Source organism: Solanum stenotomum, chromosome 4, assembly GCF_019186545.1.
Source record: "Solanum stenotomum isolate F172 chromosome 4, ASM1918654v1, whole genome shotgun sequence".
Lineage (NCBI taxonomy): Eukaryota > Viridiplantae > Streptophyta > Magnoliopsida > Solanales > Solanaceae > Solanum > Solanum stenotomum.
The window spans coordinates 17,048,842-17,120,930 of record NC_064285.1 but is presented as its reverse complement, the minus strand read 5'-3'; the positions used below and the strand labels follow the sequence as shown (position 1 = coordinate 17,120,930).

At 35.3% G+C, this 72,089-nt stretch overlaps 5 protein-coding genes and 3 pseudogenes across 5 annotated transcripts; 5 read left to right on the top strand and 3 right to left on the bottom strand.

The window, feature by feature from the left end:
• Positions 1-14,972: 14,972 nt before the first annotated feature.
• LOC125861333 (uncharacterized) lies at positions 14,973-17,588 on the bottom strand (annotated as a pseudogene).
• Positions 17,589-44,742: 27,154 nt separating this feature from the next.
• On the bottom strand, positions 44,743-50,180 carry LOC125861332 (uncharacterized; annotated as a pseudogene).
• A 421-nt stretch (positions 50,181-50,601) lies between these two features.
• LOC125861331 (uncharacterized) lies at positions 50,602-51,344 on the top strand (annotated as a pseudogene).
• A 3,983-nt stretch (positions 51,345-55,327) lies between these two features.
• Positions 55,328-56,898, top strand: LOC125861330 (uncharacterized). The gene is made up of 2 exons (XM_049541251.1): positions 55,328-56,055; positions 56,811-56,898. Exons 1-2 carry the CDS (start codon positions 55,328-55,330, stop codon positions 56,896-56,898), a joined length of 816 nt encoding a protein of 271 aa, XP_049397208.1.
• A 20-nt stretch (positions 56,899-56,918) lies between these two features.
• LOC125861329 (uncharacterized) lies at positions 56,919-58,169 on the bottom strand. Its single transcript, XM_049541250.1, has 3 exons — positions 57,858-58,169; positions 57,557-57,750; positions 56,919-57,408 (listed from the first exon to the last, which is right to left on the bottom strand). Exons 1-3 carry the CDS (start codon positions 58,167-58,169, stop codon positions 56,919-56,921), a joined length of 996 nt encoding a protein of 331 aa, XP_049397207.1.
• A 1,981-nt stretch (positions 58,170-60,150) lies between these two features.
• Positions 60,151-60,936, top strand: LOC125861328 (uncharacterized). Its single transcript, XM_049541249.1, has 2 exons — positions 60,151-60,420; positions 60,616-60,936. Exons 1-2 carry the CDS (start codon positions 60,151-60,153, stop codon positions 60,934-60,936), a joined length of 591 nt encoding a protein of 196 aa, XP_049397206.1.
• A 3,342-nt stretch (positions 60,937-64,278) lies between these two features.
• On the top strand, positions 64,279-64,935 carry LOC125861327 (secreted RxLR effector protein 161-like). Its single transcript, XM_049541248.1, has one exon. The coding sequence runs from the start codon at positions 64,279-64,281 to the stop codon at positions 64,933-64,935; it is 657 nt and encodes a 218-aa protein (XP_049397205.1).
• A 2,153-nt stretch (positions 64,936-67,088) lies between these two features.
• Positions 67,089-68,393, top strand: LOC125861326 (peptide-N4-(N-acetyl-beta-glucosaminyl)asparagine amidase A-like). Its single transcript, XM_049541246.1, has 2 exons — positions 67,089-67,594; positions 67,742-68,393. The coding sequence occupies exons 1-2, from the start codon at positions 67,089-67,091 to the stop codon at positions 68,391-68,393; spliced, it is 1,158 nt and encodes a 385-aa protein (XP_049397203.1).
• Positions 68,394-72,089: the final 3,696 nt, after the last annotated feature.

Sequence of the window (72,089 nt, the reverse complement as noted above, 5' to 3'; positions counted from 1 at the left end):
CTGATTTCCACACTTGGCAGAATTTCCAGATTTTGAACTTAGCCAATTTCCAGATTCTGAACTGTTTTCTTTTTTCAAAAGTGACTACTTCCAATTTATGCTTAAACTTTAAAAATTCATATGTTAGGCTCTAGTTTCACCTATCTATTTTTAGGGTCGCTACAAATCCTCAGCTCATTCTCCTCTCTCCCCAACTCATCCTCATCAGTCTCCTCAGCCAAATTAATACTGGCCCTCTCATTTTCCTCATCAGCATCATCAACAACTCTCTTAGCTACCTCACTTGGATGCACACTTAGAGATGGATCATTGCTAGGTATAGTTGGTAGCATATAAAAAGGGGCATTAGGTAGGGGAACCTCGCTCCACATCATCGAAATATCAGTAGACCTCAACTGGTCTATATCTTCCTTCAAGGTAGCAAGTTGACCCCTCAAAGTAGCAATCAACTCCGAACTACCCTTGGCCTTTTCCCGGGCCTCTAGTATAGCTATGAGGTTATCAAAACTCACCCTGTGTGACTCAATCAATCTCTCAACGGAGCCATAGCCCGCTCAATCGCCCTATTAATCAACGACAACATGCCCTTCTCAATCTTCGTAGCCCTAACATCCTCAGACCGGGCAAGATTGCCCATTTGGTAGATCATGGCCTGGGTCAAGGGGGACGGGAAGTAGGAGCAAGGGCAAGTGCAGATGCAGAAGTAGTGGAAATAGAGGGAACTGAAGGAGATTGAGGTATACCTGATGGCTTTACAGTAAGAGAGGATGTGGTAGACTCATAAGCCAAGGTAGTGAGATAAAAATGGATGTGGTGTCTGGTGATGACGACTTCCTGTGAGTAGTATCGTCCCTTGGATAATCGGCCTCAATCCTTCATATATCATTGTACGAGTCCGGGGTGATCCGCAAATCTGTTTTCTCCCAAAAGGGAACTCCATCCTCCTCACACAGTCGTGTGATCAAAACTGGGAAAGACAATAAGGTCTTTTCTTGTCTGGCCCTCAATAATATTTCCTTGATAATGATGGACCCATATTGATCTTCTCATTGTCGATGATAGTTCCCACTAACACTGCCTTGGGATGCCGTAGGATACACTCATTCTGGAAAGGCATGATGTTCCTACTTATGAACCCAAACAAATACCAGACACCTATATTTAGATCTTTTTTCTAAATTCTTATACTTTCAGCCATCTTAGGTGGAGAAATATTCAGATATGAATGGTGATAACCACCCTTTTAGAGTGTAAAGCTTATGGTGCATCCAAATCTGGAACATGTTAGCCTGATTTAAGGGAGTGCATAGGGTTGTGTTTATTGCACTTGTGTAGCATTGTACCATCTTGTCGTGCTCTTCCACTTCTTCCAAAGGATTCCAAACTGTTCCCTTTCTTTTCTTTGACAAGGCATGAGCATAAGCCATGTAAAACTCTCTGACCCATAATAAGACATATGGGTTACGAGGTCTTGTGAAATTGAAAGGTATCCCAAATTTATGGGTAGTCGCTTAGAATACCGTATGTGGTTAGTTGTCTCTTATCTAGAATGGTATGCTCTCAAGCTACCTTGACCCTATTAAGGCTTCTTACAACGATTACCTGGAGAACTCTTGATGTCGGTGCTTGAGTAGATAGGTGTCACCAGTTTGGACTGTATGTTTGTTCTTACGACGATTACCTGGAGAACTCTTGATGTTTGCTCTTTTTCTTGCAACCCTCTTTTAGGTTGCTCACTCGCACGCGTAGAAGAGCACAGAGTGGGTGGTTGTAGATGGGTAGCCTCAAATGGATCGTTCATTATTATGCCCTATTGCTTCTTTTGTGGAGGAGGAAGATGAGACTCTCTACCAGGTTCTATATCTAAAGTCACTACCGACATTCTTTTAGTTATAGTCATATTTGTAGAGACCAATTTCAAACATAGAATCGGTGAAGGTTAGTTGAAATCAAACTCAATTGAAAGGAAAGTTCAAAAATTGTTCTGAGGCTTGCCTACTGAGAAGGCAGGCCACCTAACAAGATAGGTGAGCTCCAATGAGCTCGTTGAATCAGAAAGTATCAAAAATAAAATATTTATGGCATATTAGGCTGATTCGATTCCAACTCGGTAATTCACCTAGTTGGTTTTGGAAGGCTAAGACAAGTCCGCCAAAACTGATAGTGTAAAATTAAAAGAACTAGGTATCAAGGGCGATGTTCACTCCCACTTGGTGATTTGTCAAGTGGGTTCAGCGAACTAAAACAAGATTGCCGAATGGAACAGTACCCAAGGTAACATATTCACTTAAGAAGGCGAGATGTGGCTTACTTGGTGATTCACCTAAATGCCTTGGCGAGCTAAGGCAAGTCCGCCGAACAGGTGTGTTCAGCCCAATGCCTATTTTCACATATTAAACCAATATACACAACAATATCTAGTTCCCCCTTAACTTTACAATCTACCCACATGCTTTTCTACTCATGGGTACTCAGATCTGCCCCAAAATTTACAAAATATTGCTCAAATTGAAGATTTGCTATTAGGAAATTCACCACTCTATCTATCATTGGGAAATAGCATGCAATCGGGTCATTACTGGGCTAATAAGACTTTACCCATATCAAATTCAACCAAGACCCAACAATATTTACCAGTAAATTTTAACAAGAAAACCAACACATTCATGTTTAGCAATTTAGGCACAAACATAATCAATCAACTCCTAGGTAGAGTTCATTATGATCATTTTAGCAGGACCAAATGAAATCAACTAAAAGCATGCATATCATTGCCTAATGCACATACATAAAACACATTTTTAGCTCAAATCATAAGATAGACATCGAATATCAACCTCAAATAGAAGCAAAATGCGAGAACACAGGAGGTTAGGGATTGGATCAACTGATCTCGAAAGATAATGCACTCCACGAACTTAAAAATCACACAAAAATGTCTCTTACACACTCAAAAATGTTATTGCAAGTGAAATGGAGGAAAGGGTCTCAGTGTTGGCAAATGTTTTCATTTAGAAAATGAAAACAACCTTTCCGTTCTTATAGAAGGCACATTCAGTGTCATGACTAATGTCACCGAGTATGTTCGGCGGATCACCAACTAGAGTGGAAGCTCGCTAAGAAGCCTGAACGAATACCAAACTTGAAAGGTGATTTAGCAAATTAAACTCGATAGAGTCCGCATACTATACTTTGGCGGATCACCTTTTTGAGCTTAGATTGCCCAAATTGACAGTACACTTTTTTCAATTTTCCAGCTCAGAAGGTGGACAAGAATAAGTTCGCACAGTACCTTCGGTGGATCACCATTATAGTTTTGGCATCCCCTATTGTTCCCCTCGCAACACTTTGACTTCTTTTCAAGCTGAACTCACAACATACATTATTGAAAGCAATTAAATAAAAGTAAAGACTTAGGTTCCCTCCTAAGAAATGCCTTATTTAACGTCGTGGCATGACATAGTTCTCATTTCCTCAATATTAATTTTTAGGATTTGGGACAGTGTCGCTAGGCATTGGTCTTTTTTTCCTAGGAATGAGATAAGTGGTGATCTGACATTTTTGAGTTTTCAACTGTTTGATAGACACCAAATGAGAGGTCACCATTTGAGATAAGGTGGAGAAGTCATTTTTTCAACTCTTTCAACACATTGTCCGATCCTTCAACCTTGTTAAAGATCCTTGTGAGCATTTCCTGGGTTTGGTTTCCTTTTGGATCAGCTGGTTGTTTTGGTCGTAGACAATATGAGGAGGAATATATCTCTCGTTTCAATGTCCCTATCTCTCCAATTTCCACTTCTCCAATCCTTCCAACCGTTATCTCGCACCTTGTTCTAACCTTGATTCCCACCTTATCATTGGTAATTGGGTTGAGAACCCCCCATTTGGTTTTCCAAGTATTAAACTTCTTCATTATATAATGTCTCAAACTTGGCATCATTCGGGAGCTTCCCACTACTTGTTCCAACTGCATTCACCGATTTAAGTCCACCTCTCATGACATGTTTAGATAAGAAATCAAGTTGGGTCATCATTTTAGCCATGTTTTCATCTTGTTCATTGTATTTTTCGATTTGTTCTTTGCTCATGCTCAGTTGTAGAGTAGAGACTTGGTATTCTCTAGTATTCCATGATCGGTTAACCTTTATCATGTCGTCTAGCAATAATGTTGCTACCTCTTACGGTTGTCTCATTAATCCTTCTTGGACCAACTAATCAGCCACATCTTTATTAATTGAACCAAGGCTACAATAGAAGTATTGCAACAATATATTGTCTGAAACACCCAGTATTGGACGTTGCAAGAGTATTTTCTTGAACCGCAACAAAGTCTTTTGTAGAGGTTCACCTCCAATTCACTAAATTAGATTTGGATTCGAAGTTTAACCATCTTTGTGGGAGGAAAGAATCTCTCCAAGAAAGCTTCATTCAACTCCTCCCAAGAAGTGATAGAGTCATTTGACAATTCCGCCAACCATCTTGTAGCTTCACCCATCAAAGAGAATGAGTGTTTTATTTATAAATAAAATTTAGACTGGTTTTATGAGTCACCACTTAATTTTTAAAGAGAAATCAAGAAAAACTATTTTCTCAAAAGATCAAAAGAGTAAATCTAATGAAAATATTTAAAGGGGGTTCAGGGTTCATATTAACATTTCGGGAAGGACTTGAAAGCACCCGAAATGTCCGCTAACACGCGGTTATTCGGTAATCAACTATTTGACTCATTGATTTTAGAATAAAAGCTTGATTAGTTTAAGACTTGGAATTAATTTTTAGGAGGAAGGTAAATAGTATAAGGGATTACTTAAGAAACATATTTCAAAGTAATTTAAGTAGTAAAATAAGTAAAATCATTTAATTTTTAGAAAATCTCAAAATGACTATCTCTTGGGGAAATGGAATTAGGGAAACCTTAGAATTAACTACAATAAACAATTAGACAAATACGAAACAGATAAAATAAAGAGAGAGAGAGTATGTTTTGGGCACAAGTCTGGTTTTCTGTCCGCCTGGACTCGGGCATGATTTCTGCTTTTTGGGGCCAAAGGCCCAACACTTGGTACCTGTCCTAAATTAACACAATAATAATCAAGATAAATGGTCTTTTGGCCCAATAATTACACAAAATACAGAACTGGAAATTTAAGTGGGCTTTTGGCCCCATTCCGCTTCTCGTGGTTGTTGCGGGCATTTCATTCTTAGACTTTTTAAGTCCAAAAGTGTTACTTCTAGCCATTTGGGACTACTGCTGCTACCCGCTACTTGGACTTGGACTCTAAAATTTATCATTTTCAGCTTCTCTTTCCACGGCTTTTGTAGAGGTTGACTCGAAAGGGAAAAGAATGCAAGAGATGGTTGGAGTCCAATTGGACTCGAGCAAATACTGCATGTGAAACAGAGAAAAATGGACAAAAGTTAGCACACATAAATAGCAAACAACATTAAGTTTTTAAAACTTTTAAACATTGGGATGCAGCTAAATAAAGATACTATGAGGGGCGTTTGGGTAATTTGGCAATGCAGCTTGGTAACTTGATTGAGCATTTCGGTAATTTGGCAATGGAGCTTGGTAATTTGGATGATTTGGTGGTGGAGCTTGGTGATCTGGTTGGATGAAGTGAGGATTTTGTGGAGCTAAAGGGTAGGTTTTGAATGGTAAAGGCTTTCGAACATTGAGACCAGCTTGCCTCTTTGATTTTTGGCTTGATTCAAATGAAATAGAGGAAACATCTTCCCTTTTCCTCCTCAGTGGTCCCGAGGGTTCATCTTGGGGAGTTATTCAGATGATTTTTCCAGTCTTGAGACCGTCTTCAATAGCTTCACCAATTTTGACTATCTCACTGAACTTTCCTCCTAAAATGAGCAACATCTTATTGTAGTACTCCGGCTCTTGAATGTGCACGAAGACTTCAATAATTTCTTTCTCGGTCATGGGAGGTCTAACCTTTGTAGCCTCTCTTTTCCAACGATAGGCATATTCTCGATAGCTTTCAGTAGAATTTTGTTTGATTCTCTCCAAAGAGTATCGATCAGGAATAAACTCTACATTGTAGCCAAACCTTTCAATGAAATCTTTAGCCAAAGCGTTCCAACTTGGCCAGTGCTTGGTTTCTTTAGAAATAAACAATTCCAATGCTTCTCCTTTTATACTTCGACTAAAGAGTCGCATCAACAAAGCCTCATCTTTCCCAATTCCAATGATTTGATCACAATAAGCCCTCAAATGAGTCAAAGGATTCTCAACTCCACTAAATGCTTCAAATTTTGGTACTTTAAAACCTTCTGGAAGCTCCAATTGTGGATGAATGCACAAATCTTCATAATTCAACCCTGCAATGTCTGTGGTGTATCGAAAGTCCTTCATTGCATTCATAACTTCCTCTCTAATGCTCTTGCACTCCTTCTCCTTATTGTCATAATGACCAGATTCAAAATATGGGGTAAAGGGAGGGTACAATTCAGGTGACATTGAAAGATGAAATGCGGTTTTTAGAGGTATGGGTTGAGTGGTAGGTGGGTTTTGGACAATTTGAGTAGTGATTTGATGGATCGGAGGAGAATTTTTGAAAACGTTGGTATTTGGATTTTGAGGAGTAGGTAACTTTTGGTGTGAGGAGCTAGCATGGTGTGGATTAGGGGTGATTAAGTCGATGAAGGGAGGTTTTGGAATCGTAGCGGTGGTTGAATTGTTTGGAAAACATTCGGATGTTGGATCCGAAGTAGGAAAATGGAGTGGAGGCCTTTCACTTTCTGGAGTAGGAGTGTTGGCAATGATAGCTAGATTTGTCAAGTCTCGGGTCTTGTCCATTTCAGCAATCTGTTAGAACAATTATGCAATCAACTTGTTCTGTTCAGCAATGATAGGGTTATTCATAGTAATTTTGATCAAATTAGTGTTATCAACATTGTCAACCACTTTTTCTTTGCCTTTTGACAAATATTGGTTGGTGAAGGAATCTTTGGGGTCTTTGGACCTTGTGAAGTACGGATGTTCAGCCATTTTCTCAACACAGATCAAATTTTAGTACCTGACAAAGAAAAACAACTCAAAGACAAAATGTGTTAGTCTGTGTTGATGATAAATAATACACAATATCACACACATTATCGTAAACACATAAGAGTTGCTTTATCTGAAGATAACCTAGCCCACATATATATCGAGAAATGACTAAATAGACAAAAAATTGTCTATTTGATTTTTAGCTTAGTGAATCAGAAATGTCGACTTGAGTCGGGACAAAGTCGATTGTATCTTTAATTGATATACTTCTGATTTTCGATTGAGATGAAATTTGAATCTCATTGGAAGAGTTGAAAAGATAAAATTTCTCAAAATAGGGACCTAGCCTTGAAAGGCTGCCTACGTATCTCACGAGGGACAATTCAGGTCCTACGTAGTTCGAATTCCTTGAATCTCTTTTTGAGTTGAGATGGCAGATTGACCCTTTTCCCGAGATGAGAAAGTAGGATTTAGAATTTGAAAGTGAAGTATGATTTTGTTGGGAAACTAAAGACTCGAAGAGTATTTGAACGCACTTTTGATAGTGATTTGATATTTATGCTTAAGGGGGTTCTAGAGAAATTTTCAAAAGGAGTGAGCTAGAGCATCTCCAAATAAAACAACATATTCAGACAAACAGTTAATCATGTAGCAAACAAAAATATTGCGCGTTTTTAACAGATATGTGACCCTTTTATGCTCAGGGTAGGCCTAACGATTTGAGGGATGTATACGTCATTTGCAACATTCCTTTGCCCCAAAACCCAAATTTATACAAACTTTATAAGTAAACTGAATGGGGATACATAGTAGGGAAATGAGATACAAATAATTAATCCCACGCAGGAGTACAACCCTAAACTATATATGCCTCCATGGAAGGTCCTTCAAACTTGATTTCTTCTCACCTCCAAATGCCAACACCTTTGGATGGATTAGTAGCTAGTAAAACTCTTTCTACTAAAATAGGCTATAATCTACTTCTTACCCCAAGGAACAATTGTCTTTTCAAACACGTATACATCCTTCAATTTTAACACATAAATATGATCGTCCGTTTAGGCAGTGGGCCGTTTTGGACTCAAGGTGGTCTCACTAATGGACCCAACACACCTTTGGTGTTGGGTCATCTTAGTTCAATACACTAAAATGGATTTGGTTTCGCTCTACACTAGTTGACTAAGAGTTGGTTTAAAGACAAGACCTGGTTACCCGAGTTGGACAAACTACGGGGTGAAGTATAATAAACGACGTTGGATGACTACAAGCCAACTATTCGTTTATCACTTCCAAAGAATTCAACTTGTGTTTTTCTGAAGGACAGCCGTGGTAAGCCACGTAACCGCTTTTTTTCCTAATGCAATCTATTTTGCCATTTGGCGGAATCGGATGCCATGAATGTCGCAATTTATAATTTACAAAAATTGAAACAAGTAAGCGATTAAACAAATAGCCAAATAAGTTAATCTTAAGGTTAGAACCCTTTCAAGTCCCCAATGGAGTCGCCATTCTATTTTATTTAAAAATAGAATTTAGACTGGTTTTAAGAGTCACCACTTAATTTTTAAAGAAAAATCAAGAAAACTATNAGCTTCTCTTTCCATGGCTTTTGTTGAGGTTGACTCGAAAGGGAGAAGAATGCAAAAGATGGTTGGAGTCCAATTAGACTCGATCAAATATCGCATGTGAAACAGAGAAAAATGGACAAAAGTTAGCACACGTAAATAGCAAACAACATTAAGTTTTTAAAACATTTAAACATTGGGATGCAGCTAAATAAAGATACTATGAGTACGAGGAACAAAGGAATAAATCCAAAGCTATTACTAAGTATAATCTTCCAAAATGAAAATTAACAAAGAAGCTAACTGGTCGCTGGACCATTTGATTTTGATCTTAAACCACCGTAAAGGCATACTTATAATGATTAAGAATACATTAAACAATAATCTTAACCATCGTCAGCTAAATAAAAATAAAGGTAGAGACTTCTCAATTTCAGCTTGGTCTTCACCTCTAATAAATTCAAGCTAAATAAAAGAATTACTTCTAGCAGATACAAACTTATTGCTCAAGGAAACAAATTGACATTGATATGAAATCAATACGAAACAACACAAAATCAAGGGAAAAAAGTAAACAAAGCTAAATTTCTATGATTTTCAGTCCAAAAACTCCAGCCAAAACAATGTGGAGGAGTTTCTGATGTAACACTTAAAGATTGTGACTCATTGAGACCAAATTAACGACACCAGTTCATGATTCATTCATCAAAATAAAAGATTATATTATAAAGTAGCAGCTGATTAAATAGGATACTCAAATTCTAACATGAGGCAAGATCGATTTCATTTAAAGCAATACGTGACTAAACAAATACTCACATTCAAACACAAGGCGAGTGCAAAAGAGGAAAAGAAATTGAAAGAACGAAAAGATACAGGTAAGTAAGAGTAATTTTCGATTTAACTTTGAATCACTGCCTAAGAAAAAATGGTAGAAGAATACCAAAGAAAAGCACATGAGACAACTAGAAAGATTCGTTTTGCACTCAGCTAATCCAAAATGAGAAAATACAACATGAAATATTTGAACTGTGAGAAGTTCATGAGATCGGACATGCTCACAAATAAAAGCTAAACTAACTCCAAAATAGAATTTATTCACATATAATACTCATAAACCAGATTTTGACATACGGGGTTAAAATAAAGCTCACACATAAACAAAATATACACAAAGGGAAGAACATATCATCGACATAACATATAGGAGGACTGGAAATCAAACAAATCTGAGGAAGACATTACCTCTTTCGGGGCAGCGAACTTGAAACAAAACGATGAGCTAGAAGTGAACTATTCCACCACATAAACACGAACCGGACAGCAAGCGAGAGGCCTTTCTTTCTCTTTTGTATTTCGTATAGCCTATAGCTATTTTTCTGTGTTCTTTTATTTCTCCCTTTAGAATTGCCAACAATTTTTCCAACCTTTCCCTCTGTTTTTCCCAATCAGTTGCTTTTTTAACAATGAATAAATGGGTGGTTTAAATAAGAGAAAGATAGGGCACGACTTTTTTGGGGGGAATTCGGATGAGAAATGGCCTATTTCAAAATTCAAACCTCCAAAAAATCCTTTCACCATTAAGGATAAACATCCTTTCTTATCAAGTTTCGTCCCATTTCGAAAGAGGAAATGGGACAGCCGCGTGCTGCTGCTACTGTACGGAGGATAAGGGAGAGAGAGAGAAAATGACATAGCCGAGTTGGGCTGGACGTTGCTGGATTTCGCTATGGCTTTGGGTCGCAATTTGAGGTTCTGGGTTTGGTCGTTGTACATGTTCTGCTGGAAGAAGAAGAAAATGTATAGGGGGCTGGGTCGGTTTGGTATTATATTAGTGTTGGGTCTGGGTTATTTTTTGGAATTGTTGTGTAGTAATGTGGGCTGTGAATGGGTTGATTGTTAGAGTTGTAATTGGGAATAGGCTGGCCATTAAGGGGAATTGGGCTGGTCACGGGAATGGAAAAAAAGGTCCAATATTTGGCCTTTTAAATTGAATAGGATAGAGTTGGATTTAAGGTTTGGTCATATGAGTCTAAATCTTAGCCAATTGGAAATTAAAAAATATAGCCGACCTTAGTTAATTAGGATAGGCTCGGCAAGTAGTCAAATAAGATGAATTAATACAATTAATTTACGATCTTCTTAATTTTAATGAGATAAAAATAGCCAACCTACTTATGAAATAATTAATTCGAAAATATAAACTAATACTAAGTGAGGTAATTAACAAAACACTTAAAAAAGTAAAATCTTTTTTAAATGATTTTTTGAATGCTCGTAAGAAATATAACAATTACGTACAAATATTATATAATAGATATATATATTTTTTTTATTTTTTTTTAAATTATAAAAATGACTAAAATTGCTTCAAAATTTAATTTTTTTTTTTGAATTTTGTAAAACTTGAATTTTGTAAAAACAAATTATTCTAAATCATTAAAAATCAAGAAGCTCGAAAATTAATTTTATCGGGGAGGGTCAAAATTAGGTGTCAACAACAGGAATAACCTCAACCTCATTGACTCTTTTGAGATGTTTTTATAACACAAACGGCCCACACACCTCCACAAAATTTTGAAGGTGTTTACAGGAGCTCTCATGAGCTAAACCCCCAAACATTCCTCGTAGTTGGAGCAATTATAGCATTGTTCTGGTTACATGAAAAATTGACTTCCCGGCAGTGGGAGGTATCCAGATGGTTCTTGTCATTTGAATGATGTTCACATTTATATCATTCAAATCACCATTGATGTCATTTTGCCTGTAGTAACTATAGTTGTTACTACCATGGTCACTCATGCCTTAAACCTACGAATTGCCAAACCACAACACCAAGTAACAATCTACTACAACTAAATAAATTTACAAACTAATTTCTCAAATGGAATTTCTAGCCTTCACTTCCCAGCAGCGGCGCCATTTTTGATAATGCTCAAACTACTCTTCAAAATCCATTAAAAGAGTAAGCAATCATCGTCAATAAAAATACCCAACAAAGAGCCAGGGTACAATCCCATAGAGAATGATGCAGAGCTAGGAAATCTATCAGGAAATATGGAATGTAAATTCATTCATTTGCAGCAATAAAACAGGTGGGTGGATCATTCCACCAAATTTAATAAAAGGATTTTGTTGTCACAAGTCGCAATTAAACCAAGATTTCAGAAATTCAAAATAAGTAACAAGTGACCTAGGGGTGAGGGAACTGGAAATTGATGTCACATAGGGGCAATTGTGTTGCTCTATAGTGATGAACATTCATGGATAGACTGAGTCTTCTTCAATGACAGTATGACACTAATCCTCTTTCGATCTCATAGCATCATATCATAGAATTCACTACAACAAAATATATTTATAGCTACGAAATCTAAACCACAGATGTAAAAATTGTAGCTATTACCTAGTAATAGTAAAAAAAAATTGAATTTCATAGCTATTTATAAATTCGTAAAAATATTTAGCCACAAAAATTTAATCGACAAAGCCTACTCTTTATTTTTGCTGCAATTGCCAACAATTGTGGTAATAATTTCCTAAGTAGCTACAACTTTATTGCTACAATTAAAGTTTGTGGCTGATCATAAGTTGTTGCGACACTATAAAAGTTATTGTAGCAATAGTAACCTTTTAGCTACAATAAACTATTAAAACAAAATATTGTGGTTGAATGGATATTTTTGCTTCAAGTTATAAAAATATCGTTGCAATAGATAATTGTATAGACATATTTTTTTCTATAACAAAATTTCATAGTTACTTATCAGTTATTGCCACGAGTTGACATTTATTGTTAGTAATAGTAACCTTTTAGCCACAATGAATTATTTAAAACAAAATATTGTAGCTAAATAACCATTTTTGCTTCAAGTTACAACAAAAATTGTGGCAATAGTTAAATGATATAGCCAGAGATATTTTGTTGGAGTAAAAATTTGTAGCTTATTATTAATTTATGTCACGTATTAAAACTTGTTGTAGCAATAGATAGTGACCTTTTATTCGCGCTTCACATTTTTTTCAGCATTAAATCTCTTTTTGTTTCCATTAAAATCCCCTTTCTCTTTCTTAATTCTGAATCCATAGTTCGCTTTGTCATTTGTACCTCTTTTTTCATATTTTCATGTCATTAGTTCCAGAACTTGGTCTTCTTATAGATCTAGTTCTTTTCCACCTCAACTCGAATCGTTTTTGTGGTGAGATTTGGTTTTCCAAAGGAAAGTAAAAATGGTGAGAATATATGTTGGAATGCTAGGGTTTTTACTCCGATTGATGCGTGACAACCAGAGAACAGGACTAGAGACGACGCCGGAGAAACAAAAAGTCCATCCCCACGCTCAACTCCTGACTCATCATCCACAACCTCTGACTCTTACTCATTTCGGCTTAACTTTCAAAGAATCCTTCCCAAAAACCCCAACTCCATTAAAACGCTTCTTCACTAAGCACCAAGAATTATGAGTTACCACAGTAGAATCCAAAAAAGGACTGAAAGAAGACACGCCATGTCTATGAAGAACATGAAAATGGAATTTTGCATTGGAGAAAGGAAGAGATAAAAGAGGGGTAGCAGTGGGTCTTCGAGAATGTTTGACCAAAGGATTGGTATGGTATATGGAGGAAACTCCTAAAATGGAAAAAAAGGAGGCCATGACAGAAAGGGATAAGGAGATAGAAGTAATGGATAAGGGTGGGAAGCTTTATAGTGTATGAATGCATAGGAGAAGACGACCAGAGTAGAAGCTGCAGAAGACACCGGAGAGAGAGGTTTGAAATTTTTAATGTATTTTTTTAAAAAAATTTATAACTTTGTGTATTTCTTTATATGATTAAGATCATTCAGTACATTGGTTTTACTTGAACCATATTTACGTCAAAAGACATTTTGAAACTAGAGTTATTCTAGTCTTCTATATCTAGAATTTCAATAGTTTCTGCATAGTGCGACTGTATACACCAAAACTAAAGAGCAAAATACAATTCATCTTCATCTGTTGGATATATTTGCTCATATTTTCAAAACATCTGGAATTCCTCTCTCTCCGTATTGTCCACCATATACAAATTAGAACTATTCACCATCTTCCTCTATCTCTAATCTCCAAACCTGCCTTTCCCAACTTGCTAGAGTTTTAGAAATATTTCCAGGCATTATTAATGTGATACTTCTAAATGCAAGGAACATCCTCCATACTTGACTAGTTATTTTGCAGTGGAGGAAAAGATGATTAACTGTTTCTGTAGTTTCCCCACATAGGCAGCATATGGGACATATAGTAATCCCTCTTTTCATCAAGTTGTCTTGAGTGAGAATTCTTTCTATTGCCAAAATCCAGACAAAACATGAAACTTATATCTTATCTTAGCCTTTCAAATGTGCTTCAAAGGCCATTTAATCATTTGATGATTGGTTTTGTTCATATGTTTGTAAGCAGGATTCACTTTGTAAGCACCACTGTTGTGTCCATTCCACCATAATCAGTCTACTACTTGTAAACCTCCAAAAGTTCCCAGCAAATTGAAGAAAGAAATCACCCTACTAACCTCCCAGTCATTAAACCTTCTTCTGAAGGTAATAGCCCAACCTTGGTTTGACCACTGTTCTTCTACTGTATTATGTTGATGAAGTACAAGACTGTTGATGTTAGGGAATTTCTCTTGTAAACTCTTTGTCCCTACCATACATCCTTCTAGAAAATAGTTTTACTACCATCTTCAACTTTAATGGTGCTTCTATTTTTAAGCATTCTTGTAAACTCTTTGTCCCTACCATACATCCTTCTAGAAAATAGTTTTACTACCATCTTCAACTTTAATGGTGCTTCTATTATTAAGTAAAGGCCATAAGACCCTGTTAGATCTCCATAAACTAACCCCATAAGGAGTGTTGATCTCCTTTGTCATCCATTTGTCCTCTTCCTCATACTTTGCCTTGATAGACCTTACCCATAACATTTGGTCTTCTTGTGTTGATCTCCAAAGCCATTTTCTAAAACTTTAGATCTCTGAGTCCCAATCCCGCCTTCTTCTTACGCATTGTTAAAGACTTTCATTTCACCAAGTAGAAACCTTTCATCTCCTTATTTCCTTGCCACAAGAAATACCATCTAATGTTGTCTAGTATTTTAGTAACACTTACTGGGATTGGAAATAAGGACATCATGTAAGAGAGGAGGGCATCTAACACAGAGTTGATGAGTTTGACTCTTCCACCTAGTGACAAGTATGTTGAGGAATAAAAACACAAGTATGGTGAGAAACACAAACTATGTTATTCCATTTTATTATAGTTTAGGGGTAATAAGACCCTAGTTAAGTTATGGGTCGCAAGAATTTCGAGTATAGTTCGGTGGGTACTTGTGCCTTATCCCTTTTATCTTTGATAAAGGAGTGATAGTTCACAAATTATTAATCTCAAAAACACAAACTAAATAAGAGAAGTAACGCAGAAGTAGGTTTTCATGTAAACACTTTACAACAACCAAAAGTCTTACTGGACAATTGGATGCACCCTCTGTGTACTCTTTTGCTGCTTGAGGAATCTCATTGCTGACATTGGCTTCATTTAGGGAGTTGTGCTAAAGAAATAATACAAGTCAGATACCACTGATATAATCTTATCCAATACTTTATAAGACCACGCATATCAAAACTGCATAAACTAACCTCTAATGTTGTAGAGCCACCCCCCTTTTCTTGTTGGTTTTCATTATTAAAAGACTGTTTTTGCTTAGATAATTCATCAGTCCCAATATTCAGCATATGTTGTATTGCTTAGACCACTCAAGCCATCTTTACCACCAGCATCCTCATTCCCTTGCAATGTTTTATTGGATCCATCATTCAAATAGGCCAAACTTGAAGTCTGATGTTTTGAGCCTAATACCTAAAGATAGACCCAATCAAATAGAAGGCTATTTATGTTTATGATTACTTGGTGCAAATACAAACAATTGGACTTTCTAGAATAGACAGACTATTCTTTTTGTCTCTTTATTTCATGAAATATATTCTGGTTCTATCTCATGTACTTCATATGGGTTTCCCCTATTCTCTCTCAATTTCCTGTTTGATTCTTGGTATTTGCATATTTCAAGAAAATCAACATATACAATTTGTGGGACAGCAATACTTGAACAACCAGTATTTTTATTTGCTTGGCTAAATCAATGCAAACTAGAATGTTGAGCTTACGAATGAAAGTTGACCATAGTGATATAAACTTATTAATGTAAAATGGGACAACAAAAAAATGCATCACAATTATATTTCCTTGTTCTCGCTTCCCTTCCCACCTCTCCCCTCCCACAAAGAGAACCACCAAAGAAATGCTCTTTCTGAAAATGATCTAACCTCTCAACACTGCAAGCACCTTGACATCTGGGCTCAAAAATTGATGAATTCTCTATTGAGAAAATGATTTGGTATCTCAAAAAGAATTACTTTGTTATTAGTAATTGTATAGCCTTGTTCACCATCCTTCTTTGAATACTCTTAATTGACTATTATGTTTTATCACAATTCCTAATATTACTCATATGAGTAATAGACGTTTTCCTCTATAATTATTGTCATTAATATGACATTACTGTTGAAGCAAATTTATTGGCATTATATCTAATAGACAAGGCTTTGTGGCTAATGGGTTTCTGATTATGAGTAATTTTGTGACCATTGGAGTTCTTTTCATATTGGTAATATTTTTTATTTCATTTTTATGACAGGGGAAACCACATTCGCTATCCTTTGGGTGACCATTGGGTAAAAATTCCGCTCCTATGCAATAGCTCGCAAACCACACATGAGAGGTAACCCTTAGTGGTAATATATTAAAACATAAATTCTTCTTCTAATAGTAGTGTTTGTTGGATTCTTTTACAAATTGAATCTTTGTCAGTTTCTCTGCTCCTAATTTTATACTAAATAATTTTGTTGAATCCTAGGATACACCTATATTAGGTGAAATATCCTTAAGGACAATGTCTTTCGACACGGCTCAAGCTATGAGAATTCTTTATAAGTGTTAAGTATTTTCAATATGATTTCCAACACTCTCGACGGACAAAACAAGCACTCAATCAGTTAACCCTAACTAACTAGGTCGACAATATGAATTCCCTAAGTGTTCCACTCTTTCAGAGCATATTTCACACTAATTTCTACAATACATAATGCAAACCTAACAATACATACAATGTCTTGAAAAAACATATGGAATAAGAGTAAATTACCTAAGCCTCCACCAGTTTATTAGAAGATTCACTAGGCTTACCACCTGCAGACAAAACAATGGATGGAAGCATATTAATATTTCATCGACGAAATTGAAAAATGACCAGACTATAATCCCTTTGTGCCTGCTTCGTGTTCAATATAATAATTGAATGCCGAACGAGACCCCTATAATCCTTAAACCACTAACTCCACCCTTTCTTACCAACTCCACTACACACAAGACAAAAAATATGCCTACCACTCTCACTGTTCTTCTCATAATACTCTCTCAATCCACTATCTTCCTCAAACAACTTCACAAAAAATTTTCATGTTTTTCTCTACCTTTTCCACTTCCATAACATCATCATTCTCAACCTCATACATATCTTCGTCATCATCATCAATTAGTACTTCAAGTACTCCTATACCACCTTCACGCCCATTGCAGAGCCCGGTTCCCAACAACAGTAGCCAATTCTTTAGTAGTGGGCAAAAAGGGTTGGGAATTTCATTGTGCACTGAAAGTGGGCCAGCCGGATTCAATGACCGAGGCAAATCCAGGAGATTTGGAAAAATCCATTAAACACTAGAATCTATTATAGCTTTCTTCAACCTTTTCGATTTATGCTCATTCTGTTTCTTGAACTAGGTAGAACTGGAGGGTTGTAGACTCATTGAGGTTTGGGCGTGGAGATTGGGATGGACATGGGGGGAACTTGATTCTATAAAGAATGGAGGTAGAGAACTTCTTGTATTAATCTTTGCTTATCATTACAATTCATTGGAAAGCGTGACATTCTTGAACTATTTGAGCATAAGGGTTTTGGTTGCTACTATAAAAATGTCACATTTTCTAATGAATCGTTACGATGAGCAGAGACTAATACAAGATGTTCACTACCTCCATTATTTATGGAATCAAGGTCTCTCCAACCCCACCCCATGTCTATGCCAATATTCACCTCGAAACCCCAGTGAGTCTACAACCCTCCGATTCTACCCAGTTCCAGAAACAAAATGAGTAGAAATCGAAAAGGCTAAAGGAAGATATAATAGATTCTGGTGTTGAATGGGTTTTTCCAATTCTTCTGAATTGGCTCCGGTCACTGAATCCGGCTGGCCTTGTTTCACTGCACAACCAATTTTGCAACCCTATTTTCCCACTACTGAAGAATTGTCTAGTGTTGATAGGAACCGAGCTCAGCAACGGGCGTCGAAGGCGGTGCCAAAGTATTTGAAGTACTAATTGATGATGATGATGAGGATATGTATGAGGTTGAGGATGATGATATTATGGAAGTGGAAAAAGGGGAGAAGTATTTGAAACTTTTTCGCGAAGTTGTTTGAGGAGGATTGTGGATTGAAAGAGTATTATGAGAAGAACACTAAGAGTGGTGGGGGTATTTTTTTTTCTTGTGTGTAGTGGGGTTGGTAAGAAAGGGTGGAGTTAGAAGTTAAACAATTGTGTGGGTTCGACATTCAATAACTATATTGAACACGAAGAAGGCACATAGGCCTTATGCTCAAGAGCTGAGAATGACGATTACAGACTGTAGATCCCATCCGTAGAATTTATATTAAATTTTAAGGCTCAAAATCTTATCCTACGGGTCAGAACTACGACCCATAGAAGTTTTTACGGACCGTAGATCCAATCCGTAGAATTTATATTGAAGTTTAAGGCTCAAAAACTTATTCTACCGGTCCAAACTACGGCCCATAAAAGGTTCTATGACCCGTAGATGGGTTTGTAGGAATTGCCCCCAAAATTTTACTCTCTGAAGTTCTTCCGCGACTTGAAAGTACTATGACCCGTAGAAGGGTTTCGTAGTTCACTGCTTTAGAAAACTCTATTGTGGTACTCTCTAGTAAAACAACCACAACTCTTTACTTCAAACTCAAAATGAGGCAAAATGTATTGCGTTGGAAAGAGGACTCATAGACCTTTGAGTTGATAGGGTATAGACCACTTAGTTCATTATGTGCTGAGATATTTGATCATTTGAAGTTGACCAAAGTAGAATCTTACATCAAAACTTACTCGGTAAGGAAGCTTTCCACTCAACTTTGTGCTAGGGGATTCTAGTGACCTTAATTTATATCAAAATTCATTCACACTCTAAATAATTGACCTAATCATCTAAGAATAATTTAAGAATCGCCCGATACGACTTTTTTACAAATAAAGAATGGTTCAGGTCTTAGCTTGGAAATTTTTGGGGTGTTACAATCTTTCTGTTACCATTTAATTTGAACTGACCGCGACATCAATATGATCCGTAGTTCTGCTTTCAGACTTTTATTTTCAATTTTAAAAATAATGGTACATGCAAGAGAGAGTGAAACTTGTACTCAATAATCTGGTGCATAAAGTCTAATAAATTACACTTCAATAAGCTAAGGTGTAACACCCCAGAAATTTTTTGAACTAAGACTCGAACCATTCTTTGTAGTAGTGAGTGATATTTTACCAAGGAATTAAACTTTGCCTAAGTGTTAAGGTCACTAGATGTAGAACCTTGAGTTTGAACAAGAACTAAAGAGAGTTCATTCAAGTCATTCCTAAGTTTTTCTTAAAGTTTAGGGTCAACTTAAAATAACCCTAAATCCTAGTACAAGATGAGTTAGGTGAGCTACAAGATAGATAATGAAATATATTCTAGTCCTCTTTCCAATGCCACCAAGTTTGCTCAGTTTCGAGTTCGTATGAGGGAGATATGTCCATTCGAAGTTGGACTATCTAGATATGGAAAGTTAAAACCGGATTTTAGAGGGGTATTTTCATCTTTTCCTTACCCAATAAGATTTAATTCATTTTTAGTAAGGTTTTAAGGGTCTAATCCTATTAGGTTCAGTTTTGTAATCCTAATATACGCCTAGGGTTTTAGTTGAAAGTTCAAGAAGAGAAAAGAAGAGAAAATAGGAGAGGATCAAAGCATTCGACGAGAGTCTTGCATTGTGTTGCGGATTTTCGCCATGGGTTTAATACCTAAGAGGTATGTAAGCTTCCATAGTGTTGGGTTCGTTCACCCACGCGTCAATCATGTTATTTTCAGGGTTAAATTCGTTCTATAAAGATGAAGGTTTGATGTTCTTTAATTGTGTTCTTCAAATTAGCTTTCGCTATTGAGTTTAGATGAGATTTATGAGTTCTTGAGGAAATTGATTCGATTTTAGAGTTGTGTTTGATTAGATTCTTGATTACATGTATTGGGTATCTGAATCTAAAGAAGAATTGAGAAAAAGAATCGAATTTAGGCGAATTGGGGTTAGGAAACGAGGAAGAAAAAAATCAGACAAAGAGCATTTTAAAAATTAAAGGCGTTCAGTCATAATCCAGCTATGAACGCTTGGCTGGCATAAGCCAGTTATCCATGTGGTAACTTTTCTAACACATCTAGCTTCGAATTCTGAAGGTCTAAAGGATCGTTAGGCCACACTTTCATGGTTCATATTCGTACTGGAAATTAGAATAAAACAAGTTTTTACCCTTCTGTTCCACACGAGATTACTGCTCTCGTTGAGCTCATCTTAGGACACCTGTGTTATCTTTTAACAGATGTGCTGGCTAGCCAAACTCCCCACCTGACAATGTCTTCCGCTCGGATCGGCCCGCGAAGCAAGCATTGGGTCCAAAAAGAGAGGCAGTGCCCCGCTTCCGATTCACGAAATAAGTAAAATAACGTTAAAAGTAGTGGTATTTCACTTTCGCCTTTCGGCTCCCACTTATACTACACCTCTGAAGTCATTTTACAAAGCTACCAAACATGTTCCTTCAGTGTGAAAATTTTCTCTCTGTGTCACGGACTCTATTGTTTCAAAAATTATTTCGAACAAACATTTTAATTCATCTCCTCATCGCGGACTTGCTCCCCAAATAGTGTTTTTCAACCGATTCTCATGTTTAACTATCTAAAAACACTCATAAACATCACGAGATCTTTCCTATTACAAATCACAATCTTGAATTCGTATATCAAATTCAAGGTAGAGTTGAGAGTTCTTTCAAACATTTTTTAGAAAGTCTCTCTGAGTCTTTTGAGTAGTCTTGTACAACTTCTAGTAACTTGTTTCAAGACTCGAGTAAGTGAGTATAAGGATGAGAAGAATGTATTCATGAGTCTACTTTGTCATCATGACATCTTTCATATAATGAACCATAACTCTTAAATTTAATTCACATTCAAGAGAGAGTTAAGAGTAGAGTTCAAGGAAGCCTTTGAGTTCAATTATGGATCCTTTGAGATCAACTATCGATTTGAGCTAAGTTTTGAGGAAGTAAGAATCAGAATGAAAAGAGTCGTATACATGAGTTCCATATTATTATGTAGACCCTCAAGTCGAGTCATTCATGCCCATACTTTCCGTATGAACTTCATAAGTTGAGCATCTTTGGGAGGAGTAGTATCTTCAAGTTCTAAGTCTGGACTATTTAGTTCCTAATCCCTTTTGAGATTATATTCCTAATCATGAAACTATTACATGTTACCCATGAAGTCCTTAATTTGAGTAGTTCATGCCCATAATTCCATACAAACCATATGTGATGCAATACAGATTGTCCCCAAACCATTCATTCACAAATTTCAACATATTGGTGGATCATTCTAAAGAATGGAGGTTCGTGGGCTTGGGAAATGCGCTTTAAAGGAGCTCCCAGCTGAACAACACCCCGTGTGGATGATAGCTTGGAGTGTGGGAGGTCCAACGAGGCAAGGAGGAGAAATGGAAAGTGTTGCTTCATTCAGCGAGGTGCCAACCACTTTGGCAACTCGCCAAACTCCTTTAGCGAGGGTTCCATGATCGCCAAATGATCTAATGAGCCGAAGAGAAAGGGTACCCATTCGGAGAGCATGGAGGACATTCTGCGGATTGCCCTTTGAACCCCAGACCACCGAAAGTTACAGCAATCCATCTAAGGAGAAGCCAATGAGCAGGGTTCTCATCGAACACATTTTGCGGATCGCCGAGCCATTTGGCTCCCCTAACTTAGCTTGCCATTGGCCCATTTTCGGTCACTTTTGGACCTATCTATGTAATAATGCCAAACACTATAAATAGGTGTCTTAGGGTTCATTTTAGGGTTAGACTATTTTGAATATTAAAAACTAAAAACTCATGTTTGAGTGTTGAGAGCTTGGTTAAGCTTTTGTTGCCTCTTGTAAGAAACGTTGGTTGCATGGGATATCCATTCCCTTGTGGTCATCATAAGAGTTAGGTGCTATAGTCGGATCAAAGAATCTAGGTCATTGGGTTTAATATACCCTTTGGTTGCTTTTTGTTTCCTCTTGTGTGTCTATCTATATATCTTTACTTTTCGTCTTTCGATTTCCACATATTATCTATGTTTCTCTGGTGATAATCGTATCATTTGGTATGAAAGCCAAGCTTAGTATCGTTCCTACGATTCTAGTCTTGGGTTTGCTGCTACTAAAAAATTGTTCAAAAACATTTTTGAGAAATTTCAAAAATGGGTCTTGTTGATTTGAGTCTTCTTTGGAGTTTTCAAGGTTAGATTAGTGTTCCCTAACTTATTTCAAGTCTAGGGTTGAGATTTGAAAGGTTTTGGTTCACTATTGAAGTTTCCACCATTGTTGGTTGAAGAAGCTTTAAAGAAGACGAAGTGGGTTTTGAGATCTGGAAGATTTGGCAAGGAATTGAGTGCTAAAAAGTATTGGGGTTTGTTCCCTATATCTAGGAGAGCTTGTATCTCGAATTTCGTGAAATTCTGAGCTAAAAATCTTTGAGGTTTTATTTTGGGTCTTCATAGTGCTCTTGAAGTTCTTGAAGAACATTCAAACCTTCAAGAAGGAAATATTTGAAAGAGAAAGAGTTTGATACAAAAAGGAAGAAAGAAAAAGTGTTAAAGTGTTTGTAAAAAGAGAATTTACCAAAAGGGTAAATACAAAAGGCAAAGGAAGAGGGCGGGGACCACCAAGGTTAAATTTTCAGAGCCTTGCAGTTGCAGCTTGAGGAATTTGGGCGAATCCCGACTTGGATCGCCCATTCCACTTGACGCCTCACCCTTTGGGCAGCTGGGTCACCGAGTTAGACCTCATTTTGGTGAAGACACTGGAAATTTCAACGAGCTACTCCCTGGTCGCCGAATCCAGTCAACGCATCACCGAACTTCCACCCAGATCGCCGAGTTGCCTTGTCCGATTGGCGAGTTTGGTGAGTCAATCTCCAAGTTGGCGAGCTGAACCTCAACTTAGGCGAAGAAAACAGGCTATTTGGCAATGTGAAACTCGTCCTATGACCCCTTTCATCTCAGGTTCTTATTTCTTAGTTTCCTTTCTTTTGATTCTAGTTCGTTGACGAGAATCCTAAACTGATTTTCGACTCGTAATTACTTTACTTGTTGACTATTTGTTCTTGAATTCACTTCTTTGTTAGTGCTTTTCTTTTCGTGTTTTTATTCGTTTTACTTTGTAGTTAACTTCTTGACTCAAAGCCGTTTGTTTTAATTGAGTCGTCCGTTCTTCTTGAAACAAAAATTCATTCCAACCAAGAGTAGAATTGACTCTTTTGTGATTAATCGAGTATAAGCAATCTTCACTATTAGCCACGACAATTTGAGAGACAATCAAAGGTGTGTAAACACGAGTGATTATGAGCTTATATTTACTAACACTAACGTTGTTGTTTGTTGTTTTGTTGAGTCTTTCTTATTGCTAGGTACCATGGAAACCGGAAGCAAAACCTACCCACCAAAGGGAAAGGTTACCTTAGAATCTTCCATGAGGACTCCTACTGAAGAGTGTCGGATGATGAGGATATTGGATGGAACCTTGGCTAAGTTTAGAGGTCATCTATCTGAGATGAATTCTAGACTGACCAGGTGGAGGATGAGATTTGGGCCAAAGAGACAGGGTTCACATTACTATCTTATGTGGTAAGATGAACTATACCAAGGAAGGCCATGATCAATCACGAGCAAAGGGAGAATATCTTCTACTCCAAGTGCCTCATCCAGCCATGATCAATCACGAGCAAAGGGAGAATAACTTCTACTCCAAGTGCCTCATCCAGAGCGAAGTATGTGTTTTGATCATTGACAGTGGAGGTTGTGCCAACCTTGCTAGCACGGCTGTGGTGGACTACTTGAAGCTTCCTACCACTAAGCATACTAAATCATACACACTTCAATGGTTAAATGAGGAGGAATTGAGGGTACATGAACATGTGTTCATTAAGTTCCAAATTGGGAAATACCATGATGCTGTACTTTGTGATGGGATTACCATGCAAGCTAGTCATGTACTACTCGAAAGTCCTTGGCAACACAACTACGTGTCAATACATGATGGAAGGCACAACACATATATCGTCATGTCGATGGGGTGTAAATATGTCCTTAAGCCAATGTCACCCTCCCAAGTCATAGAGTTGTATCGAAAAATGGATGAGTTGAGGGATAAAAGGAAAAAAGAGAAAGGACATGTGGAGGCTGAGGCCCAAGGAGAAGGAGAAATGAGGAAGTTGAACAGGAAGGCCAAGTTGTTCTTGGCTGAGCATAAAGAGATGAGGGAGGAAGTGGGAGTCATAAGTGAATTGATCCTTAAGGATCATGAGTTGCAAGCTAACCCATCTCACTCTTCCCCTCCCCATTATATTTCTTTCCTTTTTCAGGATCCTCGTGGAGCCCTTTCAATGGATACACTTGTGGGTAGTCCAAACATTCCTAAGGGAGTGTCAGTTAAGAGTAAAGAAGATCTTTCTTGCGGTCATCAAGGTACAATAGCTAAATTTAATACTTTTGTCATTACAAATGAACAAAGTCTGAATGTTAGTTTGTCTTTAAGTGAGCCTATTGATTCTTTACCTTGTATTGATAATGTTCTTGTTGAAAATGTGGATACACTAGTTGATCATATTGATGACCGAATTGATTCTTCTAGTAAGATCGATTTGTGTGCACCTAGTGTTGACACCTATGCTTTGAATGCTAGCTCATTATTTTGTAATAATTGTGTTGATCAACCTGTTTGTGAGTGTAGTTCACTGGTAGAGGTTTCTTATAATGTGATTAAGAAACCTCAAGTTGGTGGTACTAATGAAGATGTTGATCATTTGATTAGGATTGACTCTTTGAGCATGTCTTTTGTGGCTGATCCAATTGCTTGCTTTGCTCATAGAGATCTTGTGCTTGAAGATGCTTCGAAATATGATATGTGTCTTTTTGAGGGTGAACTTGCATGTTTTAATTCTTCCCTAGTTGTTGATCATTCCCTATTTAAGTACAATATCCTTTTTGAAGATGATGAAATCACTTCTAGTGATGTACCTAGTGGTGTGAATCTTGAGAGCAGTATAGTTCTTGATAGCTATACTTGTTATAGGAACCCACTATGCTGTGAGGCTTTCCCTCCCAGAGATGGAAATATCTTCTTGAAAGATGAGAGTACTCCTATAGGAAAGGAAGGTGATGAGGAGGAAGGTGGTGTTTGTTTTCCCATTACCTCTTTTTCTTGGTGTGTTTCACTTCTTAATGGTATGACTAGTGCATTTGAGCCTATCCGTAGTCATACCCATGTAAACACCCTAGAGGAAGTTGATTTGAGAGACATCTTTCTCTATTACTTGTTTATATATGATGATGCACATACTGTTGAGTGAAGTATGTTGTTGGGAGGAACGAGTGACCACCTGATAAATGGAAGTGCACTTGATCCAAGTTCTTGGAAGACCTTTCCATTTGACCCCAGTAGTGAGATGAGTTGTGGAATTTATGTGGCAATCCCTGTTCAAAATGGAAGGCATAAGGTGGGCGACATTGTTGATTCCTTTCCCTATACAGCAAAACTCTTCTTGAGAGTTTTCCCATCCACTTGAAGAGCCTACATTGTGTGTGGGGAAGGATAGCTTTCTAGACCCCTTTTCTATTTCTTACCCTAAGCATGATCTTGTTGAATGTGCATCTCATGGGGGTAGGAGATATTTGTCCAGAGAAGGTAAAGTTTGTACCTTCCTTTACTATCTCTTTACATATGATGAGATCCCTAGTTGGATCAGAAGTGCATTGCATGTGGATCAGGGTATCCTTGAGGTCTAAACTTGTTGGTATGACCTTGTTCTGTGGACTTTCTATCCTTTTGATCCCGGTGAATGCATAAAGGTATTTGAACGGGTGAAAATATCATCTTTTAGGTGGTATTACCATGTTGTTGAGAAGAATAATCATTGTCCTTGTTCTCCATCTGTGGGCTTGATAGCCATGACAATAGAGGATGTTTGGTTATTCCTTGAGTTTGAGTCTCCTCGGTTAAATGTTTTAAGTGCTAACCTTTGTACTATCCATCATACTAAGAGGATGCTTGTGATCTATGTGATTTTACAAGGTTTGGATTCGAGGACTTAATTTTACCTACTTGACATAAGGGAGGCCTTGTGCTTGATGGGATGTGAAACCAATGAGGGCTTACATATAAATTTGTTTAAGTGTATTGGTTCCTCAGCTCTACCCCTTTGTGAATGTGTCTTACTTAGCCAAGTGTCTATTACTTTGATGGGTTGCAAACCCTTTGTTGCTACTTGTGATGCTTGGTTATATGTTAAATTTTGCATCCTTGGCATGGTGATGAAATTGTTATTGCTAATGCTAACCCTCATGCCATGAGGATCTTTGTACTGTTTGCTTCCCCTATGGTTTTGCAAGGTACGAATTCGAGGACGAATCATTTTCAAGAAAGGGGGAATGATGCAATACAGATTGCCCCCAAACCATTCATTCACAAATTTCAACGTATTGATGGATCATTCTAAGGATGGAGGTTCGTGGGCTTGGGAAATGCGCTTTAAAGGATCTCCCAGCTGAGAAACACCCTGTGTGGATAATAGCTTGGAGCATGGGAGGTCCAACGAAGCAAGGAGGAGCAAGGGAAAGTGTTGCTCCATTTAGCGAGGTGCCATCCACTTTGGTGACTCGCTGAACTCCTTTGGCGAGGGTTCCAAGATCGCCAAATAATCTAATAAGCCACAGAGAAAGACTGCATATTCGGCGAGCATGGAGGACATTCGGCACATTTCCCTTTGAACCACAGGTCGTCGAAAGTTACAACAAGCCATCCAAGGAGAAACCAATGAGCAGGGTTCTCGCTGAACCCATTTGGCGGATCGCCGGGCTATTTGGCGAGCCCGACATGGCTCACCCATTGGCCCATTTTCGGGTCACTTTTGGGCCTATCTATGTAATAATGCCAGACACTATAAATAGGTGTCTTAGGGTTCATTTTAGGGTTAGACTAATTTGAATATTGAAAACTGAAAAAACTCATGTTTGAGTGTTGAGAGCTTAGTTAAGCTTTTGTTGCCTTTTGTTAGAAACGTTGGTTGCTTGGGATATCAATTCCCTTGAGGTCATCGTAAGAGTTAGGTGCTATAGTCGGATCAAAGAATCTAGGTCATTGGGTTTAATATACCCTTTGGTTGCTTTTTGTTTCATCTTGTGTGTCTATCTATCTATCTTTACTTTCCGTCTTTTGATTTCCGTATATTATCTACATTTCTCTGGTGAGAATCGTATCAATATGAGTTGAGAAATCTTAAGATGAGGAGTATCATTGAGTCCTTGAGTTGAGTTGTTCATGCCCATAATTCCGCATGAACCTTATGAGTTGAGCATTTTGAAGTGAGATTTATTATATAAGTTCTTGAGTTCTGAGTTGTTGGGTTTCGAGTATTGAGTTCTATCTTGCATTGAGTCTTTCACGTCCATAATGCGGCATGAACCATATTTTAAGAAGTCTTTTACAAACGTTTTAACTTTCTTTTAAGACTTTCGGTTCGATTTGATTAAAGAGCAAGAGTAAAGTTCTTTTCTTCAAAGATTATACGGGAACTAAGTATTCCCAAGAGTAAATATTTTTACATTTAAGATTAGAGGAAACTGAGATTTCCAAAAGTGTTTTGAGCAGTTTGAGTACTACCTCTTTTAAGAAGAAGAAGAGTTTTGAGAAAGAGTTTCTAAAACATGATTAGTATGACAATCGAGTATGTCACCAATGTTTAACCAGTACGGTATCTAGATATATACCATCAATGTATACGCAGTATGACTTCCCGAGTCATCAATGATCATATTAAAATACGATATTGATATGTTTTTTAGAAAGAGTTTTCAAGAGCAGTTACCTGAAGGTAGTTTGAGCAATTATCTCAAACCAGAGAAAGAGTTATGTTTTTAAAACATATGAGCTAAGTATATTTTGGGAGTAGTATTGAGTACCGATATGGGGATACGAGTTCATATTAACTCAAGTCTCCATAAACCATGTAGCCATCATGAGTAGTAAAGGAGCATACTTTTTAGATGACTCCTTAAGTGATTTTTAACATAGACTAGTGGATCCACTTAGTTAAGGCATTCTATATGACGACAAAGTATAGGACATTTTTGGCAGCGTGGGCAAAACGTTGTATCATCACTTAGGCTCATAGTGGTGGTTGTCGGTTAGAGAAACTCCTACAAATTTATATTGTATTTTAATATACACACTGAGTATTGTTATATTTTTCAATACATTGAGTTGATATCTACAGTTTTACAGCTTTCCAGATATATTACATCTTTTACTATTGCTTTATCCTTGAGTATCATGAGTTGAATATCTTGAGTTGAGTACCTCTGAGTTGACTATCTTATCCTTTGAGTTGAGTATCATATTCTTGAGTTGAGTCGAGTAAGTGAGTTGAGAAGAGGTAAGTGTGTTTCCTTTTTATTAAGTTCAAGATTGTGTTTATGCTTTAGAATTCCCCTTACATGCTCGTGCATTCCACGTACTGAGCTATTTGGCCTGCATCGTTTCATGATGCAGGTACAAGTATTTAGGGTCATCAACATGAGCTTCGTTGATACCACATGGAGTTCGAGTTAGCTATGGTGAGCCTACTTGCTTCCGGAGGGTTCCACTTTTACTTTCAGTTGTATCAGTTGTTAGGATGTCGTGGGTCTTGTCCCGACTTCCATCTTTGTCAGTTAGAGGCTTCATAGATAGACAATAGAGTTTCAGAAGTCTATTAATTTATTTTGTTAAAAGTTTTAAAGACTAAAGTTGCCTATTTTATGGTGAGTTGAATATATTAATTTTTTTCAGAGTTTTTCATTTGAGTTAAAGCGTTGTATTTAAATTTTATGAATTTTTATTCAGTTGTTAAGCTTTGTATGCTTTAGTCAGTGTTCCGCTTATAGTCAGCCATGATGAGGGTTCGCTTAGGGACCAGAAATGGTTCTCGAGTGCCGGCCACGACCATGGTGTAGGCTCGGGTCGTGACAAACTTGGTATCAGAGCACAGAGTTTAAGTGTTCGAGGGTATCTATGAAGCCGTGTCAATAGGATCTTGTTTATGGTTGTAAGGGCCCCACTTCTATAAATGAGGGACTACAAAAAATTTAAGAAAAGTTTCCTTCTTTCATACTCTTAATCGTGCAATAGAGCTAAGTCATAAAGATTTATTCATGCTCGTGCGTTTCTCATATTCATTCGACTACCCATCATACTAGAGGTGGTTGAAAAAGTAAAGTGTAAAGATCCTTATGGATGAGTTGTTCTGAGCAAGAGTCTTGAGAAAATCATGAGACTCTAGAGGGGCTTGAGAGGAACCCAAGAGTAAGTTAAGTGTTCAATTTTAGAGGAATGCACCCATAATTATATGAATTGTGCGTTTGAGCTAAAAGTGAGTTGTACTATTTTCCTTAAGCATTGTTTCAGCTGAGATCCTTATGAGGAGGTATGTTTAGAGCTTGGGTAGTATTTTCATCCTAAAAGGTATCATGAGTTACGAGATTATGAACAGTAGTAGAGAAAGAGCCTAGAGTTAGAGAAAAGTATACAGAGGTTTAGTGATCTAAGAAAGGAAGATAGTGTTTTGAAGAGCTATGTTACTATAGTCATGCAGCTAGTAAGTTAGTAATGAGGGGTTTTCCCTTATGGCTAGACTAAGAAGTGATGAGTTGTGAAGATTCCATCATAGGAAGTAGAATGTGTTGTAGCAAGAAAGGAGCTTGTGATGTAGTGTCCTTGTGTAGGTAATGACCAAGTGTAAGTGTTGAATAGAAGAACATGAGTATACATGAGGTGATAAATCTAAGCTAGGCTTATGATTTTGAGGGAGAGCCTATAATATTCAAAGTGTTATAGAACTAATTAGGCATTGTTGTATAGTGAATGAGTGAATAGTACTCAAGTTGTGAAGGGAAATGTGATAGTAAACTGTAAGTATGAAGACTAAGAGGTAAGGACTAACTATTTGTCATGAATTTAGTGGGAGAATGATTATTAACTTTGTATATAGTAGTGGTAAGATGGTATAGTAGGCGAGCAATCATATTGATAATCGGGTTTAGTCATAAACATTAAGCTTGAATTTCAGATAAGTGTCATGATCAAAAGAATGGCAACATGAAGGTTATGATGTTAGTCTTGAGATTTGATCTAGAAGACTTAACATAGAGTAGGTTAGGAATTGCGGTGATAAGTTATAATAAATATGAGTGGTACAAGTAAGAGACACTAACCTTTAGATAAGGGAAGTGAAGTGTGGCTAAGTCACAAGAGTAACACGAGCATTAAGAGGTATACCAAGGTGCTATGTTACCAGATGAGGTTCCAATTAAGTTATAATTTTCCATGTGTGCCTAGATAGCATAATTGACTTGTCAATATGGAATAGGTTCGTAGCTTTCAAGTATTAGCTTTAGACCTAAGGGGGAGATGATAGTATGAGAAATCAAATCAAGTGTTGAGAATTTCTTAAGGAGCTAGTTAGGAGGAGTCCATGGAGTTGTTAGAGTACTAAGCCTGAATTGTGGTGTTGTTAAACATTAGGTGGTTCTTGATATGAGCCCAATGTGGTGGTAAAATGTATTAGTCTTGGGATGAGATTCCCTATAGAGAGGAATAGAACCTGAACCTAAGGATTTTTGTTAAGCATGAATATAGTAAGGGCATAATATTAGACGCAAACCTTAGTAAGAGTAACCCATTCCATAACCAATCCTGTCGTCATTCGAGGACAAATGATCCCAAGTGGGAGATATTGTAACACACCAGAAAATTTTCAAACTAAGACTCGAACCACTCTTCATAATGAGTGATATTTTACCAAGGAATTAAAATTTTCCTAAGTGTTAAGGTCCCTAGATGTAGCACCTTGAGTTTGAAGAAGAACTAAAGAGAGTTCATTCAAGTCATTCCTAAGTTTTTCTTAAACTGTAGGGTCAACTTCAAATAACCATAAATACTAGTACAAGATGAGTTACGAGAGATACAAGATAGATAATGAAAGATCTTCAAGTCCTCTTTCCAACGCCACCAAGTTTTCTCAGTTTCGAGTTCATATGAGGGAGATATGTCCATTCGAAGTTGGGCTTCCTAGATATGGAAAGTCAAAACCAGATTTTAGACGGGTATTTTGGTCTTTTCCTTACCCAATCAGATTTAATCCATTTTTGGTAAGGTTTTAAGAGTCTAATCCTATTAGGTTCAGTTTTATAATCCTAATATACGCCTAGGGTTTTAGTTGAAAGTTCAAGAAGAGAAAAGAAGAGAAAATAGGAGAGGATCAAAGCATTCGACGAGAGTCTTGCATTGTGTTACGGATTTTCGCCATGGGTTTAATCCCTAAGAGGTATGTAAGCTTCCATAGCGTTGGGTTTGTTCACCCACACGCCAATCATGTTATTTTCAGTGTTAAATTCGTTCTAGAAAGATGAAGGTTTAATGATCTTGAATTGTGTTCTTGAAATTAGCTTTCGTTCTTGAGTTTAGATGAGATTGATGANATGATGTTAGTCTTGAGATTTGATCTAGAAGACTTAACATAGAGTAGGTTAGGAATTGCGGTGATAAGTTATAATAAATATGAGTGGTACAAGTAAGAGACACTAACCTTTAGATAAGGGAAGTGAAGTGTGGCTAAGTCACAAGAGTAACACGAGCATTAAGAGGTATACCAAGGTGCTATGTTACCAGATGAGGTTCCAATTAAGTTATAATTTTCCATGTGTGCCTAGATAGCATAATTGACTTGTCAATATGGAATAGGTTTGTAGCTTTCAAGTATTAGCTTTAGACCTAAGGGGGAGATGATAGTATGAGAAATCAAATCAAGTGTTGAGAATTTCTTAATGAGCTGGTTAGGAGGAGTCCATGGAGTTGTTAGAGTACTAAGCCTGAATTGTGATGTTGTTAAACATTAGGTGGTTCTTGATATGAGCCCAATGTGGTGGTAAAATGTATTAGTCTTGGGATGAGATTCCCTATAGAGAGGTATAGAACCTGAACCTAAGGATTTCTGTTAAGCATGAATATAGTAAGGGCATAATATTAGACGCAGACCTTAGTAAGAGTAACCCATTCCATACCCAGTCCAGTCGTCATTCGAGGACGAATGATCCCAAGTGGGAGATATTGTAACACACCAGAAAATTTTCAAACTAAGACTCGAACCACTCTTCATAATGAGTGATATTTTACCAAGGAATTAAAATTTTCCTAAGTGTTAAGGTCCCTAGATGTAGCACCTTGAGTTTGAAGAAGAACTCAAGAGAGTTCATTCAAGTCATTCCTAAGTTTTTCTTAAACTATAGGGTCAACTTCAAATAACCATAAATACTAGTACAAGATGAGTTACGTGATCTACAAGATAGATAATGAAAGATCTTCGAGTCCTCTTTCCAACACCACCAAGTTTGCTCAGTTTCGAGTTCATATTAGGGAGATATGTCCATTCGAAATTGGGCTTCCTAGATATGGAAAGTCAAAACCGGATTTTAGAGAGGTATTTTGGTCTTTTCCTTACCCAATCAGATTTAATCCATTTTTGGTAAGGTTTTAAGGGTCTAATCCTATTAGGTTCAGTTTTATAATCCTAATATACGCCTAGGGTTTTAGTTGAGAGTTCAAGAAGCAAAAAGAAGAGAAAAGAGGAGAGGATCAAAGCGTTCGTCGAGAGTCTTGCATTGTGTTGCAGATTTTCGCCATGGGTTTAATCCCTAAGAGGTATGTAAGCTTCCATAGCGTTGGGTTTGTTCACCACACGCCAATCATGTTATTTTCAATGTTAAATTCGTTCTAGAAAGATGAAGGTTTAATGATCTTGAATTGTGTTCTTGAAATTAGCTTTCGTTCTTGAGTTTAGATGAGATTGATGAGTTCTTGAGGAAATTGAGTCGATCTTAGAGTTGTGTTTGATTAGATTCTTGAGTACATGTATTGGGTATCTGAATCTAAAGATAAATTGAGAAAAAAAATTGAATTTAGGTGAATTGGGGTTACAAAATGAGGAAGAAAAAAATCGAACAAGGAACAGGTACCAGGTCCGCGTCGCGGACCTGTTCCTTAAGTGTGAAAATTTTCTCTTCGTGTCGCGGAGAGGTCACAGACTCCACTATTTCAAAAATTATTTCGACCTAACATTTTAATTCATCTCCGCATCGCGGACTTGCTCCCCAGACAGTCTTTTTCAACCGATTCTCATGTTTAACTATCTAAAAACACTTCTAAACATCACGAGATCTTTCCTATTACAAATCACAACCTTGAATTCATAAATCAAATTCAAGGTAGAGCTGAGAGTCAATTTTTGAGAGTTCTTTCAAACATTTTTTAGAAAGTCCCTTTTAGTCTTTTGAGGAGTCTTCTACACCTTCTAGTAACTTTTTGCAAGACTCGAGCATGTGAGTATGAGGATGAGGAGAATGTATTCATGAATCTACTTTTTCATCATGAGATCTTTCATATAATGAACCATAACTCTTGAATTCATAATTCACATTCAAGAGAGAGTTAAGAGTAGAGTCCAAGGAAGCCTTTGAGTTCAATTGTGGATCATTTGAGATCAACTATCGATTTGAGATAAGTTTTGAGGAAGTAAGTATCAGAATGAAAAGAGTCATATACATGAGTTCCATATTATTATGTAGACCCTCGAGTCGAGTAGTTCATGCCCATAATTTCCACATGAACTTCATAAGTTGAGCATCTTTGAGAGGAGTAGTATCTTCAAGTTCTAAGTCTGGAGTATTGAGTTCCTAATCCCTTCTGAGATTATATTCCTAATCCTGAAACTATTACATGTTACACCATGAAGTCCTTAAGTTGAGTAGTTCTTGCCCATAATTCCGCATGAACCATATGAGTTGAGAAATCTTGAGATGAGGAGTATCATTGAGTCCTTGAGTTGAGTTGTTCATGCACAAATTCAGCATGAACCTTATGAGTTGAGCATTTTGAAGTGAGTAGTATCATATAAGTTCTTGAGTTCTGAGGTGTTGAGTTCCGAGTATTGAGTTCTATCTATGGTTATTGATAACCTTGCATTGAGTCGTTCACGTCCATAATTTGGCATGAACCATATTTTAAGAAGTCTTTTACAAACATTTTAACTTTGTTTTAGGACTTACACTTTGAGTTGAGTAAAGAGTAAGAGTAAAGTTCTTTTCTTCAAGATATACGGGAACTAAGTATTCCCAAGAGTAAATGTTTTTACATTTAAGATGAATGGAAACTGAGATTTCCAAAACAATTTTGATTAGTTTGAATACTATCTCTTTTAAGAAAAAGATGAATTTTGAGAAAGAGTTTCTGAAACATGATTAGAATGACAATCGAGTATGTCATCAATGTTTAAGCAGTATGGTATCTGGATATGCCATCAATGTTTACGCAATATGACATCCCGAGTAATCAATGATCATATTAAAATATAATTTTGATATGTTTTTTAGAAAGAGTTTTCAAGAGCAGTTACCTCTTTTTAGAGGGTAGTTTGAGCAATTATCTCAAACCTAAGAAAGAGTTATGTTTTTAAAACATATAAGCTAAGTATATTTTGGGAGTAGTATTGAGCACCGATATGGGGATACAAGTTCATATTAACTCAAGTCTTCATAAACCATGTAGCCATCATGAGTAGTAAAGGGACATACTTTTTAGATGACTCCTTAAGTGTTTGTTAGCATAGGCTAGTGGATCCACTTAGTTAAGGTGTTCTATATGACGGAAAAGTATAGGACAGTTCTGGCAGCGTGGGCAAGTCGATGTATTATCAGTTAGGCTCATAGTGGTGGTTGTCGATTAGAGAAACTCCCACAAAGTTATATTGTATTTTTATATACACACTGAGTATTATTGTATTTTTAAATTCATTGAGTTGATATCTATAGTTTTATAGCTTTCCATATATATTGCATTTTTTATTATTGCTTTATCCTTGAGTATCATGAGTTGAGTACCTATGAGTTGAATATCTTATCCTTTGAGTTGAGTATCATATTCTTGAGTTGAGTCGAGCAAGTGAGTTGAGAAGAGGTAAGTATGTTTCCTTTTTATTAAGTTCAAGCCTATGCTTATGCTTTAGAATTCCCCTTACATGCTCATACATTCCATGTACTGAGCTATTTGGCCTGCATCATGAAATGATATAGGTACAAGTATTCAGAGTCATCAACATGAGCTTTGTTGATACCACATGGAGTTCGAGCTAGCTATGGTGAGCCTCCTTGCTTTCGGAGTGTTCCACTTTTACTTTCAATTATATCAGTTGTTAGGATGTCGTGGGTCTTGTCCCGACTTCCATCTTTGTCAGTTAGAGGCTTCATAAATAGACAATAGAGTTTCAGAAGACTGTTCATTTATTTGGTTAAAAGTTTTAAGGACTAAAGTTGCCTATTTTATGGCGAGTTGAATATGTTATTTTATTCAGAGTTTTTCATTTGAGTTAAAACTTTGTATTTCAGTTTCATGATTTTTTATTTAGTTGTTAAGCTTTGTATGCTTGAGTTAGTCTTCTGCTTGTAGTCAACCAGGATGAATGTTCGCTTGGGTACCAGAAATGATTCTCGAGTGCCGGCCACGTCCAGGGTGTAGGCTCAGGTCGTGACATAAGTAATTCTAAAATCCTTCTTTTACTAGAGCCAAATGTTTCAAAATTTTGTTTGTGATCCTCATTAGGATTACCCTTGATCGATTCTTTATCCGTTTATGTTTTAGAGTTTGTATATCATTTATAATAAAGATATGTTGCAATGGTTGCACAAAAATTTTAATGTATAAGAAATATTTCGTCTCTTTCGCTAATTCATTGATGTACATTCTGAAATGCTTATTTGGATTCCAATTTCTACTATCTAAATAATTACTAATATATTAACTATAAATGTTAAAAGTGAGAGATAAGGCATAAGTACCCCTCTAGACACTGACCGAAATCCTATAGACACACCAAAACTTAACTAAGATCGTATTATCCCGTGAACTCTTTTTTCGTATTTTTGTGCACTTTTAGTGTTGATGTGACACCTTTAACCACCCAAGTTAGTTGTGTTTGTCCACACTCATCCGTCACGTGTGTAAATATTATTTTAATATTTTTTAATTAATATTTAAAAAAATATATATATATATGTATATTTTTTTTTTTTTAATTTTTTTAAAAATATTCTTAATTTTTTAAAAAATATTCTTAATTTTTTAAAAAATATTCTTAATTTTTTATCTTGTATTTAAATTAAGTTAATACATATTTTTTACCTTGTATCGAACCTTTTTTTTTTACCTACATTCATTGTTTTTTCTCTTTTATTTTCCTATTAATTTTATTTTCTTTTGTCTTTCATTTTGATTTGATTTCAAATGGTTAATTTTGAACGGATATCAAAATAAGTGAAGAAAATCAAATAAAACATATAAAAAATAAAATGTTAAAATTAAAGGCCACTTTTAAATTAGTTTTTTTTTTTAAATCCACATAATTTTATTTTAAATAATTAAAAGTGGAAAGATAATAAATTAATTAAAAAAAGTTTAAAGTGAAAAGAAATAAAAATTAATATTTTACAAAGAAAGAAATAAAAATAATTAAGTATATATAAGTTTTATTATCAATAAATATGTGTGCTAACTAATTATAAAGTTATCAATCAAAAAATGGCATGTGTCCAATTTGTGCACTCACCACTTGCCTTAAAGACAGTGTGCACACTTTCTATGCCATGTCAGTGTTTGTGGTATATTTATTCCATTTTAAATTAGTTTAGAGGGGTAATAGGACCCTAGTTAAGTTGAGGTGTGTCTTTGGTATTTAGATCATAGTCTAGCAGGGTACTTATACCTTATCCCTAAAAGTGAGAACAACAACTACTAAAGGAAATTACATTAAATTATTAAGCCAAATTACCATGTACTCCTAGTGTTAGCATATATAAAATGCCATTCTAAGAGATCGATTGGTAGCTGCATAAAGTTATGGAAATATTAGTAATGTAGAAATTAGTTATGAGTGAATTTATGTGCTATTTTATGCATGTATTAATTGTTTCACGTTCTTATGTCGCATAAAACTAGAAAATGACTTCATTGTCATAATAATTTGTTCTTTACTCAAAATCTAGAACTGATGATACTCAAACTTCATCATCAATGGCTGCATCCTCTTCCATTTTCTTAGTTTATTTCTTGCTACCCCTATTTTCCACGACAACCCTCCACAATACTTCTTCTCTTTATAGATCCAAAATCATCACTCAACAAGAATCTTTACCCAAAAATGCCACCCCACAACTTATTTTGGGGAACCTCGCCCTACATCAACGAAAAATCAGTAGACCTCAGTTGGTCTACATCTTCCCTGAAGGTAGCAAGCTGACCTTTAAAGTAGCAATCACCTTTGAACTACCCTCGGCCTTTTCCTGAGCCTCTAGTCTAGCTATGAGGTTATCCAAACTCACCTCGTGTGACTAAATCAATCTCACATTAGGTCATCCTATCTCTCAATGAAGCCATAGCTCGCTCAATTTCCCTATCAATCAACGAGAGAATGCCCTTCTCAACCTTCGTGGCCCTAACATCCGTAGACCGATTAAGATTGCCCATTTGGTAGATCATGGCCTAAGTCAAGGGGGGTGGGAAGTGGGAGTAGGGGCAGGTGCAGAAGCAGTAGTAGTGGAATTAGAGGGAACTGAAGGAGATGGAGGTATACCTGATGACTTTAAAGTAAGAGTGGATGTGGTGGCATCAGAAGCCAAGGTAGTTGGATCAACAATGGGCGAGGTGTCTGGTGATGGAAGCTTCCTTTAAGCCGCATCGTTCAGTAGATAATCGACTTCAATCCTCTAGATATCATTGTCGGGGGTTGGGTTAATCCGCAAATTAGTTTTCTCCCGAGAGGAACTCCAACCTCCTCACAGACTCATGTGATCAAAACTGGGAAAGGCAGTGAGATCTTCTCTTGTCTAGCCGGAAGATATACTTCTTCTAGAAAAGCATGATATTGTTGCTTATGAACCTGAACAAATACTGAGCACCTATATTCAGATCTTTCTTCTTAATTCTTGCACCATCAGCCATCCTAGGTGAAAAAGTATTCAAATATCAATGGTGCTAACCACCCTTTTAGAGCATCAAGCTCATGGTGCATCTGAATCAGGAACATGTCAGCCTGATTTGAGGGAGTGCAAAGGGTTGTGTTTATTTCTCCCGCATGGAATTGTACCATCTTTCTGTGCTCTTCCACTTCTTCTAATGGCTTTCAAATGGTCCCTTCCTTTTCTTTGGAAAGGCATGAGCATAAGTCATGTAAAACTCTGACCCATGATGGGACATATGGGTTACAAGGTCTTGTGAAACCCTTGAACTTGTGAAATTGAATGGTATCCCAAATTGCCGGGTAGTCTCTTAGAAAACCATTTGTGGAAAATCGTCTCTTCTCTAGAATGGTATGCTCTCCAGCTGCGTTGAGCCTATAAAAGCTTCTAGGAGCAATTACCAGGAGAACTCTTGATGTCAGTGCTTGAGTAGATGAAGGTGGCACCAGTTTGAACTGTATGCCTGTTCTTTTTCTTGCAACCCTTTTTTTAGGTTTCTTACTTGCACGCGCAAAAGATCATAAAGTGGGTGGTTATGGACGAGGAGCGTCAAATGGCTCGTTGATGATTATGCCCTTTTGTTTTTTCAGTGGAGGAGGAGGAGTAGACTCTCTATCAGATTCTATATCTAAAGTCACTACCTGCATTCTATAATTCTAGCTAAAATCTACAATGCACAATCATTCAAATACATAATCGGTGAAGGTTAGTTGAAGTCACACTCAATTGAAAGCACAGTTTAAAAATTGTTCCAAGGCTCACCTACTGAGAAGACAACCCACCTAACAGGATGGGCGAGCTCTAGTGAGCTAGCCAAATTAGAAAGTACCAAAAACCAAATTATTCTGGCATATTAGGTGGATTCAATTCCAACTCGGTAATTCACCTAGTTGGTTTCGGAAGGCTATGACAAGTCCGCTAAAATTGACAATGCAAAGTGGAAAGAATTAGGTATCAAGGGCGATGTTCACTTCCACTTGGTGATTCGTCAAGTGGGTTCGGCGAATAATAACAAGTTTGTCAAAGGGAACAATACCCAAGGTAACATATTCACTTAAGAAGGCGAGTTGTGGCTTACTTTGTGATTCACCTAACTGTCTTGGCGAAATAAGACAAGCCCGCCGAACAGGTGGTGTTCAAACTAGTACCTAATTTCATATATTAAACCAATATACACAACAATATCTAGTACTCCCTTAACTTTATAATCTACCCACAAGCTTTTCTACTCACGGGTTCTCAGACTTCCCCCAAAATTTACAAAGTATTGCTCAAATTGATAATTTTCTATTAAGAAAGTCATCACTCTATCTATCACAGGGAAAAATCATGCAATTGGGTCAACACTGGGCTAGTTAGACTTCACCCATATCAAATTCAACCAAGACCCAACAATATTTACCAGTAAATTTCAACAAGTAACCAAAACATTCAAATTTATCAATTTAGGCAAAAACATAATCAATCAACTCATGGGTAGATTTCAATAGGATCATTTTAGCAGGACCCAATGAAATCAACTAATATCATGCATTGTAGAAAAATGCAAGAACACAAGAGGTTATGGTTTGGATCAACTGATCTAGAAATATAATGCATTTCACAAACTCAACAATAACACAAAAAGGTCACTTGCACACTCAAATATGTTATTGCAAATGAAAGGGAGGAAAGGGTCTCAGAGTTGGTAAATGGTTTTCTTTTTGAAAATGAAAATAACCTTGCCCTTCTTATAGCAGACACATTCAGCATCACGACTAACGTCGCTGAGTGCCTTCGGCATATCACCAACTGGAGTGGAAGCTTGCTAAAGAGGTTTGAACGAATACCAAACCTAAAGGCATTTTCAGTAAACTCGATGGAGTCCACATAATGTGCTTCGGTGGATCGTCTTTTGGAGCTTTGATCCCCTAAATTGACAGTACATTTTTTTTCCATTTTCAAGCTTAGAAGGTGGATAAGAATGAGTTCGCATAATGCCTTCAGTGGATCGCCGTTATAGTTTTGGCATCGCCTATTTTCCCCTTCACAACACTTTGACTTCTTTTCAACCTAACTCATAAAAGAGGTTATTGAAAGTAATAAAATAAAAGTAAAGACTTAGGTTTCCCCCAAGAAGCGCCTTATTTAACGCCGTGGCATGACATAATTCTAATTTCCTGAACATTCATTTTTTGGATTTGGGACGGTGTCGCTAGGCAACGGTCCTTCTTGCCTTGGAGTGAGATAAGTGTTGATCTGGCATGACATGTTCCAACCGTATTACCAAATTAAGTTCACTTCCCATGACATGTTTAGACAACAAATCGATTTGGGTCATCATATTAGCCATGGTTTCATCTTGTTCATTGTCTTTTTTGATTTATTCTTTGCTCATGCTCAGTTGTACAGTACACACATGGTCTTCTCTAGTATTCAATGATCGGTTAACCTTTATCATGTCGTCTAGCAACAATGTTGCTACCTCATACGATTTTCTCATTAATCCATCATGGACCAACTGATAAGCCAAACCTTTATTGATTGAATCAAGGCTACAATAAAAGTATTGGAACAACAAATTGTTTGGAACACCATGTGTTGGACATTGTAAGAGTAGTTTCTTGAACCACAACAAAGTCTCATGTATAGTTTCACCTCCAATTCACTTAAATTTTAGATTTGGGTTCGAAGTTTAACCATATTCGAGGGGGGAAAGAATATCACCAATAAAGCTTCATTCAACTCCTCCCAAGAAGTGATAGAGTCATTTGACAATTTCGACAACCATCGTGTAGCTTCACCCATCAAAGAGAATGGAAATAACCTAATCTTCTTGGACTCTTGTGAGATATTTTTGTAACAATAACGGCCCACACACCTCCACAATATTCTGAAGGTGTTCACGGGGGTCCTCATGAGCTTAACCTCCAAACATTCCTTGTAGTTGGAGCAATTGTAGCATTGTTCTGGTTACATGAAAGAATGCTCTCCCGGTTGTAAAAGGTATCCAGATGGCTCCCGTGGTTTGAATTATTTTCACATTTATATCATTCAAATCACCCATGATTTTGTTTTACACGTAGTGACTATCGTTGTCACCACCGTGGTCACTCATGTCCTAAACCTGCATTTCACCAAACCACAACACCCAGCAACAATCCACCACAACTAAAAAAAAATTAAAAACTAATTTCTCAAATGGAATATTTAGTCATCACTCCCCGGCAATGACACCATTTTTGATAACGCTCAAACTACTCTTCAAAACCAATTAAAAGAGTAAGCAATCGTCGTCAATAAAAATACCCAACAAAGAGTCAGGGTCCAATCCCACATAAAGTGATACAGAGTTAGGAATTCGATCAGGAAATTTGGAATGTAAATTCATTCATTTGCAACAATAAAATAGGTGGGTGGATGATTTCACCAAATTTAATAAAAGGTTTTTTTTTGTCACAAGTCGCAATTAAACTAAGATTTTAGAAATTCAAATAAGTAACATGTAATCTAGGGGTGCAGTATTGGAAATTAATGTCACATACGCGTAATTGTGTTGCTCTGTAATGATGAACATCCATGGATAGGCTGGGTCATCTTCAATGACACTAATCTTCTTTCGATCTCATAGCATCATATCATAGAATTCACTACAACAAAGTATATTTATAGCTACAAAATCTAAGCCACAGATGTAAAAATATAGCTTTTACCTAGTAATAGTCACAAAAAATTGAATTTCATAGCTATTTATAAATTTGTAAAAAAAATTTAGCCACGAAAATTTAATCGACAAAGCTAATTCCTTATTTTTTCTACAATTGCCAAAATTGTGGTAATAATTTCCCAAATAGCTACAACTTTATTGCTATAGCAAAAGTTTGTGGTTGATCATAAGTTTGTGCAACTCTATAAAAGTTATTGTAGCAATAGTTAGCTTTTAGCTACAATAAACTATTTAAACAAAATATTGTTGCTGAATAGATATTTTTTCTTCAAGTTATAAAAATATCGTGGCAATAGATAATTGATATTGCCATAATTTTTTGCTATAACAAAATTTTGTAGTTACTTATTAGTTATTGCAATGAGTTGAATAGTAATAGTAACCTTTTATCCACAATGAATTATTTAAAACAAAATATTGTAGCTAAATAACCATTTTTTCTTCAAGTTACAAAAAAATTGTGGCAATAGTTAAACTATATAGCCAGAGATATTTTGCTACACTAAAATTTTTTAGCTTATTATTAATTTTTGTCTCGAGTTAAAACTTGTTGTAGCAATAGATATTAACCTTTTACACGCGCGTCACATTTTTTTTCAACATTAAATCTCTTTTCGTTTCCATTAAAAATCCCTTTTCTCTTTCTTAATTCTGAATCCATAGTTAGCCTTGTCATTTGTACCTCTTTTGTCATATTTACATGTCGTTAGTTTCAGAACTTGGTCTTCTTACTTATTTGGTTCTTTTCCACCTCACTCAAATCATTTTTGTCGTGAGATCTGGTTTCTCAAAGGAAAGTAAATATGGTGAGAATATGTGTTGGAATGCTAGGGTTTTATTCTGATTGACACGTGACAACTGGAGAAGTGGACCAGAGAAGACGCCGGAGAAACAGAAATTTCATTCTCATTCTAAGCTCCTGACTCATCATCCACAACCTCATACTCATATTCATTTCTGCTTAACATTCAAAGAATCCATCCCAAAATCCCCAATTCCCTTAAATGCTTCTAAACTAAGCAACGAAAAATTATGAGTTACCACAGCAGAAGCCCAAAAGGACTGAAAGAAGACACGCCATGTCTAAGACGAACATGAAAATGAAATTTTTCATTGGATACAGGAAGAGATAAAGGAGGGGTAGCAGTAAGTCTTTGAGAATGTTTGAGCAAAGGATTGGTTTGGTATATAGAGGAAACTCCTATAATGAGAGAAAAAAAAAAGGCCACGGCAAAGGGATAAGGAGGTAGAAGTGATGGATAAGGATGGGAAGGTTTATAGCATATGAATGCATAGGAGAAGACAACTAGAGTAGATACAGTAGAAGACGCTCGAGAGAGAGGTTTGAAAATTTTTAAAGTATTTTTTAAAAAAAAATTTGGTAACTTTGTGTATTTCTATATATGATTAACATCATTCAGTACATTGGATGTACTTGCACCATATTTATATGAAAATACTTTTAAGAAACTGGAGTTATTCTAGTCTACTATATCTAGAATTTCAATAGTTTCTACACAGTGAGACTATCTACACTAAAACTAAAGAGCAAAATATTGTTCATCTTCATTTGTTGGATAGAGTTGCTCCTATTTTCAAAAGATTTGGAATTCCTCTCTTACCGTATTGTCTACCATATACAAGCTGGAACTATTCTCAATCTTCCTCTATCTCTGACCTTCAAACCTGCTTCTGCCCAACTTGCTAGAGTTTCAGAAATCTTTCCAGGCATTATCTATGTGATACTTCTGAGTGCCAGGAACAACCTTCATACTTGACCAATTATTTTGCAGTGGAGGAAAAGATGATCAACTGTTTATGTAGTTTCCCCATATAAGCAGCATCGTGGACAGATAGTAATCCCTCTTTTCATCCAGTTATCTTGAGTAAGAACATTTTCTCGTGCCAAAATCCATACAAAAGATGAAACCTTATATGGTATCTTAGCCTTCCAAATGTGCTTCCAAGGCCATTTAACCATTTGATGATTGGTTTGATTCATATATTTGTAAGTTGCATTCACTTTGTAAGCACTACTGTTGTGTCCATTCCACCATAATCAGTCAACTCCTTGTAAACATCCAAAAGTTCCCAGCAGATTGAAGAAAGTAATCACCCTACTCACCTCCCAGGCATTAGTCATTCTACTAAAGGTAAAATCCCAACCTTTGTTTGACCATTGTTCTCCACTGTATTATTTTGATGAAGTACAAGATTGATGTTAGGGAATTTCTCTTGTGAACTCTAAGTCCCTAACCATATATCCTTCTACAAAATAGTTTTACTACCATCTTCAACTTTAATGTTACTTCAATTTTTCAGCAAAGGCCATAAGACGTTGATAGATCTCCATATACTAACCCCATAAGAAGTGTTGATCTCCTTTTTCATCAATATGTCCCCTTCCTTATTCTTTTCCTTGATAGCCCTTACCCATAACATTTGGGTCTTGTTGTGTGTATCTCCAAAGAAATTTATTTTTAAAGCTTTATTCTAAAACTTCAGATCTCTGAGTCCCAATCCCCCTCTTCTTCTCATTCATTGTTAAAGCCTTCCATTTCACCAACTAGAAACCTTTATTCTCCTTATTTCCTTGCCACAAGAAAGATATCTAATGTTGTCTAGTATTTTAGTAACACTTGTTGGGACTAGAAATAAGGACATCATGTAACAGAGAAGGGCATCTAACACAGAGATGATGAGTTTGACTATTCTACCTAGTGACAAGTATGGTGAGAAACACAAACTATGTTATTCCATTTTAACATAGTTTATGGGTAATAAGACCCTAGGTAAGTTTAGGTGTGTCGAAGGAATTTTGGGTATAGTTCGGTGGGTACTTGTGCCTTAACCCTTTTATATTTGATAAAGGAGTGGTAGTTCACAAATTATTAATCTCAGAAAAACAAACTAAATAAGATAAGTAATCCAGAAGTAGGTTTTCATGGAACCACATTTCAACAACAAAAAGTCTTATAGGACAATTGGATGCACCCTCTGTGCTCTCTTTTGTTGTTTCAGGAAACTCATTGCTGACATTGGCTTCAATTAGGAAGTTGTGCTAAACAAAGAATACCTCTATATAATCTTATCCAATACTATATAAGACCACACATATAGAAAATACATAAAACTAACCTCTAATGTTGTGTATTGCTTAGACCACTCAAACCATCTTTACCACCAGCATCTTCATTCCCCTGTAATGTTTTGTTGGATCCATCATTTGAATTGGCCAAACTTAAAGTATGAAGTTTAGAGCCTAATACCTAAAGATAGACCCCAGTCAAATAGAAGGCTATTTCCGTTTATGATTACTTGGTGTGAATACAAACACTTGGACTTTTCTAGAATAGACAGACTATTCTTTTTGTCTCTTCATTTCATGAAATATATTCTGGTTTTATCTCATGTACTTCCTATGGCTTTCCCCTAGTCTCTCTCAATTTCCTGTTTGATTCTTGGTATTTGCATATTTCAAAAAATCAACACACACAATTTATGGGACAACAATACTGAATAACTAGTATTTTGCTTTGCTTGGCTAAATCAATGCAAACTAGAATGGTTGAGCTTATACCTTCATGGTTTAATCACGACTAAAACTTGACCAGAGTGATATAAATATATTGATGTATCACAATTCAATTTCCTTGTTCTCGCTTCCCTTCCTATCTCTCCCCTTCCACAAATACAACCACCAAAGAAATGCCCTTTCTGAAAATGATCTAACCTCTCAACATTGCAAGCACCTTGACATCTGGACTCCAAAATGATGAATTCTCTATTGAAAAAAATGATTTGTTATCTAAACAAGAATTTGAAACATCTCACAATTTGAAACAACTAGGAAGAAGCTAATAATTGGAAATAGTCATTTTTGGAAAGAATGAAAATCTGAAAATTTTGTTAAGTTATAATAAGTTGAGTTTTGTCCAAGTTCAAACGGCCATAACTTCTAGCTCAGGATGATTTAGAGGTACTTCCAGATATGGTAGGAAATCTCTTGGAATGATCTTTCCAACACCGCTGAGTTTACGCGATTCCGAGTTCGTATGAGTGAGTGATGCCCTTTGGAAGTTGGGTTGTTGGAATAAGGAAAGTCCAATCCGGATTTTGAAAAGGTAGTTTGGTCTTTTCCTTGCCCAATTATTTTATTTCATTTTTGGTAATGAAGTTAGGTTCTCATCAGAATTAGATCAGTTTACACTTTTACCAAAATACACTAGGGCTTGGAGAAAAGAGAAAAGAAGAGGAGAAAGGAGAAGAGAAGTAAGATTCGTCAAGATCGTCGAGTTTAGCTTGTGGATTTCGTCGGGGTGATCCCTACAAGGTATGTGAGATCACATAACGTTGGGTTAGTTCACCCACGCTCCAATCATGATTCTATTTCAGCGAAGTTATTAGATTTGAAAGTAAATCCTTGAGTTCTTGATGACATTCGTTTGAGTTCTTGTGGGTTGTATTGTTGGAGTTTTCTTGAGATTGATTCATGTTGTTAGTTGTGTTTTTCGAGTAGAATCTGATTTATATTGAAGGTAAAAATGATTCTATGTGTTAGGGGAAATAACCATTGAATTTTAGAGGGTTTAGAGATGAAAAACGAGCAAGAAAAATCAGGAATTTTCTGGGCAAGGGCTTGGGGCACCGCTCCTCTCAGAGCGCCCCACTTCGGAGTCTAAAGTTTGGGCTCTGGGGCTACGCGCCAGCTAGAGCGCCACAACTTCAGCTCTGAAGTTTGTGCTCTAGCGCCCCGCGCCTTTCAGAGCGGCAGGGACGCTAGTTCTTCCCATGTCTTCCGCAACTTCCCGTACTAGTTCCTTAGCAATGTACCGATGTTTTCTAGTTGATTCCAACACTCTAAGGTACATCTAACCATAATGAAATAATCCATAAATATGAGATAGTGAACCTTGAATACATAATCCAATTCAAGGAAAGTTAAGATCAAAATCAAGAGAAGCAAGAGTCAAGTCAAGAGAAGTTCTTAGAGTTTTCCAAAAGTCTTTTCCAAATGTTTTAACTTTGTTTTAAGACTTAAAGTTCAAGTTGAGTAAAGATTAAAGATTAAAGTTTGAAGTTCACTTCTTCAAAAGTATATGGGAACTATGTATTCCCAAAGGGTTTAAAATGTTTTCACATTTAAACAAGAAAGGAAACCTCGATTTCCAAAGAGTCTTCGGACCAGTTTTCAAAAAAGAGTAATCATTTTCTAAATAAAGCAAGAGAGGAAACTTTGATTTCCAAGATAGCTTTTGAGCAAAGTTTTTGAGCACTAATCTCAAATCACAGAAAGAAGTATGTTTTTAAACATAATAGCAAATATCATATTTTTTGGAGTAGTATTGAGTACTGATATAGGGGAGAGTTCAGACAACTCACAACCCCCATAAACCATGTAGCCATCATGGGTAGAAAAGGGTCATACTTTTTAGATGATTCCTTTAGTGATTTTTAGCATAGACTAGTGGATCCACTTAGTAGTTCAGGTTCTATACCCCAGCAAGGTATAGGACGGCCCTGGCAGCGTGAGGCAAAACACTGTATCATCACAATAGCTCTTACATGATGGTTGTCGGTTAGAGAAACTCCCACAGAAGTAATTGTATTCTTATATACATAGTTTATTGTATTTTAACATACATTTCAGAGTTATATGTATCTTTGCATACACACAGAGTTAACATCATGTTTTTAACAGTCTTTCTTTATATTGCACTTGTTTTAAACTTCTTTATATTGAAATGAGTTCAATTATGTTGAGTTGAGTTGAGCGAGGTAAGTTCTTCAAATTCTTTTCAAGCCTATGTTCTGTTTAGAATTCAAACTCGCATACTCGTACATTCAATGTACTGATAACAGTTGGCCTGCATCTTATTGTGATACAGACACAAGAAAATAGGATCGGCATCCAGCACATCGTTGATCCAGTGAGCACTCCAGAGTAAGTTGGTGAGCCTCATTGCATTCCAGAGGACTCTTTTTGTTGCTTTCAGTTTTATTATTAGTTCATTAGGATGTCGTGGGCCTATCCCGACATCCATCTCAGTTGTTTAGAGGCTTCATAGACAGACAATCAGTTAGTTAAATTCATTTGTCACTACTTTATTTTTGGCTTATGTTTTGAGACTTGAGGGTGCCATTTTGGCTAAGTTTGAATGTTTACTAAAAGACACCCTAAGTTATTTCACAAGTTCCTTTTTAGACTATTTCTTTTGTTTAAGTCTTCCATTGAGTAAGTAAGCCAGGCCAAGGGTTTGCTTAGGGCCAGCAATGGTTCTCGAGTGTTAGCCACGTCCAGGGTGTAGGCTCGGGGTGTGACAGAATTACTTTGTTATTAGTAAACTGAAAGACAATTGATTTTATAGCCTTAATGGTGACGTTTGTTTCCATCCCTTTACAAGCCATCGATTGTCTATTAATCTTTCTTATTACTTTTTATAATAGACCCTTTATTATTCACTTGTGTAGCCTTTGTTGAGAATATAATTAAATAATAAAAGTGTGACCTTTCTAACAGTTTAAGCTTTTAGATGAGATAGTCACACACTTCAACATGGTATCAGAGCAAGCAGAGGTCCTGAGATCGAAAATCTCACCGCCACCCAAAAAATTAAAAAGAATTTCCACGTGCTTGGCCCATGCAAAAAAAATCAAGCCCGCACGTGAGGGGGAGTGTTGAGAATATAATTAAATAATGAAAGTGTGTTTTGTCTAATAGCTTAAGCTTTTAGATGAGATGGTCACACACTTTAACAACCTTGTTCACCATCCTTCTTTGAACACTCTTAATTGACTATTATGTTTTCATCACAATTCCTAATATTACTCATATGCGTAACATACATTTTCCTCTATATTGTCATTAATATGACATTACCATTAAAGCCAATTTAATGACATTTAAGTTTAATAGACAAGGCTTTGTGGCTAACAGGTTTCTGATTATGAGTAATTTGTGACCATCGAAGTCCTTTTCTTATTGGTAATATTTTTATTTTATTGTTATGACAGGAGAAACAACAGTCGCCTCCCTTTGAGTGGCCAATGGGTAAAAACTCAGCTACTATGCAATAACTCGCAAACCACACATGAGAGGTAACCCTTAGAGGTAATAAATAAAAAGATAAATTCTTCTTCTAATAGTAGATTGTGTTCGGTTTCTTACAAATTGAATCTTTGTCAGTTTTTGTGCTCCTAATTATATACTAAAAGAGCTTGTGAATCCTGGGATACACATATATCATGTGAAATATCCTTATGGACAATGTCTTTTGACATGCCTCAAGCTATGAGAATTTCCGATAAGTGTTAAGTATTTTCAGTAAGCTTTCCAACATTCTCGACGGTCAAAACAAGCACTCAATTAGTTGACCCAAACTAACTAAGTCAACAATATGAATTATCTATGTGTTCCACTCTTTTGGAGCACATTTCACACTAATCTCTATAATACATAATGCAAACTTAACAATAAAGACAATGCCTTTAAAAAACCAATGGAATAACGGTAAATTATCTGAGCCTCCACCGATTTATCACAAGATTCACTAGGCTTACCACTTACACACAAAACAATGGATGGAAGCTTATTAATATCCCATCCATGAATTCAACAAATGACCTGACCATATGCCTTATATGCTCCTTCTTCATGTTCGCTATAGTAATTGAATGTTGAACAAGATCCAAACAATACTAAAACCTCATCCTCCACCCTTTTTTACCGACACCCCTACAGACAAGACAAATAAATTCCCCACCACTCTCACTATTCTTCTCATAATACACTCTCAACCCACCATCCTCCTCAAACAACTTGGCGAAAAACTTCAATTTTTTCTCCCCCTTTTCCACTTCCATAGCATCATCATCCTCATTTTCATACATATCCTCCTCATCACCATCATCATCAATTGAGTACTTCAAATAATCTGATACCACCTTCAACACCTATTATTGAGCCTGATTGCCAACAACACTAGCCAATTCTTCAGCAGTGGGCAAATGGGCTTGCGAATTTGGTTGTGCGGTGAAATGGGGCCAGCCAAATTCAGTGACCGGAGTCGATTCAGTGGGAGTTGGAAAAACCCATTCAACACCAGAATCTATTAAAGCTTCCTTCAAACTTTTCGATTTTTACTCATTTCATTTCTTCAACTAAGTAGAACCGGATGGTTGTAGACTCATTGGGATTTGGGGGTGGAGATTGGGGTGGTAATGGGGTGGGGAGGGACCTTGTTGCCATAAAGAATGGAGATAGAGAACTTTTTGTATTAATCTCTGCTCATTGTAACTATTCATTGGAAAATGTGACATTCTTGACTATTTGAGCAGAAGGGTTTTGGTTGCTACTGTAAAAATGCCAGGGAATCGCCGAATATTGAAGGGTTAGGAGCGAAATCTCCAATTTTGGTGAAGAAAGATGGTTTCTTGACGGAAGAAATCGGGAACTAGAAAGGGGGAGTTTGGTTTGCTGGTAATTAAATAGACAAAGAGAGGTTAAGCAAAAAAAAAATAAGTCAAGTTTGGACCTAAATTATTTTCCTATTTTTTAACCACTCTTTGTTTATTTAATTACCAGCAACCCAAAATCCTCATTTTCAGTTCCCGTTTAATGCTTTCAAGAACCCATTTTTTCACAGGAGCCGAAGATTTTTCTCCAAACCCTTCAATTTTCAGTGATTCTCCGGCATTTTTACAATATCAGACAAAAACTTTTTGCTCAATTAGTTCAAGAATGTCACATTTTCCAATGAATCGTTACGATGAGCAGAGACTAATACAATATGTTCTCTACCTCATTCTTTATGGCATCAAGGTCCCCCCAACCCCACCCCATTTCCACGCCAATCTCCATCCCCAAACCCCAGTGAGTCTACAACTTTCCAGTTCTACTCAGTTCAAGAAATGAAATATGAAGAAATCAAAAAGGCTGAAGGAAGCTATAATAGTTTCTGATGTTGAATGGATTTGTCAAACTCCTACTGAAATGGCTCCGACATGAAATTCGGCTGGCCCAGTTTTACTGCACAACCAAATTCGCAACCCCATTTGCCCACTGTTGAAGAATTGGCTAGTGTTGCTGGGAATGGATCTTAGCAACGGGCGTTGAAGGCGGCATCGGTTTATTTGAAATACTCAATTGAGGATGATGATGGGGATATGTATGAGGTTGAGGATGATGATGTTATAGAAGTGGAAAAGGGGGAGAAAAATTTGAACTTTATCGCGAAGTTGTTTTAGGAAGATGGTGGATTGAGAGAGTATTATGAGAAATACAGTGAGAGTGGCGGGGAATTTAGTTGTCTTGTGTGTAGTGGGGTTGGTAAGAAAGGGTGTAGTAAGAGGTTTAAGGATTGTGTGGATCTTGTTCAGCATTCGATTACTATATTGAACACGAGGCAGGCACATAGGGCTTATGGTCAGGCGATGAGAGTGAGGATTATGGACCTTACATCCCATCTGTGGAATTTATATTAAATTTTATCCTACGGGTCCAAACTATGATCCATAGAAGTTTTCACAGACCGTAGATCTAATCCATAGAATTTTTATTCAATTTTAAGTCTCAAAAACTCATAGTATGGGTCCAAACTACAACCCATAGAAGGTTCTATGACCCGCGGATGGATATGTAGGAATTGGACCCCAAAATTTGTCTCTCTGAAGTTCTTCCACGACTTGACAGCACTATGACCCGTAGAAGGGTTTCGTAGTTCGATGCTTCAGAAAACTCTGTTGTGGTAGTCTCTGGTAAAACGACCACAACTTTTTACTTCAAACTCGAAATGAGGCAAACTTGATGGTGTTACAAAGAGGACTCATAGAACTTTAATTTGATAGGTTATAGACCACTTAGTTCATTATGTATTGAGAGATATGATCATTTGAAGTTAACCTAAGTATAATCTTACATCAAAACTTACTCGGTAAGGAAGCTTTCCACTCAAGTTTGTGCTAGGGGATTCTGGTGATCTTAATTCATATCAAAATCCATTCACACACTAAATAATTGACCTAATCACCTAAGCAAAATTTAAGAATCACCCGATACAACTTTTTTGTAAATAAAGCATTGTTCGAGCCTTAGCTTGGAAATTTTCGGGGTGTTACAATCTCTCTGTTACCATTTAAATTGAATTGACCGCGACATCAATGTGAGTCTTAGTTCTGCTTTCTGACTTTTCTTTTCGATTTTCAAAATAATGGTACATGCAAGAGAGAGTGAAACTTGTAGTCAATAACCTGGTACATAAAGTCTCATAAATTACACTTCAATAAGCTAAGAAACTTCTAAAAATCCTTCTTTTACTAGAGCTGAATGTTTCAAAATTTTATTTTTGATCCTCATTAAACTTACCCATGATCATTCTTTATCCTTTTACGTTTTAGAGTTTGTATATCATTTATAGTAACGATATGTTGCAATGGTTGCACCAAATTTTAAATGTATCAGAAATGTTTCGTCTCTTTCGCTAATACTTTGATGTACATTCTGAAATGCTTATATGGATTCCAGTTTCTACTGCTATCTAATAATTACTAATATAATAACTATAAAAGTGACAACAACAACTACTAAAGAAAATTACATTAAATTATTAAGCCGAATTACCATGTACTCCTATTGTGAGCAAAAACATTTTAGTTATACAAGTATTATTAGTTAATTAATATGATTTGTATTATGTGAGTATTAATTATTTCATCTTTTACTCTACATAAAATAGTATAATAATTTCCTCATAATTTATACATATATTAGTTATCGGATTTCTAGGTTACCAATTAAATGTCGTATTAATTTTATACATGAACTTATTTTCTAGCTAGTTAAAAAACATTAAATAACTCATACAAAAATTAATAACTAAATGACTTCTTTATTAGCTACCAAACAGCCCCTTAGTGGTTTGATACGAGGATAAGAGATTATAATCTTTAAATAGTGTGATACCCAGGATAAGATGAGGTATCTCTTAGTTAAAGTGGCAGGTTATATTTGATTGACAATACAAATTTATCCTTAACCCAATAGGTATAAAATTTATTCTCAACTTAATCATGAATATTCACCTTATCTCGTCCAATTTGTACAATATAATTTTATCCAGCTTCTAAATAGAATAAGCTAGTTCAAAGGAATCCAAGAGGAATTTAGTGCGCGAACCAAACGATCATTATCTTTTAAGAGATTGTTTGGTAACTGATTAAAGTTATGGAAATATTAGTAATGTAGAAATTAGTTATGAGTGATTTATGTGTTATTTTATGCATATATTAATTATTCCACCTTCTATGTTGCATAAAACCAGAAAATAACTTCATCATCATAATAATTTGTTCTTTACTCAAAATTTTCAGTTTTTTTTTTGTTAAATAGAGATAATTTATTTATATATAATATGCATCGTTACACGACCAGTTGCCTCAGATATTATAGACATTTAGTATGTCTACTACATTACAGACATCTAGATTAGCTACTACATTATCAATAGTACCATCCGTTAGAAGAGGTGGCACTATGTGCTTATCAAAAGTTGTTCCTTCCATGTCTTTTCCGAGTGCTTTCAGTGCAAACACGGGTGGAACTATCCATTCCACAAAATTTATGTCCATCTTAAGTCTGCTTCCTTCTTTAGTTAGTATATCGGCCAACTGGTTTTGCTGCCTGCAACTATGGCTGATCTGCGGGCTCCCCATCAGCTAGAGTAGCTTCCTACATTAAGATATAATGTTAGTAAAAGAGTCGTGGCCATTTTTTATTACCTTAATGACTTCTGTTGAATCAGTGTTAATTTGTATCCTTGTGGTGGGTAATGGCATTGCCATCTTTAGCCCAATCAAGAGTGCTTGAAGTTCCACATAAAGAGTCGAGTTATCGAGTTAACATTTAGTTTTGCAGCGAAACCTTTCACTCAATTCCCCCTGTTATCCCTTACTAGTCCACCTGCACTACATATCTTAGACTCATAATTGTAGGACCCATCTATATTTAATTTGAAGCCACTATATGGTGGTTCCCATTATAATTTGGATTTATCTTTGTTTCATTTTCTAGAGCTGAATCCTAAGTAATAAAATTCCATAGCTCTGTTTTTAGGAAGGTTGGTTTGTATGTTGATCTTTGTATTGTTGTGGTAGTTATGATTTCTATTTAACTAAATGTTCCATATATAGAAGGGGAAAGAAAATTTCCACTCCATACCGTTTGGGGCACTTTGGTTGTTTATTTTCCTTATTGCAAGGAGCCATTCGGCTTCATCCACCTGCACTACCTATCTTAGACTCATAATTGTAGGACACATCTATATTTAATTTGAAGCCACTATCTGGTGGTTCTCATTGTAGTTTGAAGTTATCTTTGTTTCGATTTCCAGAGTTGAATCCAAAGTAATAAAATTCCATAACTCTGTTTTTAGGATGGTTAGTTGGTATGTGGATCTTTGTATTATTGTGGTAGTTATGATTTTTATTTAACCAAATGTTCCATATATAGAAGGGGAAAGCAAATTTCCACTCCATACCGTTTGGGGCACTTTGGTTTTTTTATTTTCCTTATTACAAGGAGTCATTCGGCTTCGTCCATGTCTAATATGTGTTGTATGTACTGGTTTAGACCTATTCCAACCCAGAATTGGTTGGCTTTGCTACATTCCATAAATATGTTTTTTGTAGTTTCTGTTTGACCACACACTATACAGTTTGGGCTTTCACTAACTCCAATTGTATGTAATTGTTGGTCAGAAGGCTGCCTCCTCCTCCATTTTCTTAATTTATTTCTTGCTACCCTTATTTTCCACAACAACCCTCCACAGTACTTCTTCTCTTTATAGATCCCAACTCATCACTCAGCAAGAATTTTTACCCAAAAATTCCACCCCAGAACTTTTTTTGAAGTCACAAAACCTACAAAATTACCCAAAACTAAACCTTGTTCATACCTAATACTTGACATGATTTTGGGTTTGTTAGTCTTTAATTTGGTCAAGGATTGTTGCTTAAAGTCCTATATTCTTGTGGATCATTAGACGTTTGTTTTATCTTAACTACTTAGAGTTATTAGCGGTCTATTTTCTCTCTTTTTGCTAAGTGTAAGTATATATTTAGTCAGCATAATCTCATTAAAATTGATCACTACATATCCCAATTGTTTGTGTTACTTTTTTCAGCTATCTCTGCGGTAGAAATTTACAATTGGTATCAGAGCCCTCATTGGGCTTGTAGAAAAGGAGTGAAGTCGGAATCTTCGAGTGATCAAACATTGTGAGAATGAATGCAAATAAGACTGGCAAAAATTCCTTGCTTTGTTGCTCACTATGACCACAGGAGAGATCTGATGGAAAATTTGCTTAGGGCAAAAGGTTTATGAAGTTCGGTGAAGATTGATTTTGAAGAGCCAAGAGAAGGGACGAGACTGACAGAATCACAATATGTTAATAAAAATAAAAGCAAAGCGAATGAGCGAGTTATTTTCATCTATAGTTCATGTGCTTGATCCAATTAAATGTGGAGGTTCCAGCCCCAATGATAAATTGCAAGCAGGAGCTTTCTTGAATATGATCAATGAATTTGAATTTATTTTCTTGATTCATTTGATGTTGAAAATATTGGTGATGTCAAATCAGTTGAGTGCAGCATTGCAGAGAAAGGAGCAAGATATTGTTAATGCCATGATATTTCTTGACATTACTAAAAAGAGACTGCAATTGTTGAGAGATGACGGGTGGGAATCTTTGATGAATGAAGTTTCATTATTTTGTGATAAACATGAAATTTTGATACCTAAGATGGGTGAATCTTATATTCCTGGAAAGTCAAAGCGTAAGTCTTGTAGTGTTACTTATTCACATCACTTACGTGTTGAGATCTTTTATGCTACTAATGACTTGCAATTGCAAGAGCTTAATAATCGATTTGATGTTGTGAGTGGTAACTTGCTTCTTGGTATGGCAAGCTTGAATCCGGTCAATGTTTTTGCTAATTTTGGGAAGGAAAAAATAATGATATTGGCCAAACATTATCCAGATGAGTTTGGCGAACCAAAACTTCAAAATCTAAGTCACCAACTTTATACTTTCATAATACATATGCGACGTGGTGATCCTATATTTTCTGATTTGAAAGGAATTGGTGATTTGGCAGAAGCACTGGTTAATGCAAATCTCATAGAGACTTATTCTCTTGTGTACTTACTTGTGAAGTTGACCTTGNTTTTGTTTGGGGGGGGTGGGGGGGGGGGGGGGGGGGGGGGGGGGGGGGGGGGGGGAGGGCTACTAAGAGTGACTCAAGGGTAAGGGTAGGAGTCACACAATGGTAACGTTAGCAAAGCCTGCTTAAGGCCTCCAAAAGTTTGAGGCCCCAATAAATTTTAATAGTGAATTTATTATTTTATTTCACTTAAACCAATATTGAACATTATAATTAAAAAAAATAAAAGAAGAAGAATCTACCTTTTTATCAAGAATAGAATAGAACTTTGAATAAACAACTCAAATCTTCATATTAATAAATAAAGTTTACATCAACATCCAACACGATGTATTGCAAACAAATGTCTAACCTTTTATTCACTACAAAAATTGACATACAATTAAATGCGAAAAATTATGGCCATAGTATAAGATTGTCGAATACCAATAATTTAGTACTAATATAACAAAAATAGATCATCCATTCATATTTGAACCGACGCATTTTCATATTCTGAAAACGATCAATGATAGCATTGTTACTTATATTTACAAAAATATCCTTCTCAATGTAATAAACTAAACAATCATTTAAAAATTCATTGCTACTACTACTATGCTGTTCGTTCTTGATATACTTCATGGATGAGAATGCTCTCTCTACCATTGCAGTAGCGACATGTATAATCAAGGTCAACTTCACAAGTAAGTACACAAGAGAATAAGTCTCTATGAGATTTGCATTAACCAGTGCTTCTGCCAAATCACCAATTCCTTTCAAATCAGAAAATCTAGGATCATCACGTCGCATATGTATTATGGAAGTATCAAGTTGGTGACTTAGATTTTGAAGTTTCAGTTAGCCAAACTCATCTGGATAATGTTTGGCCAATATCATTATTTTTTCCTTATCAAAATTAGCAAAAGCATTGACCGGATTCAAACTTGCCATACCAAGAAGTAAGTTACCACTCACAACATCAAATCGATTATTAAGCTCTTGCAGTTGCAAGTCAATAATAGCATAAAAGAGCTCAACACGTAAGTGATGTGAATAAGTAACACTACAAGACTTATGCTTTGAATTTTCAGGAATATAAAATTCATCCATCTTAGGTACCAAAATTTCATGTTTATCACAAAATAATGAAACTTCATTCAACAAAGATTCCCACCCGTCATCTCTCAACAATTGCAGTCTCTTTTTAGNGCAGTCTCTTTTAGTAATGTCAAGAAATATCATGGCATTAACAATATCTTGTTCCTTTCTCTGCAATGCCGCACTCAACTCATTTGACATCACCAATATTTTCAACATCAAATGAATCAAGAAAAAAAATTCAAATTCACTGATCATATTCAAGAAAGCTCATGCTTGCAATCTATCATTGGAGCTGGAACCTTCACATTTAGTTGCATCAAGCACATGAACTATAGATGAAAATAAAATAAGAAAGTTATCCAATGTTTTAAAATGAGATCCCAAACGAGTGTCACCTGGTCTTTGAATCCCTCGTTCTTGATTCAAACTTTTTTCCAATTTGAACCTCACCGCTTTCTAGTAGTTGTTCCAACGTCTCTGTTTGATGGTCCCGAAGTTGATCTCTACGCTTAAATGATGATCCAACCACATTCAACACGTTAGCAATAATAGCAAAGAAGTTGTCCAGAAGTAAAAAAATTGGCAATAGCTACAAGTGTCAACTATAATTGGTGAGCAAAACAATGAATGCATTATGCGGATGGAGTTCCTACAAAATCAAAGCTTTAAGACCATTCATTTTTCCCTACATGTTACTAGCCCCATTATAGCCTTGTCCACGTATTTAGATGTACTCAAAGAGTGTCTCAAAATCAAACAACATAGTGTTTCCTTCAATGATTGTGCAGATGTATCACCAACACGAACAATAGCAATAACTCGCTCATTCATTTTGCCTTTTTTATTAATATACATCAAAGAAAGGGCCATCTGTTCATGGTGTGATATGTCTTTAGATTCATCAACTAATATTCCAAAAAAATCTCCATCCAAGTTAGCAATTATAGCTTTCACGATTTCTTGTGCACAAGAACTCACAATATCCTTTTGAATTTTTGGAGAAGTCATCATAGCATTTTTTGGAGCATGTTTTAAAACAACATTATTCATATCCAGAAGCATTTTTCCAACCCATTCCAAAAGACCTAAAAAAATACCTTTATTTTTTGAAGACTCGCTTTCATCATGACCTTGAAAAGACAATCCAAATTCCAAGAGGAACCTTGCCACATTAGTAGAAGCCTCTAAACGAATTCGATGCTCACTTCTTGTTTTTCTCAGATTACTTGTGAAAAGCAACTTGAATGGATTGAGATTGATTCTNNTTTTTTGGAGCATGTTTTAAAACAACATTATTCATATCCAGAAGCATTTTTCCAACCCATTCCAAAAGACCTAAAAAAATACCTTTATTTTTTGAAGACTCGCTTTCATCATGACCTTGAAAAGACAATCCAAATTCCAAGAGGAACTTTGCCACATTAGTAGAAGCCTCTAAACGAATTCGATGCTCACTTCTTGTTTTCTCAGATTACTTGTGAAAAGCAACTTGAATGGATTGAGATTGATTCTCAAAATCTAGCATCTTGTTGAAACACCTATTGTGGACGCTATTTACTTCACCAACATGTAAATTGAATCATTCCAAACTATGATTCCAAGTCTTAAAACCAATTTTCGTGAAAAAATCACCTCCATTTCCTTTTACATAGTCATTTTTAAATAAATAATAACATAAGCAAAATACATCATCTTTCTTCATACTATACTCCAACCATCTAGAATATGAACCCTTAAACCATGTCTTACAAAATTGATGCATTTTTCGTTCCGAATCTAGTTTGAGAATATTCATTATCATTAATATCCGGTTGACAAGGTCCTTGTTGAATATAGTGTCTTCTCACTTCATCTCGTATTCTAGGGCTATATTTATCAATGTATATTCTTTCTCCAGGATCCGGTTTAAGTGACTGCAAATCAAACTCATCTATAAAACGCGAATTATTGTCTCTAAAACTAGCACTTGGTTGAGAAGCATTATTTTTCGTCAAAAATCTATCCATCTCAAATCACAAGAATCAACAACAAATTATTGCAAAAACAAATACGCTTATAAAGAAGAACTTACCAATTTACGCAGAGATAATAGGAGTAGAATTCAATTATGCAGTGAAGAATACTTGTAAGTTGTAGATTTTCTAGCAGTCTTATATTTTGTTTAGAATTGTGGTAGGGAAAATTAGTCTTATATTTTGTTTAGAATTGTAAGGTTGTTGATAATGCGGTCAAATGGATGACCATAACTGCTAGATTAATTTCATCCTTTAATGGTAGTAATGATAATGATAATATGGCCAAATGGATGACCATAACTCCTAGGTTTATTTCCTCCTTAATGGGTAGTAATTCTCAAGGTTTAATGTAATGTTTATGACACCCTTTGGTATTCGTCAATGTAATCCTATAAATAGTAGTGTTGAGAATAATGTTGAATACACATGAAAGAAAGAAAGTGATTTTATATTGCTCCTCTTGTCTTATATTCTTTTTGTCTTATTCTTTATATGGTTCTTTTGTTCTTAATTTTTACAACACGTTATCAGCACGAAGTCTCAAGGTTTAACAACATTTCTTGAGAGGTATCCATTTATAATCTAATGTTAAAATTATTAAATTGTGGCTATACTTTTTCTACTTTATATTTTATTTATAATTGAATGAAAATGAAAAAAGGCTAACCATTTATCGATTTTGCAAAGAGAAGATGAGGGTCATTATATTGTGCAAAAAAATTTGAATGGACTACAAATTCTAATGTTTTATGTTCTCAATTGAAAAAGTGAATTATCTATACTATTGATTAATTTTTAATGAAAAGATTTTATCTAACAATTTTACTAAAAGTTATTTATGTTATTTGTGAGGCATAACATTAATTTAGATTGTATGCTAATTGTACTTTGATGAAAAAAAAAGTTTTGCTACTTAATTATTTACTCATTGTCTATTTTACTCTAATTCAATTATTTTCTATGATAGTTTTATCATGTCGAATTTATCAAAGCTTGAGTTCGTGGTACTTGACATTTCTGGAAATAATTACTTGTCATGGTTACTCGATGCTGAAATTCACCTTGACGCTAAAGGTCTTGGTGCCACTATTACCAATGGTAATACAGCGTCGAGTCAGGACAAAGCAAAGGCAATGATTTTCCTTCGTCATTATTTGGATGAAGGATTGAAGGTTGAATACCTTACGGTGAAAGATCCACTTGAATTGTGGATTGATTTGAAGGAAATGTGTGACCACCTTAAGGTAACGATATTGCCAAGAGCTCATTATGAATGGATTCACTTGCGGTTACAAGATTTTAAAACTATATGTGAATATAATTCTGTTGTATACAAAATTACTTCCCAATTGAAATTATGTGGGGAAGATACAAAAGATGAGGACATGTTGGAAAAGACTCTCACAACTTTTCATGCCTCAAATTTGGTATTATAACAGCAATACCATGAAAGGGGATTCAAAAAATATTCTAAGTTGATCTCATGTCTTCTTGTGGTTGAGCAACATAATACTCTTTTATTGAAAAACCATGAGGCCCATCCCACGGGAACTGCTCCGTTACTAGAAGCAAACGAGGTTGAAGCACATGGCCAGTCTGAAAGAAGACAAAATAAAAATCAGGACCAAAATAATGTGTGTGGACGTGACAATGGCAGAGGACGATATAATAATCGTCGTGGTGGTGGTCGCCATAAAATGGAGAACAATATGGGTTCACAAAGAAATCATTTCAAGAGCCAATTGTCATCGTTGTCATGAAAGGGCATTGGAAGAATGAATGTCGAGTAGCTGAGCATTTTGTAAGGCTTTATCAAGATTCCTTGAAAAGAAAAGGAAATAAAAATGGTGCATCTTCTTCTAATGCTCGGGTGGAGTCACACTTGACTTATAAAAATGATGCCGATATTAAAGCAAATTTGGCTTTAAAAGATGATGATTTTGATTACCTTGATGATATTACTCATTTGGAAGTTGAAGACTTCTTTGGAGATCAAAACTAATGTTTGATCATTTGATTGGGGAAAATAATTATGTTGTTTTATTTATGTGCTTTCAATTGTTATGTTTTTCCTTATGTTGTTTTTATATTTTAAAAAAGTAGTTTTATTTTCTTGAAAAATTGTTGATTTTTCATATTTCTTATGATGTACTTTTATTTTATGAAGATAAATAAAATTCTCCGATCTTCAATCGGTTCAAGATGAGTAATGGAGATATGTGTCTTCTTGATAGTGCTACAACTCACACTATTTTAAGAGAAAGGAAATATTTCTCTAGATTGATTATGAAAAAGTCTTATGTTCATATAATATCTGGTAGTGCAAAATTAATTGAGGGCTCTGGAAGAGCGGCCTTACTACTACCTGAGGGAATAATATTAAATATTAAAATGCATTGTATCATAGTAAGTCTCAAAGAAACTTATTAAGTTTCAAAGTTATTCGCCAAAATGGCTATCATGTTGAAACTGTCAATGAAGAAAAGGTTGAGTACCTTTATATTACTACAGTAAAATTGGGGCAAAAATATGTGCATGTAAAATTACCCGCATTTTCTTCTGGATCGTACCATACAAGTATTAGTATGGTTGAATCACATGCCATAGTAAACAAAGGGTTTACTAATCCTAATGATTTTATCGTTTGGTATGATCGGTTAGGCAATCCCGGTTATAATATGATGCACAAAATTATTGAGAATTCACATGGGCATACTTTGAAGAATCAGAAAATTCAATCCATTTCGTTCTTCAGAGAAGATCTATGGAATAGGAAAGCCAAAACGGATCTATCAAAACAGATCTATTCTAAGTAAGTACTNTAGGCCATCCCGGTTATAATATGATGCGCAAAATTATTGAGAATTCACATGGGCATACTTTGAAGAATCAGAAAATTCAATCCATTTCGTTCTTCAGAGAAGATCTATGGAATGGGAAAGCCAAAACGGATCTATCAAAACAGATCTATTCTAAGTACTTTATCGATACAAGATTCTTCAATCAAAGAAATTCTCTTGTGTAGCTTGTTCTCAAGGAAAGTTGGTCATTAAACCATCAACAACTAAGGTTGGGATTCAATCCCCTGCATTTTTGGAACGTATACAGGGTGATATATGCGGGCCAATTCACCCTCCATGTTGGCCATTTAAATATTATATGGTCTTGATAGATGCATCTACAAGATGGATACATGTGTTCTTATTATCAACTCACAATATGGCTTTTGCGAGGTTGTTGGCTTAAATAATAAGATTAAGAGCACAATTTCCAAATTATGCAATAAAGACAATTCGTCTTGATAATGCTAGTGAGTTTACCTCGCAGGCCTTGAATGATTATTGTTTGTCCATCGGGATAATAATTGAACATCCAGTTGCTCATGTTCACACTCAAAATGGTCTAGCTGAATCTTTGATTAAGTGTCTCCAATTGATAGCTAGACCATTGTTAATGAGGACAAAGTTGCATGTTTCAATATGGGGGCATGCCATTTTGCATGCAACAGCATTGGTGCGCATAAGACCAACTAGTTATCATGAATTCTCTCCATTACAGTTGGTGTTTGGTCATGAGCAAAATATTTCCCATCTTAGAATTTTTGGGTGTGTGGTATACGTTCCAATTGCCCCACCCCTACGCATAAAGATGGGTCCCCAAAGAATGTTGGGGGTGTGTGTTGGGTATGAATTCCTTCTATTATCAAATATTTGGAACCTATGACAGGAGATATATTTACGACAAGATTTGTTAATTGTCATTTTGATGAATCAGTTTACCCAACATTAGGAGGAGAACATAAGCAGTTGGAAAAAGAGATAGATTGGAATTTATTATCCCTATCTCATTTAAAAAGATGATTTATTTGCAAAATGTTGCAAATCAATTGCCAGATGCATTTACTAACCTTCCAAGGGTTACTAAATCTTATATTCCAGCTGCAAATGCTCCAGTTCGATTTGATGTCCCAGTAGGACCAATTGTTAAAGCAAATGAGTCTAAATCACGTTTAAAACGTGGTACACCAATTGGTTCAAAGGATAAAAATCCTCAAAAAAGAAAAGGAACAAATGATCATAAAGATCATATCATGGAGGAAATTGCTCAAGAAGAGCTCCAAGACATAACAAATGACAAGACCACAGAGAAGGTCCAAATAACTGAAAATAATAAGAATGAAGAAATCTCAATAAGTTATGTCTCGACAAGAAAAAGGTGGAATCAAAATAATATTGAGGTGAACAATATTTTTGCTTATGATGTTATTGTTGAAATAATGCAACAATGTGAGGATTTTGAACCAAAATATGTCAATGAATGTAGACAGAGAAATGATTGGTCAAAATGGAAGGAGACAATTTAAGCGGAATTGACTTTACTTGAAAAACGTGAAGTTTTTGGACCACTAATCCGAATGCATGAATGTCTCAAGCCAGTGGGGTACAAATGGGTTTTTGTGCGAAAACAAAATGAAAAAGGTGAAGTCGTAAGATATAAAGCATGACTTATGGCACAAGGTTTTCCGTAAAGGCCTGACATTGATTATGTGGAGACATATTCTCTTGTGGTGGATGCAATTACCTTCGGGTATCTAATAAATCTAGCAGATCATGAAAAGCTTGAAATGCGTCTAATGGACCACGATATTTATATGGCTCATTAGACCACGATATTTTCATTAAAGTTCCTGAAGCATATAAAAATTCGCAAGAAAATTGTTCGATAAGACTTCAGAAATCCTTATATGGATTAAAACAATCAGGACGGATGTAGTACAATCGTCTTAGTCAATTTTTGCTAAAGAAAGGGTACAAAAATGACCTTATTTGTCCTTGTGTTTTTATAAAAAGGTCTGGATCTGATTTTGTTATAATAATTGTGTATGTTGATGATTTAAATATCATTGGCACTCCTAGAGAGCTTTCATAAGTTGTTGAATGTTTAATGAAAGAATTTGAAATGAAAGATCTTGGTAAAACAAAATTTTATCTTGGCCTACAGATTGAGCATTTGAAAAATGGAATATTTGTCCATCATCAACATACACAGAAAAGGTTTTAAAGTGATTTTACATGGATAAATCACATCCATTGAGTACCCCGATGGTTGTGAGATCGCTTGACATACATAAAGATCCATTTCGACCTCAAGAAAATGAAGAAGAGCTTATTGGCGATGAAACTCCATATCTTAGTGCTATTGGGGAGCTAATGTATATTGCCAATAATACTCGACCAGATATCTGTTTTGCAGTAAGTTTATTGGCAAGATTCAGCTCGTCCCCAGCAAAGAGACATTGGAATGGAGTCAAACATATATTCAGATATCTTCAGGGAACCATTGATATGAGATTATTTTATTCTAATAAATCCAAGTCAGAATTAATTGGTTATGCAGATGCTGGATATTTGTCTGATTCACATAAAGTTCGATCTCAGACAAGCAATTTATTTACATATGGAGGCACAACTATATCTTGGCATTCAATGAAACAAACATTAGCTACTACTTCTTCAAACAATGCAGAAATAATAGCCATCCATGAAGCAAGTCGGGAGTGTGTTTGGTTGAGATCAATGACTCAACATATTCAAGAAATGTGTGGTTTTCCTATGAAAAGGGATATTCCAACTGCATTGAACGAAGACAATGTTGCATCTATAGTTCAGTTGAAGGGAGATACATTAAAGGAGACAAAACAAAACACATTTCACCAAAATTCTTTTTCACTCATGATCTTGAGAAGAAAGGTGAAATAAATGTTCAACAAATTCGCTCAGTTGATAATTTCGTGGATATGTTCACTAAAGCATTACCAACCTCAACATTTGAAAAGTTGGTATCCAAGATTGGAATGCGTCGTCTCCAAGAAATTAAATGATGTTTGCAATAGGGGGAGGGGGAAAACTACGCGCTGCACTCTTTTTCCCTTGGCCAAGATTTTATCCCAATGGGTTTTCCTGGCAAGATTTTTAACGAGGAATCAAATAAAGCGTATTACAAGATATGTGTACTCTTNAATGTTGCATCTATAGTTCAGTTGAAAGGAGATACATTAAAGGAGACAAAACAAAACACATTTCACCAAAATTCTTTTTCACTCATGATCTTGAGAAGAAAGGTGAAATAAATGTTCAACAAATTCGCTCAGTTGATAATTTCATGGATATGTTCACTAAAGCATTACCAACCTCAACATTTGAAAAGTTGGTATCCAAGATTGGAATGCGTCGTCTCCAAGAAATTAAATGATGTTTGCAATAGGGGGAGTAAACTACGCGCTGCACTCTTTTTCCCTTGGCCGAGATTTTATCCCAATGGGTTTTCCTGGCAAGATTTTTAACGAGGAATCAAATAAAGCATATTACAAGAGATGTGTACTCTTTTGTCCTTCACTAAGATTTTTTTTCCACAGGGTTTTTTCTTAGTAAGGTTTTAACGAGGCATATTATTTATCAATGGTCATCCAAGAGGAAGTGTTGTAAATCATTTTAGTGGTTAAATGGATGACCATAACTCCTTGGTTAGTTCTCTCCTTTATGAATAGTAATGTTGTTGATAATGTGGTCAAATGGATGACCATAACTCCTAGATTAATTTCATCATTTATTGGTAGTAATGTTGTTGATAATATAGCCAAATGGATGAACATAACTCCTAGATTTATTTCCTCCTTAATGAGTAGTAATTCTCAAGGTTTAATGTAATGTATACGACACCCTTTGGTATTCCTCAATGTAATCCTATAAATAGTGGTGTTGAGAATATTGTTGAATACACTTGAAAGAAAGAAAGTAATCTTATATTGTTCCTCTTGTCTTATATTCTTTTTGTCTTCCTCTTTATATTGTTCTTTTGTTCTTAACTTTTTACAACAACTAGGGCTTTTATTTGTTTTTAAATTCAATTAAGAAAGGAATGGGACCGGATGACAAATAAAGGGTGGTTAAATTAAAAAAGGGGGTGGGGCCAGACGAGGTGGCAAAAATGAGTTTTAATAAAAGCAATTTTTTAATTTTTTTTTAAGAGAAAGGGCTGAATTTAAAGTTAAAAAATATTGCCTTCGCCGGGGTAATCGATCTCGCGCGACTGCGCAACTAGTTGGCGCGTTCGACCAGTGCACCCACAACAACTACTGTGTGGTAGGGTGCACAATTAAATATATATTCATTTTATCAACTACATATATATATATATATATATATATATACGACTTTTTTAAAAAAAGTTACCGTGTGCATATGGGTCCGCCCTTGCCTATCGCTACTGCAACGGTAGAGAGAGCATTCTCATCCATGAAGTATATCAAGAACGAACTGCGTAGTAGTATTAGCGATGAATTTTTAAATGATTGTTTAGTTTGTTACATTGAGAAGGATATTTTTGTAAATATAAGTAACAATGCTTTCATTCATCGTTTTCAGAATATGAAAACGCGTCGGTGTCAAATATGAATGGATAATCTATTTTTTGTTATATTAGTACTAAATAATTGGCATTCTATAATCTTATAATTTCGTCATAATTTTTCGCATTTAATTGTATGTCAATTTTTGTGGTGAGTAAAAGGTTGGACATTTGTTTGCAATACATCACGTTGGATGTTGATGTAAACTTTATTTATTAATATGAAGATTTGAGTTGTTTATTCAAAGTTCTATTCTATTCTTCATTAAAAAAAAAAAAGTAGATTGTTCTTCTTTTATTTTTTTTTAATTATAATGTTCAATATTGGTTTAAGTGAAATAAAATAATAAATTCACTATTAAAATTTATTGGGCCTCAAACTTTTGGAGGCCTAAGCAGGCTTTGCTAATGTTACCCTTGTGTCACTCCTAGCCTTACCCTTGAGTCACTCTTAGTGTCTCTATCTTCAAATCCTGAATTCGCCTCTGTATACTGGTGTGTACCAATGGAAATTTTTGTTCATTTTTATCCTGCTGAACTGAAATTGGGTGAATTTGATTCTGGGGTTGATTTGACTGTCCCCATTTCAAGAAATATGCATTTGAATGATGGGTTGTGGTTTGAGATTGAAAATTCAACAGATGTACCGTCAAAGGATTTCAAGATTCCCCCAAAAGTGTATAGGGCTGTATTGGAAGTTTGTGTTTCATTTCATGAGAATGATGAGTCTTGGTATGGGAATCCACCTAATGAGTATATAAGTTCGAATAATCTTACTATCACGGGGAATGGAGCTTTTAGGAAGGTGGTGGTTAGTTTGGATGAAATGGTAGTTAGTGTAGTTTGGCCTTTTACTGGTGGTGCTAATCCCCTCTTTTGGAGACTGATTAGTGGAATTGGCTCGTTTGACCTTCCTTCTTATGACATTGAAATTACCCCGTTGTTAGGAATGATTTTAGATGGAAGTAATCATAAGATTTCATTTGGAGTTGCGGATACTCTGAACGTGTGGTAAGTTGATGCAAATTTGCATCTTTGGTTGGATGGAAAAGGTATGAAAACGGAAGGGAAGTAGTTGAAATACAGTTGATCGCCCCTTTCTTTATCCATGCTGACCAATTTTACTGGTCTTGATGGATCCTTTATCACGAATGATAGCAAATCTATCTCATTGACTGGAATGGTAAAGTCATCTTATGGAACTATCACTACTAATTCGTCTCAAAGTCTACACTATATGGTAATGGGAAATGAAGGGAACTTGAAAATAGTGGATCAGATAATAGAATTCAATGATATTGTTGATGCCATAACGCCATCTTCTTCTGTTCACTCGCTTGAGTCCTTCAAAAAGTATCCGTTCCAGTGGTGTACTGACAATGTAGATCAAGGAAACCAAAGCTATGCCTCGATATCAAACTTGACATTGGGATTAGAGGACAAGAGGGTAAAGGGTTCCAAGTATGGATCCTCAGTCAGCTCTGTTAATAATTTGCAGAACGTGCAGGGCTATATGATTGTAAAGGGCCAGTTACTAGTCAAAGGACTTGGAAGTACGCAACAAGTATATAATTATAACGATGATTCGTGCTGCTACTCCAGGAACATAAGCAGCTCAAATTACGCGATACTTTATGATAAGGTAAGCAATAGCTGCAGCAATAGTACTTGGTCTCGTTGGCATTTGAGGATTGCAAAAGGCGGTCTCTTCCTGGTTGAAGAGTCTTTTTTGCAATCTCGTCTTGACTTTTCCGAATTTCACTGTCTTTCACTCATTTGCTGCTGGAGCTACTCTATGTGGTCGAAGTAGGCAACCGTGTCATGGTCTTCTTATTATGATGCAAATGCACCACTGCAGTGCCTCTTGTATTATTGGATTGTTAACTTTGTTAATATTAGATATAATATGCCCGTGCTTAGCACAGGCCCAACGAATTTAGCTCCCTTGTATAAGTGCAACATTTATTATTACACTTGGTAAAACATTTAAATGAGCAGGCAAACTAATCTAGTGTAATTAGAGGTCTTAATTGTTTGATGCGATTCATGCTACTTGTAAATTTTAGTTATAATTTCAATAAATAGATGATTATATCTAATTAATTTTGATTAGCTAATTAAATCAAACTTAAATAACTTCACTGAGTCCACTAAAGCTTCGTCTTGATCAAGTGCTTTTAGATTGTTATTTGACTCAAACATGTTCATCATTATAATATCTTTATTAGTCTAGTGTAATTGGGTTTGTTAATCATTCGGTTCGATTCAATTTTTTAGGTCTATTTGTAAATTTCAAATATAATTTTTGTGACTATATTAAATCAAAATTGACCAACTAATTATATCAAACTTAATCATAACTTTATTGAAGCTTTATCTTGTTCAAGTGCTTCTAAAATTGTTATTAATATCTTTATCGACATAGTATAATTGAATGTGCTAATCATTCGATCCAATTTTACAAACCTATTTGTAAATTTCAACTACAGTTTCAATAAATAGGTTAGTGTAACTAAAACTTTATTTTGATCAATTTCTTCCAAAATTTTCATTCGACTTAAACTTGTTTCATCAGAATAATATTTTTATATTATCTTTATATATCTAATGTAAATGCAGGTGTTAATCGTGCGACTCAATTCAATTTTATAGATTTATAAATTTCAAAAATAATTTCAATAAAAAGATGTTTAAATCTAAATAATTTTGATTAACTTATTATGTCAAACTTAAAGATAGCTTTATTGAATCACATTGAAGCTTCATCTTGATTAAATGCTTTTGAAGTTATTATTTGACTCAAACTTATTTCATCAAAATAATATCTTTATCGATCGAGTACAATTAGAGGTGTTAATGGTTCAAAACAATTTAATTTTATAAGCCTATTTGTAAATTATATATATCTATCTATATATAATATGAGAAGAAAAAGTGCCACATGTCAACACCACAAAATTTGTAGATATAGTAAATAATAAATAACAATTTAAATAACAAATCTATCTTATTCTTAAAGTTTCAAATTGAAAAATAAACGTTTTCTAACTGCATGCCCTATTTTGTCTTCTTTATTGCTATCCAACTTTTTAAACTTTTAAAATTTAATTATAACTGTTCAATACAGTATTAAAATATATCTATATATAATAGAAGAAGAAAAAGTGTCACGTGTTAGCACTACAAATTTTGTAGATATATTAAATAATAAATAACAATTTAAATAACAAATCTATCTATTCTTAAAGTTCAAATTGAAAAATAAACGTTTTCTAACTGCATGCCCTATTTTGTCTTCTTTATTACTATCCAACTTTTTAAATTTTTAAAATTTAATTATAATTGTTCAATACAGTTTTAAAATTTAACATTGACAAAAACTTTCACTTTCAAAATATACTTACTATATATAAATAAATAAACACATCCACAAAGAATATTAAAAAACTCACGAATGGCTTTTCATGTTTTCATTTCATATTTTGGTATTAAGAAACTCACAAATCAATCTTCATCACTTCTTTTTATATTTTGGCATCTTTTGAATTTCTTATAACTTTCTAATGCAACAAAGAAACAATAGAAAGATTTGTAGGTATGAAATTCATCATAGGCTAAATCTTTGATCCATTTGATATATGCTAGCGAAAGAATTTTCGTGTTTGAAGTGTATCTATTAGGTATGTATTGAATTTTTTATTAATTTTCAATTCTTTTTAGTTTGTAACCATCTTCATAAAAAATTAAATAGAACATATGATTTTTATACATAAATTTTGTTTTGTATTTAATGCTCATGTATCTTCTTTGTATTTTTTCGATGAATTTTCAGTTTTTTCTTTCGTTTATATGGATAATGAAAGAGATGTAATGGTTAATATTATTTAATTTTTTATTTCTTCTTTCAAGACTAAAGAAGATAAAATGGATGAAAGAAACTAGAAAGTTTAATTGCAATTTACACGATTATGCTTGCTTTTCTTTTTATCATTATCATTATAATACTAATAAATAAATGTACAAAGATTTTACTTGCATTTTTTTAGCATTATAATAATGTATAAAATTTTGCTTGCATTTTTCTATTATTATAATAAATTCTTCAGTGAAGTTATTTGAAATAATAATAATTTTTTACAATTAGTTATTGATTAAAAGCTTATGGTGTTATTGTCACAAAATCATGGTGTGTGCACATTCTATTAATTTTTATCTGTAAGTAAAAACTTTATCACTATAAATATATAGGGATTCCATAAGAAATAATCATACTTGATTTTTTAGCAATTATTTGATTATTAGATTTGGTTATCACTGGTATTATTATTTGATTATTTGATTACACACTTAATTAGCAGTATCATTTACTTTTAACAAAACTGTGATAATATATTGCTTCATGTTCGATTTAATACTTGATTTTTTAGCAATTATTTAATTATTAGTTTTGGTTATCACTGGTATTATTATTTGATTATTTGATTACACACTTAATTAGGAGTATCATTTACTTTTAACAAAACTGTGGTAATATATTGCAAGCTTCAACTTCATGTTTGATTTAATACAAATGTCTAAGAATTTGCCAATTTAGCTTTGTTAAATTATGAATATTGCTTCTTTTCTAGAAACATATGATTATATTATTTTTAATTACTTTCGTACACTTCCACTTTAATGTATTACACAACTGTAATATTTTTTTTGGATAAGGGTCTGAAAAATATCTCAACTTTGGTCGAATTTGTTGTTGCAATACTAAACTTTCATGAGGACCTATTACCTCCCTAGACTATTTAATACCGTATTTTAAACATATATATTTGCCCACGTGGACATAAAAAATAATGTAAAATTATAAATAGTAATGTGTCCACGTGGGCATATATATACATTTAAAATACACTATTAAATAGCTCAGGGGGTAAACAATACGGTATTAAATAGTCTAGGGAGGTAATATAGGTCCTCATGAAAGTTTAGTATCGCAACAACAAATTCGACCAAAATTGGATATTTTTCAGACCCTTATCCCATTATTTTCCTATTATAATAGTAGATCATTTACTACATCTTTTAGACTATTGAACATACATAAATTCAAAATTTGAATATTATGGGTTTAAGTTCAAAATTATATCTCCACCCATTCAATTTATTAGATTTAAATTTAGATTCATTATTTACAATTATATAATGAATTGTTTATCATATGTACAAAATTTAATTATTTACTACATCTTTTAGACTATTGAACACATATAAATTCAAAATTTGAATATTATGAGTTCAAGTTCAAAATTCTATATCACCCATTCAATTTATTAGATTTAGATTTATTATTTATAATTATATAGTGAATTGTTTAATAAATGTACATAATTTAAGTCAAAATTATATGATATGATTATTCTCCAGTTTTTTTGTTAAAAAAATAAATTCATTTATCCCATCTAAATACACGACTTAAAAAAATAAATTCATTTATCCCATCTAAATATACGAA

Excerpts from the sequence above, each read along its gene's own strand:
- LOC125861330 (XM_049541251.1), top strand. The coding sequence starts at position 55,328 with ATGAGCGAGTTATTTTCATCTATAGTTCATGTGCTTGATCCAATTAAA. Across the intron at positions 56,056-56,810 it reads ATAGAGACTTATTCTCTTGT|TGCTTCTGCCAAATCACCAA; the intron begins GTACTTACTTGT and ends TGCATTAACCAG.
- LOC125861328 (XM_049541249.1), top strand. The coding sequence starts at position 60,151 with ATGTCGAATTTATCAAAGCTTGAGTTCGTGGTACTTGACATTTCTGGA. Across the intron at positions 60,421-60,615 it reads AAATGTGTGACCACCTTAAG|CAATACCATGAAAGGGGATT; the intron begins GTAACGATATTG and ends GTATTATAACAG.
- LOC125861327 (XM_049541248.1), top strand. The coding sequence starts at position 64,279 with ATGGTTGTGAGATCGCTTGACATACATAAAGATCCATTTCGACCTCAA.
- LOC125861326 (XM_049541246.1), top strand. The coding sequence starts at position 67,089 with ATGGAAATTTTTGTTCATTTTTATCCTGCTGAACTGAAATTGGGTGAA. Across the intron at positions 67,595-67,741 it reads GCGGATACTCTGAACGTGTG|CAAATCTATCTCATTGACTG; the intron begins GTAAGTTGATGC and ends CACGAATGATAG.